At 41.3% G+C, this 72,089-nt stretch overlaps 3 protein-coding genes across 3 annotated transcripts in view; 1 reads left to right on the top strand and 2 right to left on the bottom strand.

Moving 5' to 3' along the window:
• LOC145418263 (uncharacterized) overlaps positions 1 to 13,584 on the bottom strand; it is a 22,520-nt gene extending 8,936 nt beyond the window's left edge. Inside the window, exon 1 of the mRNA XM_080286707.1 lies at positions 13,516 to 13,584. Within this exon, the coding sequence (XP_080142833.1) occupies positions 13,516 to 13,584 (69 nt within the window). The remainder of the gene's footprint in view (positions 1 to 13,515) is intronic.
• Positions 13,585 to 22,769: 9,185 nt separating this feature from the next.
• Positions 22,770 to 27,999, top strand: LOC145418257 (uncharacterized). Its single transcript, XM_080286703.1, has 2 exons — positions 22,770 to 23,705; positions 27,946 to 27,999. Exons 1-2 carry the CDS (start codon positions 22,770 to 22,772, stop codon positions 27,997 to 27,999), a joined length of 990 nt encoding a protein of 329 aa, XP_080142829.1.
• A 7,005-nt stretch (positions 28,000 to 35,004) lies between these two features.
• LOC145419058 (acetylcholinesterase-like) lies at positions 35,005 to 55,994 on the bottom strand. Its single transcript, XM_080287306.1, has 3 exons — positions 54,499 to 55,994; positions 53,498 to 53,673; positions 35,005 to 37,047 (listed from the first exon to the last, which is right to left on the bottom strand). The coding sequence occupies exons 1-3, from the start codon at positions 55,992 to 55,994 to the stop codon at positions 36,920 to 36,922; spliced, it is 1,800 nt and encodes a 599-aa protein (XP_080143432.1). The 3' UTR covers positions 35,005 to 36,919.
• Positions 55,995 to 72,089: the final 16,095 nt, after the last annotated feature.

Genomic DNA, 72,089 nt, shown 5'->3' with positions numbered 1-72,089 from the left:
GGCAGAGTAAGAAATTAAGAAATACAGGACTGACTTTGATAATGCTGCTTGAGCCGTCCTCTCCACACACAATTAATCATTCGGTAGTGTGGAAAAGGAGCGTAATGTATGAACCACCCTGTATGAGGTGGAAGATATTTCTTTATCGATGCTATGGTGTCGTGCCTTTACCCCTATCCTCAGAATACTGAAGATTCACGTTGGGTTAAGCTCTGACACTTGTTCTTTTTTTAGTTAAATCCCAGCGCTGACCCAACCAATGTATAATCACTTTACCCCATTCCCTTCATACCTGGCCATGTTAATAGGGACCTGTACTTAAGCCAGCTTTTGTCAACTGTATTCGTGATAAATGTATACCGGTTGTCTTTGTTAACCATATACTTATTTGTGATTGTTATCTAGTCGATTCGCAAAAATCCTGCTCAAGCATATTAGCTTAAGTCTCAACACTTGCTTTTTTCCTCATAAACCACTTGTTCACTGTCTACTCCCTCTTCAGTTCTCGCCTTTCTCATTTCAATCCTTTTCCCACACACATTAAGTAGATATTAGCAGAATTAGTTTTTTTTTTTTTTTTTTTCTTTCCAACGGATAAACTCGTTATAGGCTAATAGGCCTCCTGTCATCTATAAGTCCTGTGTACTCCTTTGACGTGGTGGGAAATCCCAGAACATTCGGTGCTTTCCCTGTCAGTTACTACGTCCCCACATGCTTTCACTCATGTATGCGGGATTTTATAAAGTTAGTGTAAAGATGTCCATGTAGGTACAGATGCAGATACCCACACAACACCAGATACAGATACGGATACAGATAGCGGCAGAGAGTGTAGGGAGCGAATGGGAGGTCGACGGCTGCGGGTGATGGGAAGTGTAAGAGTGATTGGAGGTTTAGTTCATAGCGGGGGGTGGGTTAGTACTTGCAGCAGGTGGTTGTGTGTGTGTGTGTGTGTGTGTGTGTGTGTGTGTGTTTTCCTATAGTTTATTTAATTCTGGAAAATTTTTACATTCATTTCAGCAGCTTGTAATGAATCTTATATAACAGTTAGATGAACAGAGAAAGAAAAATGTGAAAACACTAAACAACTGCCAAGTTCGGTGTCTGTAATATTCAGATCAAGATCAATAAGTATCTGAAATAATTCTCTTGGCTATGGTTATTTACACGTGCCAAATGGACCAGAGTAAAATAAGGATGAAATTTTTGTAACAGCAAGAGTAAGACATTTATTTATTTATTCATTGATAGGTACTTATTCCTGATATATTACTTGTATCTGGTAAATTGTGATGCCACACAAGAAATTTTCACGTGTCCCAGTTTGGTAAATACAACTGTACTCATATTATATATATAAAACTTTTGGAAAAAAAATCTGATGTCTGATTTTCGTAATAATAAGTAGCATAGGAATGGTGATCAATACTGTTAACTTTGTTTCGGAAAGAAAAGAGAGAAGCAGAATATGGAGATTATCCTCTGCCTCACTTACTATCCCTCCTGCCCGAAGACGTTCTTTTATTTCATTCATACTTTTGACACAGCGATTCTGTTTACCTTGGGTAAGTTTTCTCGTAGTCTAGGGGTTAAAACCACTCTTTACCAACCATTTCGCAAGGATGACGCCTTGTATATTTTTTTGTTACGAACAAATGTTTCTGTTTAGCTTAGGTAAGACGTCTCATGGTACAGCGTAAAAACGTCTGTAGAACGATTAGAAAAGAAAAATGGCGTCTCCAATTCAAGGGAATAAAATTTCTTTATATATGGCAAGGTTTCGTCCATTTATAATTCCTTTCGTATGATTAAGTGTTTTTGTATCTTATGCCTGCTACATCCAGATATACTGAACATAGGGAAGACCTTTGGTATTGAAGAGTATATCTGACACCACAAGTTCGAAAAATCCCTCCCAAGTTGGATATAATCGTGTGAAGGTAACATGAATAATGTAATGCTCTTGAGGCATGGAGACAGCTAACACGGTTTTTATGTTTTATTTCCCTGCTCTAAATGCTATCGTAAAAAATAACAGCAACATGAATATCTTCTCACACACACACACACACAAGGAAAACGCTCACAGATATACAGTACATCCGTGCTTAGAAAAAAAAAAAAAAAATCCTTGAATTACGAACTATTCTCTCGCGCTTGATTATTTTGTCTGTTCCAGTTGATCAGAGTAGGTGAACTGTGTGTCATTACTTATGAACAAAAAGCCGTGTTCTCGCAGGTAAAGGACACTACGTAGCGTCTCTCATTCCGTTGATTATATTGAACATCACTTAATATTTTATGTTTTATTATTTGCCTAGGACAGACAGAGCTTGCACAGGTTACATGCATGAAAATATTAAGGTGCTATTTTCAAAACAAACCGCAAAAGAGTAGTATCACCTGGGTCACTGAGAATACGGCTGACAAACTTACCACCGAAGAATGGCTAGTTTAAATTAACCGCATATTGTCCCATATTATTGACTGTCTGCTGATCGAGTCCTTTTAGATTTCGCTACTCAGTCCAGCACGTCCAGAATGCTTAGTTCCTGTAGCAAAATCACTCACTACCACAGACACGCACACCAACTAACATCGGTTAAAATTATCTTGCATAGGTGACTGGGTTTGCTCCTGTTAGACAGGCTGAAGAATTCCAAAATAGCAAAAAATGAAATGTTAAGAAGAAGAAGAGGAAAAAAAAAAAAAAAGGTTCGAAACCCCCCAATAGGGCTGTATAAAGAAGTGCTTCGTACAGGATCCGAGCACAGAGTTGCGGGCCAGGCCCCTCGGGCAATCGGGCATCCGGGCAGTGTTGTTTCTCTTGGTGGTGCGGTATGATCTGCATGTTCGTGCGCTTATGTTATTTATCTTGAAAACTGGGGGAGAGGACCTTGTTCAGACACCGGAACTACGGACCAAAACCGTGTAAATCATCCGTGCATGCATCCAGTGGACCCAAACAAACAATGTTTTCGTTTAACCATTAACTCTGGAGGATAAAAAAGCTGTGATGCTCGCTGTGTCCCTGTTCATTGGAATGCACCCATCTTACGAAGAAAGTGTTATTTGCATATTGCAATTATTACTAGATACATGTGCCAAGTATTGATCCTTTCTATATAGATTAATTTACGTACCTTTGAGTGTAGAAGAAAAATAGTAGAGACTGACATGGATCTGTAAAAAGTAACGATGTGGCATCTCAAGTGGCTAGGGGACATTCATCCTTGCACAGGTGAGAGTGGAGGAATACTTGTAATTTAATTATTTATTTTACATTTATATTAGTAAGTGAACATTTATTTTCTTAAGTATATTTAAGTTGTGAAATTCATGCTATTTATGCAATTAGGTGTGGTCATTATAAATAGTAGAAGTGGATAGGGCGGGGTGGGAAGCGAATGGAATGGAAGAAAATGGATGTAGAGAGGAGGGAAGAGCAGGGAAAGCAGAGAAAACGGCAAGATGAGCATTGAGGCCGTCAAGGAATGGGGAAAGGGGGGGGAGTGAGAAAATAGAAAAGGGGAAATCAAGAGAAAGGGAGGAGCGATAGGAGACGGTCTGGGTTGGAGGAAGAGAGAGGGAGGAAGGGTAGGGTGTGTGTCGCTGAGGAGAGAGGATCATAATGACGTTGTTGCGATTTTTTATTTCGACGTGCATTACAGTTCTTTCATCTTAAGCACAATTTTTTCATTATAGAGGTTTCCTTACCTCAGATCATCTCATATTATAAACAATCCACGTTCTAAAACTAGATGCACGGAAATATCCTCTCTTAAAGGGGATGCTGTATACAACGAGGCCGATCTACGATGCGTTGTAGAAATGTGAGGAGTATAGATGGAAGCTTGTAGGTATTGAGGACAGTCAGGGAATGCATTATCTTCCATAGTTTTGGTAAATACATCGCAGAAAGTAAACACATTTAAGACACATGTTAGTTCATATTACGGCTTTGGTTGTGTTTGACTAGTTTTTAATCATCTTTGGAAAACCCCAGGCAGACACTGGATTCAGTGACACTACGATTGCGTTCATTTCTAAGCACTACGATGATTAATGTGTTGGAGGTCGATGTGGCACCATTGTAGTTGTTCTGGTCGAACATATATAACGTCAGTGCCAGAAATCCGAGGAAGACGGTCTGCACAGACTGTGAACAAGTAAAATATATTGTTCTACCTATAATATGTCGCTACATGATATATTGTACAACCTTCATACTGCTATAAAAAATTATGGTATTAGAATGCGGCGTTTATCTTATGCGGAGATACACCAGATAAGGAAGCAGGGGTCCACATTGCTCCAACGTAGTAGACGCAGGACGTAAATACTCTGGTGCCAGTCAACTTATAAGTGAAGGCGACCATCACTGATACGTCACATACCCGATTACTTACATTGCTCTTACGAAAACTAATATCAAACCGCTTATATACGATAAATAACGAGAGCAGAAATGACTTTCAAATTCCAGGATTCGATCTTCCTAAGCTAACAAAGTTTTCAAAATCTTGTCCAAGTTTCGTTATTGTTCGACCAAAATGGGGAGCAGTTCTCCTGACCACAGTAATTCAGACGATCAGATTGGCAGACATTTCAAGCAGCTATACATAAGAATTTATATACTTGCAAGTACTGTACATGTTTGTGTAATGTATGCTTTCCTACAAGCATGCATAATCTTGTAATTAAACGAACACAATAATTTCATCAGTTACGTATATGAATATATATCTGTGGGTATACACAAATATCGATATGTAAACAATTCTCTCTCTCTCTCTCTCTCTCTCTCTCTTTGTATATATAATAAAATTTGGGAGTGTTCGCCCGGCCATACTGCATTGGCGGACACAAGGGGTGCTGTGGTTGAATCAGCGTCGCATACTATAAAGTATGCTTGCACCCAGTCGGCTTGCGCGGGCCGATTACACATGGTTCACAGACTACACACACATCCAAAGCCACTCCAACACTACAATTACACTTACAAGCACTTCTCACCCAACATATAATCTCTACCAGACAGCCTAAGCCACTTGGTAGAGATACAATGGCTGTACCGTCCCGACTTCGGTCGGGATAGGCCGGTCCTGCAGTGGATGCTCACACGGCTGATGATGATGCTGATGATGATGATATATTATATTGGACAGTATGAAAATTCATGTGGGGAGTATTATGAATTCTATCAACTTTCCTGTGATTATTTTCATTGCAATATGTCACACAAAACTGTATTTTTGTATTATTTGTATTGATTACACCCATTTTATTTATCTACTAGCCTCTTCAATCCATTTTTTTTTTATTCTTGCTGTCTCCAGACGATCTTATTCAACCTAGGAGGGATCTATTGCAGCGAAGAGGTTAACCCAGGCTATATTTTACCAATCCAGTTCGGAAAGCCTATTTTAAGGTAAATAAAATAGCTTATAGATATGGATAAAATTGAAAATACGTCATCAGATTAAGAGAGGTTAGTTGCGAGGGCTTTCGAATTTTTATCATCCCAGTTACATAACGTGATTGAAAGTATTACTTCAAAAGTTTTTCAGCTCCTATGCTTTTGGAGGTTCCCCCGAGATGAATAAATATCGTTTGACGGTGATTTAAATACAGTATAACACGTCGTCGTAGTGAAAGAGATAGTGGAGTACTGCATAATTCTATGCCCTTCAGCTCCAGAGATCTCCCCACAGCTAAATTAAAATGTCTAACATTAGCAAGAGTAAACAACAAAAGTTCGTTCGAGTAATGTGCGTTGCGTCATAAAGCCGTCCATGAGAAGAAAAGATATGGGCTTAGTGCGCAAAGGAATAGGTAGGATGAGCCCGAATTGTGTTGGAAGGTAGGGAGGGACCATGAGAGTAAAGGTTTTAAAAATTGCTACAGTAGGATAAACGGTTGGAATGCAGTGGAGGTTTATTTCATTTTTTTTTTTTTTTTTCAGCGACAAGATAAACTTGCGTTGCACTCACTCACCTGGTCTTCCAAGGTAGATACGTATGATGTCCTTGTACTGAAAGTGTTTTTGGAGATATTTTTAACCCCTTCACTGTGAGGTCTAGCCCTAGCTAAAAAAAACATTCTTCATGCTCATTGGAAAAAACGGTTAAGGACAATTGTTTCTAAGGACTTCAGTTTGTCCGGCGCTGGTAAAAAGTTGCCATCGGACTGAAGGGATTAATGAATATGGTATTAATAACGTTATCTGACTGTAGCAAGAGTAGTAAGATGAAAGGGTTAATGACGACTGTTTCGACTCTTTCACATTATCAGGTATGGTTTGACGTTATAAAAAAGAAAAAAAAGAAAAGAGAAAGGAAGAAAAAACTCTGTGGTAGTCAACAGAGATTGTACCCCTTCACTTCCAGGTAGCCCTGTAAGCTGAACAACATCGTCTAGTATTAGCAAGAATGAAATAATAATGAGAGTAATAATAGATGTCATGGCACGGGTGTTTGCTCTCACCATTATAGACAGGAGGATACAGAGACACAGGCCAGGTCGGACCCTTCTGCAGCCGCGCATCTCTCTCCCCTCACTGATGCACGCACTTGGCCCCGCACGCACATCACACAACAGGAAAACACCAAAGGAAAATGTGGTGATTTGCAGTATTGAAATTGCCCTGCCGAGCACTCACGCACGCACGCACACACACACACACACACACACACACACACACACACACACACACACACACACACACACACACACACACACACACACACACACACACACACACACACACACACACACACACACACACACACACACACACACACACACACACACACACACACACACACATCTACATATATACATACACATAATACCTACACATGCACACACATAGTACATACATTCCCTCTCTTGCCCCACGAGAACATGCACACAGACACATGTAACTCAGCTCCCCTCTGTACAGGACCTTGGTTGAGAAAGAAAAAGGCATTCGTTGTCAGATTCAAGCACACTGTTGCACATTGACATCCTCTTTGCAATGATGCCTTCAATAATTTTAATAACTGAATCATGCAACTTTTTTTTTTATTATATTCGCGTTATCTACAGACGAGTTTATTCAGTTTGTGGGGGTAATTTTAAAAAGGAGAGGTTAGACGTGTATTGTCATTATTTTACCCTCTCTCTCTCTCTCTCTATCTATCTTTGTATATTCCTGCCACCAGCTGACGATTTTGTTAACTTCCGACGGATTGTTTGTAGTGACGAGGTTAGAAACAGTCTCCATTAACCCTTAAGCAACCTGATGTCTCTCCCACACCCAGATATAATCGTCTGGAGATTGCAAGAATTAACAGAGAGAGAGAGAGAGAGAGAAATTATTTGCCTTGAGAGTGTTAAAATGTTCAACCTTTGCTGACAGGTTGCCACGTTCAGATCCAGTCTTGATTTATTGCTGGGCTGGGGTGGCTGGTGGTGTCGGCCTTTTCCTTCCCTGATGCATTTTGGGTGTGGAGTCTGCCGAATGAACTTTGAGTGGAGTTTTGTCTGGATATAAGTGTCACGTGGAGGCTGCAGTTTCCCACGCTAGTTAACAGACCCCAGTAGTGATTAGGCCTACGACTGCCGCGTAACGTCTTTGGATTTCTTTCTCTTAAACCAAGTCATTCTGTACCAAGTTCTCATTATCTTGCATTTATTGGGTGTTGATATTGTGTCTCTTGAAATTTATCGTCTGGCTATGTTTACGAAGATAATTCTTTTAGATACTGCTCAGATATATATATATATATATATATATATATATATATATATATATATATATATATATATATATATATATATATATATATATATATATATATATATATATTAAAGGAAATGTGTAAAATCAGCCTGTGTTCGAATTACTATAAAAGGACGGTTACGAGGAACACTTTGCCAGGAATATATAATGCTTATGTATATATTTTAAATTCAGGTAAAAGAGAAATTATGCTTTGAAGAATTCGTGGAGAGCCTTGCATGGAAATTAGATCATAACTAGTAATGAGGGACCAATATGAAAAGAGTTAATATATACAACGGACCATAACAGGTGACTGCTATCCGAGCAGACTTCGAGCACCGTCAGTCTCACCGGACCTATTACCCAGGTACAGTCTTGTGCAACAGGTTATAATTTTGATGGCAGCAGATTCTACCCTTTTCACGTCATGCTCTCCTTTCATTGTTGCATGGTGAAGTTCTTTTAAGTTACTCTGGCGCAGTATTTCCAGCATTTGCCCATTGCTGATGGATGAAACATGTACTTTTTTTATTGTATTTTTTTGTAAATCACATCTAGTGCTCTAACCTATGTCTTCAGGAAATAATGGGTGTAACGTATAGTGTCCATCATATAAGAGACAAGTCCTTTCCTAAATTATTCTATGCTTACCTTTTCTCAAGTTTCGTTTCTCATGAATTGGTAAATCACTCACTACCTGCATTCATCCTTCTTGGGGTGCGTGTGGGTGAAGTTACAGTTGTTTCCGGTATATTTAATAAAGTACAGCGTAATATTATGGAACTGTGACGAACGGGACAGCTTCCAATCATTAGCTGGCACGAACACAGTCATTCATTAGCACAGTTTCCCTTTATTGATAGCTTCATATACAACAACCGCCTGACCTAGTTCCCGCAAAGTAAAGTAAATCAGAATATAACACAATGTCTCGAATACAAGCTCTCAAAAGGAAAATTCCTCGTTATTTGTTTTTCATTTTAAACCGGAGTCCATTCCTTTGCCCACACCTTTAATTTGACGTCGTTGCCGATCGCAGCTGGCTATACCGTTACCTCCTTCAGCTCGAGGACCTCATTTGTATTTCATTTTAACTTTTATGTGACGATTTATTCACCTTTGGAAAGCCCTAGTAGAGTGAAAGTGTAAGTGAAGTTTGTATCTGATGCCTTCATTTCGAGAAGTTTCTTTCGAGCAGAGAAAAAATAGTCTGATGCTAACTAGAGCAATATGAATAAGACGTCCATTGGTTGAAGGTTGAACGGGTCCTTATCGTATCACAAAATAAACTCTGGGTACAAGTATTCAAATGATGCTCAAATGTGTGTGGGTGTGGCACCATCTGTTCGTGTGTGGATGGCTGTAGGAATTCTGAAATGTGCTTCCTAGTGAATCTTTGCTGGACACCAGTAATGAAGTACTGTATTTACAGACTTCAGGTCGCGAAGAGGAAAGGATGCCCCTGATCTATCTCGGTAGTTTCTGAACTATGTGACTGAGATCGTTCGTGTCTGGCCTCTGTATATTCCTGACTGGTCTGTGTATTGTGGGGATGCTTATTTAATATTGTCCCACAAATGTCTTTGAGATATTTTGGTCTTGTTCTTTTCCTTTGCCTTTTCATGTTTTAAGCATACGGCCGTACGTTACCGCATCCCCATGGTCTTTGTTTTCCAGACTTCTTAATATTGTTTCTTTTTTTCCCATTTGCACTGGAGGTTAGTCAGTGATATAAATTAGCTCTTAGACAAAAACAACGTCAGGATGATTTAGTTTAAGCATATAGTTAAAGCAACAGCCATTCCTTATCTGTTTGAACGGTACTCCAAATAAACAACATATATAATGGTGGACTCCTATTGTTGACTATTATCCATTGTTATGCAGTAGTCCTAATAAGGCAGCTTCTTATAGGCATTTGGAAACTGTCTCCTCGATCCCCCACCCTCTGCACTGCTCACCGCTTCCACCCCTCATCTCCACCTTGTTACCACTGTCTTCCTCAACACAGCCGCCTTCATAGCCACATCCTCTCCTCAGCACCCCCACCCCCACATCCCACCCTCATTCCCATCACCAAATTTCCTCAACATCCCTCATCTTCAACTTTCGCCTCCCTGACCACAACAGTTTTATTCGCCTGAAGGCATTAAGGAAACTTGTGCAGGACGGTGGACACCAAGACTTCTGCTAAAATCATCATCATCATCGTCATCATCCATATCATTCAGGAATGAAGAAAAACACAATGTAAGAGGCTCTTTAACTAGCGTGCCCCATGAAGCGAAGCACACAATCCTATCCCCACCATGCAGGTCAGTTATGCTATTAACAACACGTCTGCTGGCGGGGCGTGCAGGCTGGGGTGATTTTTAGTCACATCGAGGGGCCTTTTCACCCCAGGGACCTTAGTACCTCTTCCGTAGCGAATCATTTTGCATAACACTGCGATGACAATAATTTCTGTTATAATCTTGCAATCTCCAGACGATTGTATTCACTTAGTAAAGATCTGTTGTGTTAAAAGTGATAATGAAGGCTAATATTTAATTTTTCCCTGAGCTATATCATCCGGAGACAAAGATAATAAAGACGTTCTCATAATGTTAATGTTAATATTCGTATTATTATTACTGTATGTCTTTTTTTTATATACACAGTGTTGCATAAAATTAATGACATGCATGGAAATATTACTTCGCCGTATGCGGAAATATACTGGTAAGGAATCTAGTGGATCTTCCAAGTTATGCGGCTCCAGTATTTCAGTCTTTTGTTAACTTTCGACCAAGGGAGGCCAATTCTAAACAAAGTACTAAATGGAAGATGGCTGCATGAAGATTTGTTTGTGCATTAATACTGCAAAGCCCAGCATTGCTGCACTTGGGGTTCTGCAGAGAAGAAACCTATTGTACCGCCCTTCGTTTACCAACGCAGAACCAAGAAAGTTCATTGGTCCAAACGATAGGGTTGCCTGTTTAGTTACATCGCCCGGACGGAGTCCGGCAATGTATTGTTTTTGGTCGAGTTTCTTTGTTTCTGTGTTTGTTAGCAGCATTACGGAAAACGGTTGAATGAAATTACATGAAGCAAGCGATTAAATTTTGGAGACAATCGAATTACCCTGAAAGGTCAAAATCAAGGTCATGGATTTTCAGAGGGCTATAACTTGAAACCGGTTGAAGCTAGAGATATTTACCTAATCAGCATAACGGAGCTCCCACATGGGCTTTCATTTGACACCAAGACCTTGACCTTGAGTGACCTTGAGGTCAAGCTCAAGGTCACGGATATTCAGGGGGCCATAACTCGAAACTAGTTGCAAATATTTACTATTATCAACATATAGGAAGTTCCAGGTGGGCTTTTAATTCGTACCATGACCTTTGACCTTAAGTGACCCTGAAAAGTCAAAGTCACGGTTATTCTGGGGGCTACATCTTGAAACTGGGTGAAGATTGAGATATTTACTATTATCAAGATATGAGAATTCTCATATGGGCTTTCATTTGGCACCATGATTCTCATGGGGCTATAATTTGAAAACGGTTGAAAGTAAAATAACTGCTTTTGGGCGAGGTTTGTTGTGCCTGGCACCACTTGTTAGGGTTTGAAAATGTACCCTACCATCACCCTAGGGACGCTGGGCTCTTAAGGGTTGTATATGTGAGTGAGACTTGGTTATGACAAGTCTGGAAAATTAAAAGTGAGAGTAGTGGAAGTATGTTAACTTCTTCACAAAGGTAATGTTTTTCCCATTTTGTTTATTATTGTCTATTCTAGATGTCTTTATTCATCTTAGGAGAATTCTGTAGTGATGAAAGAATTAATGAACACTAAATTTACCCCTTCCCCTTGACTGAAACATATATGCTGAATAAAATCGTTTAGAAGTGGTAAAAATACTCGTATACTGCAATATAAATTAGTTCATCCTACTGAGAGGTATATGGAATTTACAGAATTTCTTTGCTATAGGTTGGACAGAAGAAGTATGGAGATTCGTGACAGATGTGGCGTACGGTAAGGCAGTTTCTAGAGCGGAACTTAGAAGATATGCTTAGATGGTGTGGTCGTATAGAGATCCCATCCACATATATTATACACTGACCAAACGTGGGGACTTCATACAGCCTTTTGGGGACTTAATACAGCCTTATCTCACTCCAGTACTGATGACCACTTATTTTAACATTCATAATACTTGTACTGTTCCACTTTGTCACCATCATAAAAACTTTGTAGCATTCAGCCGTTTTTATTCCACACTATACATACATTAATATCATCATCATCATCATCATCATCATCATAATAATAATAATAATAATAATAATAATAATAATGCCTTCCACAATTCCGGCGTGATTACTTTGTCATGTGTTATTTCGAGATCCATAAAAACAATATATATCTTGCTTTTGTTCTCAAAGTTTTTATTATTATTATTATTGCTGTTGTTGTTTTTGCTGTTGTTCTCATGATGCTGTATGCTACTGAGAAGTGAAGTTTTTTTATTTGTGCGGGCATACTATATATGTAAGTGTTAAACAAGAGTATGTTTTGCCTCTTTACACTATGTAGTTTTTTAGTTTTAATCGTAGTATGTTTACAAATACTGATCAGTTATAGCCATAGTGAGCTGTTACAATGCTTTCGGGCGGAACGTTCTAGATTGATGATTCCCACTGTACAGGTCGTTTTTTTTCTTTCGTTCCTTTTCTTTTCAACTTTTTTTTTTTCTCAGGTACATTTTGTGGTTCGGTCCAACTTAAGTTACAAAGCCCCGAGTTTGTTGCCGCGAGGGTCTGTAGCTAAAAGTATCTCTTGCTCGCTCGTCTTTTCCTCAACGCATAATTTTAGGAAACCCAGCTCCCCCCTCCCTCCCAACCCGCTTCTCACCCACGCTACCCTTTCCCTCCCCCACTACCCGTTCCCTCCTTCATATGGTATGTCTTGTCATCTACACTATTCTTTCAGACATTCTTGTTCTCTTTCCATAGTTTCATTTTCAATTTTTATCCGGATTATGCGCTTATAGGGAAAAATTTCACTTCAGTAGCTACCGGTACATATCGCCATCTTTGTCACGGTACCGGCATTTCCAATCATATTTTCCTGCTCTAAGAGGGGCCAGTTTTAAATTAGTTCCTTCGAAACTACCACTCAGTCTCAAGGAGTGCTCGCCTGCCACATCACTTCCTCCCTCCCTGCACCAGTTCCACCACACTGCTCCCCTGTTTTGGCCGTTCTTGCTTTGCTCTGCCTTTGTGTCTCCCTCGCGGTCTTATCTTGCACATACTGCTTGCTTATCTGGCTTATCTTCTTTAAATCCACACTTGTTACCTTATTCGCAGACTGTTTCCCCGCCTGTCATTCTTCTAACCAACACGTCTTCTCATCCACACAGCGCCTCCATACCTGGCGTGTCTTTTGATGCACGCGTGTCTTCATACCATCCCCATATTGCATTTTACTGCTCCCACACTTCCTTGCACTACCCATCCCCACTTCCTTTCATCACTCCACACTTCACCTCCACCACTCCCACATTACCTTTGCACCACCCCACTTCCTTACCCCACCCCCACATTTCCTTGCACCATCCCCACATTTCCTTGCACCATCTCCACATTTGCTTTGCACCACCCCAACATTTACTTGCGCCACCCCCACATATTCTTGGACCATCCCTCATTTACTTGAACCACCCTTTTATTTACTTGCACCACCCCCACACTTACTTGCACCACCTCACACTTCCTTGGACCACCCCACACTTCCTTGCACCACCCCACACTTCCTTGCACCATCCCTACCTTAACTGCATCACCCCCACACTTAATTGCACCACCCTTTTTCCAAGCACTGCCTCCCTACAGCACCTGTACTCTTTTTCCCTTGCTGTCACCCCACCCAGACTACTTCCACTCCGCCCATGAACATTGCTCTTCTGGTCAGCCACATTAGTAGTCTCACTGCATAACTCTAACATGACGCTCCTTTAGTTCACTTTGCCACCTCATTGCCACATATTGCCTTGCCCGCCTTCTGTTCTACCCCACCATTCCTCGATAACTTCATGGTACGCTTTCTGCCATTTAGTGATTTCTTACGGCCGTTTCAATTGTCCTGTCCTTCCTGTGTCGCCTTCTGGTGTCGCCAGCAATAGTGAGAAAACCATCACAAGAGAATCATGAGGGCAATGAAGTTGCTCGTCGGTGTTGTGGCAATGGCGGGATCAGCTCTGGTGGGTGTTACAGCGCGATTACTCAGTATAGCTTTAGAGATGTGAAATATGCATAACCCTGCAAGAAACTGATCTACCACGTCATAAAAAGTGTATAAAGGGTGGAAAGGAAAAACAGGAAAAAGGCAAAGATCTGTATTTCGCAAGTGTTTCGGACTACATTGGCCTTGTTTCATGGAATGTACAAAAAGAGTAGAACAGACACATTTAGACAGTAATTTTACACACTGAAGAACCTCACCTTAGGGACACCTAATCTTGTTACAGCCTTACTGGCTGTTACCTACCGGCCATCTTCCATAACACTTCTTATCTTGCCTCATTACTTGAATTCACAACTATTTTCTCGGCATTGACTTACCACTCGGAAAGCCTTCCATGTTATGGTTTTTACATATTTAGTGCAAATATATGCAGTCTTTAAGGCCTTCCCCATCGGTTTTCCTAGATCTTTGTCATTAACCAAACTCTCTTGCCGTTTTGATAAATACTGGCATTTGTCTAAGTGATTAAGAAGAGAATCGGAAGTGTTGCGTTGCATGTCAGCCTTGTGTTCTGCTGTATGCTGTACGAAATCGCAGCCAGTTTCTCCCATGTACACCTTCGAACATCCGTTATAGTGCATGCTTTAAGTGACTTTCTTCCCATTTACAGTATTTCCTTGTTTAGCCTGTGCTAATTCGCCTACCTAATTTCCAGAGGAGGTTGCAATCCTCTGTCCTGCCTTCTGCAAATTCCTGTATTATACTGAAACCTTATATTAGAATTATATTGTATCACTGATGTCTTTTTTCTCTCATATGTCGTGATTTCTTTTCTTTAGTTTTAACAGCGGATCTTCTGGGTAGCAGCCTTTGACATAAATCTGTTATGTACTTATTCTCTTTTTCTAGGAACTTTCCTCCGCGTATTCCACAGTAAATGTTCTAGAAAATTCTAATTACTACTCCCGACTTCGTTCAGTAACTATGACCAGAAAGAGAGTGGATGAAGCCGATCATGTTCATGGTCATGCATTAGAGTCAAACACTTGCACTCTGTCTCCTTCCTCCAGTTACCGCATCAGTGAACAGTAACCTGCTTTCTCTTTCTCCGCTGGTAACCTATCCTCATTGTCATTATTAACACTTTCATTGTATTCTTGATGTTGGTTCCTTTAAGCTCTGCAACCAGCACTCAACAGCATACCTGCACCAAGCAGTACCGCTTCCCACAATTATTTTATCAGCCTCCAACGTCTCCGTATAGAGGTAAACCATGACAGCAGTGGGCATCTTATATGTAGACCCTTTTGCTGCACGTATTTCCCTTCTTTGAAAATGAATGCTTCAGATCTGACGCCCAGTGATACCGGTTTTAACGCTTTCATTGTTATGACGGCTTATATTCATTCTTGTTACACGTACATCCAGACGGTTTGATTCAGCTCAGGATCTTTTGAATGGAGGGCTTAGATATAACCTTCACCGACCCCTTCACGACATGAGATCTCTCCTAAAACTAGGGCTGTCTGGAAGTAGGAGAAATATAATAAAAATAACGTTCTCAGACTTAAGGAGTAAACAAAGACGGTCTTGGTACTGGCAGGTCATCATCTCTTACAAGACATACTGTTCATTTGCCTCCTTCCACCCGCACGTACTCCATCAGTGATTTAACGTTGAAACTTACTACAGTATATTCTTGTTCTTGTATTCCACAGTGTTTAGTCATGTTATTTAGCTGGTGATTGTAGCAATTATCGCCTGCCTAGAGAGGCGATATGCAATCGCCTGCAACTGTGTGTGTGTCCGGCTGTTCCAAAAATACATCAAAATCGAGTGAGCAAATTGTATTTAAACTTTGTGTGCAGCTTCCCGAGCTATATGGTTTGTTTTTCTACAGTTTTGGTGAAGCTGCGATATATCCCTCCGATTGTCAGAGAATTTTGCAAGAAAAAATACCATTTTACTTTTTTTTTTTTTTAGCTTGCTATTATTCACCATTCTCTATCGTACCTTTAGTGAAGAGAACGGCTGTTTAAAGGGTAACTAGCACAACTTCAAGGCCTGTTATAGTCAATGACCCTCACTATAATGCCCTAGACTTCTGGTTTCTGAATGCCATTGTCATATTTAACTTAGCAGGAGTAGACAGCGAAATCCTAAGACTTTTTCGATTTTGGCAAAGCTGCGATGATATGCCTCCAATTGCCAGAGGATTACTGATGTAATTTTTTAATGATGGCGGGCGATACGCATTTGTGGGCGAATGCTTTGGCTTTTATTATTATTATTATTATGTTGAGAACTGCTGATGATGCACAGCGCAGAGAATTTCGCCGGCACATGAGACGCATGTTTTTTTACCAGACCCTGTTGGCTGATTGATGTGTTATTAATATTTATTATCGTAATACCGATTTTCTCGACGGTCGATGGTTCTCCTCCAAGATATTCAGTGCCGGTAACTTTTCTTTTCTTCTCTTTATCTCTTGGTATCTCTTAAACTGCACCGTTCTGCTCTTGGTATGCCTAATCTATTTCGTTTCAATGAGTCATCAGACTAAACCTATTATTTTGTCAGCGTTATCTCATATATTTAGCATAATCTCTCCACCACATAATGTCAGCCTCAGTAAATACTATGTCTAGATTATTGCCTAGATTTTTCAGTGTTTGTATGCTGCCTTGGTAGTGCGTATGGTTGTTTTATAGTATTGCCGTAGTCCTATATGAATGGTTCAGTTTTCACGTCGCTGTCACTTCACTTTTGCTTCATTGTTATTTACTCGCCAGAGCTTCTGTTATCATCCCAATATCGAATCTTCATCCAAGTGAGAGAAATTTCAGTTCGTTCTTCATCAGCATCTTGTTAGATTCAACACGAAGGACCGTATTTTGGATGGTACAGGAGACATCGTAGCACCTCTCCCTTGGAGATTTATTCTGAACATTTCACGTCGATATTATTTCTGTGTTACAGATACAAACTACGTTGTTATTAAAACAATATAAACAACATAGAAGAGAAGTGCATTATGTAAAATAAACCGTTTAGGAAGAGCTGCCCCGAAGCCTCGTATGGCTACGACCTTAATTCAGTGACATTGCATTTTCACATAATTACGGATGTATCTTATGCAACTTCCCTTTTTGCAAATAACCTTCTCTCAATTTTCCCGAGTTAAAAGTAAAGGGACTAACTGTTTTCATATATTTTTAACTCTGGCTCTCACATTCTATATTTCGATATTTTCTAGCCTTGTTGATGAAGAGTATTTGAGTAACGGTATATCTTGCTTGTTTGGGCGCTTGTCTGAGTACTTTAGTACTTGTAATAAAAATAAAAAAAAAAGGTGAATTTCTGGCTAATTCCAGCAACTTTTGATCTCAAGGAGAAAAATCTGACCATGCAGTAATGCGTGGTAGGCAAGGAGTACCGCAGGGCTGATGTATGTAACAGTCAGTCCAGCTGTAACATGACAAGGCGTTCATAAGGTGGGGTCTTCCTCGAAGAAAACATAAATATATAAAAGTGATTGTCAATAACAGGTTTTGCAGGATCAGCCACCCCCCCCCCCACTTTTTTTTTTTTTTTTTTTTTTTTTTTTTTTTTTTTTTTTTTTTTTTTTTTTCATACTAAGAAAGGGTGTTGCCCCTCCCGAACCACCTCAGGCGTGTAGAGAAGGTCGGGGAGATGCATTTCACGGCAGGGAAGTCTGAGGGTTGTGTGTGAGAACTATTCCGCTCAATGCCTTAAGGTGCCCGAAATTATGCTCCCCTGGGGTCTACAGTGAATTATGCTTCCCTCAGGGTCTGGAACGAATTATCTAGTAAATTGATTAGTTCCCGTGCTCTGTTTAGCCTTTTTTCTTTTTTCTTTTCTTTTTTTCTTTTTACACGCCCTTTCTTCCACTTTTCTTACCTGGCTTTTACTGACGTATCCGAGATTTTCCTCACAGCGTTGATTAGTTTATATTTAGTGATGCCTTCATTTTCATACATTTTGGGGAGATGTTGTACTTCAGGGAGGCATTATAATTCCAGTGTGCGAATTCTGAAGCAAGATAGTGCGCTTGTTCACATAATACTTGTCCATGTAGTGAGAGAGAGAGAGAGAGAGAGAGAGAGAGAGAGAGAGAGAGAGAAAGAGGTACACACTGCTTTGATAAGATGGAAAATTTCTCGATGAATCTTGTACCATAGAATTGTTGGATATTTTGTGTGGTTTTTCATATATTAGAATGTACAATACATTGGGCAGTAGAAGTCCTATCGCCTCGCCTGCATCTCTTTCCATGGGCTAAGCAACTGTCACAGATTACTTTAGTTGGCCATAGGTAAGTGTTAGTGTCATTTGCATCAGATTCAAGAGACTGGTTTTCAAAGACAGTAGACAGAAAAGCAGGAGTTATGACAGAACTTTAGTTATAGTAACAGTTGTTGCTTCATTGCAGTGTTGCTGAATGGTTATATAAGTACTTAGCACAACAAAGATCAATGACCTCAGGCGTTATCGTAATATTGTTCTGTACCTATACATGGTAATTTAAAAATATGATGGCAGTCGGTGGAACCATTACCTAACCTGCGATACTCCATGAATTATTGAGTGAAAGATAATTTGAAGTCACCTCTTAAGAAGTCACACGCATTTTCGAGGATACCATGGATTGATTAGTTAACGCCGGAACAGTTGATTTCACCCCACTTCTGCACTAATGGCATTGGTTTGGGATCTAACTAAAATCTAGCCATAGGTCTCCAGAAAAAAAAAAAAAAAAAAAAAACGCTTCGGGTAAATTTGTATCAGAAAGCAGATGAAATATACAGAACTATTGTGTACGAGTGTCTTATTTTATATATATATATATATATATATATATATATATATATATAAAATCTCTTTCTTGGCCATGTGGAGAGGATGGAGGGTGAAAGACTGACGAAGAGAGTGTATGTGAGTGAGGTGGAGGGGGAAAGAGGGAGGGGGAGGCCGAGGATGAGATGGAGAGATGGGGTGGAGAGGTATATGAGAGAGGGGGGTGTGAGTTGGGAGCAGGGGAGTGAAATGGCGGGGATCAGGGCGACTTGGAGGCGATTTGTTTGTGGCCACCCCAAACGGGATTGAGGCGTCTGGCAATAGATAGATAGATCTTTCTAGACGTCTCTGTACATTAGATACACGATTGGATGTGCAGGTACTGTGTATTATAGTTAGTGTTGTACTTTCCCCTTCACATGAAAGTCGCGAACTGTGGAGTAGCAACCACAGCATATCATAATGCCATAAGACTGCGGTTAAAGAGGAAATTCTCAACCTTATAAACTAACAGGATAATTAAATGGAAAGTGTGAAAGGTTTTGTTCAGTGGGCTTAACTGTCAAAATGGTTTGCTACATTTACTGTAATACAATAATTAATTTTGCAGTGAAATATTAACAGTTAAACGGCATTTAATTATCGCATCCTTTGGTGACAACATCACTGGAAATAACATGATCATCAAAATGCATTTGGGAATCCCTTAAAAAATGCTGTGACGAACTGCTTCCTTAAACTCTAATTAACTAATTGGATTTTTTCTTTTTCTGGAGATTACTCGAAGACTAAATTTCAGGTCACAATTACAGTGTCTCAGAAAAAGCAGGACACATGAAAAATCAGCACAAATTACATATAAACAAAAGCAGTAGGGATTGTTTTCATCCCAAATTATTATGAGTATTTGAATGAAACCAGTATGGTTATTTAGAAGTAAAATAATAATCTGAATTCTGCTAGTGTTTCTCCGGAATCTTTGTCGTCAGTATTCGAATATTCAGCTATACTTTGGGTTCAGTGGTAATGTAATTCTCTCTTCTGAAAGTCCCAGTCTTGTGTGCTTATAAGTACTTTGCTTAACATGTGCTTTGGATATTTAAATTGATATTTTGTAATATTTTGCACTCATTGGAGCCATAAGGCTTCGCTCGGTACAGATGTGAGGAGAACTGTCCGGCCTCTGCCAAAGTCTGTAAATGAAATGAGACTCATGGAGATATCTGGTGATACCAGTGCCAGTTGGAAGTCCAGTGACAGTCACAGTGACTGACAAGCCGCGTGGGTTTTATGCCCCACTTGCAGTTAGTGCACAGGCATAACAACATTTGCCCCATCCCCATGTCCCTATCGCACGGAAATGGAAGCGGACTGAGTGAAATACTCTATTTTGTACTCAGCAAGGTGAAATAAGAAATAGCAGAAGAAGAGAAAGTAAGAAATACGAAGAGTAGTCATGTTAAAAAGTGGTATTCTATCCACAGTCCCACGCCATCCACCGAGAAGGCTATTATGTGTGTGGAACCTTCATCTCTCCCGTCTTCCCTACTCCGTAGTGACCAAGCCAGTAAGTTCATCCTTCTCAAGGCCTTTGCTCCTGAGCACACTTTGTCGGGCTTTTCCCTGTTATGCTTCTTTATCAGCTTGGTTGATCACTGTGAGCTTGGTTTTCCCTTTCAGTTTCCCTACTTTATACACCCCTCGCCTACCCTTACTCTAGTCCTGCCTCTCCACTCCCTTTTGTTACCCTGACTTAAGCACACTTATACTTCCTCCCACTCACAGGCTGACTCCTTGTCTGATACGCACCCACCCATTGTCCCTTATTCTTCACTAGATGGATGAAGTACCTCTTAACCAAAAGATTTGAGGGCAGACTACAATCTGACTGCTCACCCATCCTAGCCCAGAAAACAAGATCAGCTCCCCACAGACATAGGATGAATAATTACCCACTCCTGATGTATGGGCAACACATACCTGGTCTTGCCGTCAGGAGGCCTGGCACCCAAAGTCCCCGTGGGTGTGCTGCACGAAGCTGAGGAGTAGGGTGGGAGTGGAGCTGCGTGGCCACTCATTATTACAGCAGTGAGTGAGTCAGTCTTGTGTTTGCTCCTGTTCTTTCTTTAAAAAAAAAAAAAAAAATCGTGTTTACTTTGTCTTTAACTTTCAGCGAGGATTACTTTCTTCCACCTCATGCCTCGTATTCTTTCTGTGGCTTCACTTTTATTCCTCTAATACTCGTGGTACTTGCAGCTTGTTCTGTATGTTGCTTCCTTGTTCTGAAACCCTCAACTTTTGTGCTTTAGATGACCCTCTGCAGTTTTTCGAAGGATATTTCTCCTCCATTTTCTTCTCAGGGTGCTAAGAATTCTTTACCCACGGCCTACAAATGCTCAGTTAATCCTTGTAGCTGCCACCACTGTCCTTGATTAATGTTCTCTCCCTATTTTTGACTTAACTTTGAACTTTTGAACTCTGACGCCTTCCATGCATCTGTTTGTGTGAATATATCTAAACCGTTATCATTGCCTTGTTGGCCTGGGGATGAGAGTGATCAGTTTTCTGTGGGGTCACAGCACGAAGGCTGTTGACTCGAATTTGCCAGATTGTTGAACACACACACTGATTTTAATCGATCCTCTGACTGCCCTAAATACCTTGACACATTGCTACTGTTCTGAACACAGTTAATAAGCATTCCTTAACTATGTTCCTTCGTTCAGACTTCCTAGAGCATTTCCCTCATCTTTGTTCCTCTTACGGCAGTTTCCTCACATTTTTCTCCTTGCCAGTTACTATTTTCACTACCCGGTTCTTCACACCCTTCTGACCCCTTTTGAATCTGCAACCTATCTGTGTATGAATCATTGCCCTTTATTGCCTCGTCAGGAGCGTAGGGACCAGGAGTTAAGATACTTACTTCAAACATATAAAGCTAGTGACTAGTCAGTAACCCCAGAGTTATGTGAACAATATAAACCTCGACCACCATTCAAACGTAAACCCATTAGGCCTCATCTGGTTAGAGAGCCTCAGTCCACGAAACCACCAGGGGTGCATTTAGTTATATGGTTACCACCTGCATGTAATAAATGGTGTCATGGGGCAAAAGAAACCATTTGATCTGTTACTTAAAAAAGAGTTTTCTGAAAGTTGCACTAGATCGTGAGTGGATGGTGGGCTCCTCCCCCACCCCCTCCATGCACAGATACATGCATAAATATATCACTTCTTTGTTCTTTGGCCCTGTTAAATGTTTACTTTCCTCTTTCCAGCAATTGCAGTGAATATACAGGAGGACCCGCCTGGGTGCACTGCGAGGTGACGACTCTTGAGAATCTACTCTAAGTATCTGCCTTCCTAATGGAAATTCCAGTCCCCACCCCACTGTTTGAGCTGGCCTGCTTTTTGCCCATTTACTCTTGGGGAGCACTCCTATTGGATTTTCTGTTCTGACCTCCTTCGGTCGGGCAAGTCTCTGACGTTAAAGCTGTCCTGTGGGCATGACGCCTCTGCTGGTACCCCTACTGCAACGTTTGAAACACTACAGTTCTGCATCATGTGCCATGGTTTCCCTTGCACCTGCTGCTTTAGTAGGAATTTCTCATTCGCCGTAGTATAAGATGCACAATATATGAACTTTGTAATCCAATAAGATTGACCCAAGGAAGCTGCAGTTTAACCTTACGATATTTTGGACAGATGGTTCACTAACGTGACGTAGGGAAGCTTCAGCTTAAATCATACGATATTTAGAAGTTTCTAGCAACTCGAAAATATCAGATTGAACTATAGCTAATGATAAAGGTCAGTTTCTTCACATGATATGAAGTACAGTTTTCAAGTTATGTTTGTTGGTAGGCGCGATTGGCATTCACCATAGCATGTCTTGTCATCTGTTATTCTTAAATACAAGTTCTCCTGGCTATGGTTTCTAAAGTCATGCCATCCTCGCAGGTGTTAGTGTTGGTGAGCCACAGGCGTGTGGATATGGCGGAAGTGGATGTGGCTGCCCGCCTGGCCGGCCCCCTCGCCTACGATGACCCTGACCTTCTACATTTGATCAGCACACGCTTCCTCCGCCCACCCTCCACCCGACCCTACCACCTGGTCCGTCACAACCTTCCATCCAGCAGTCAAGCTCAGCGTTATTACTTGTTCCAGGGAGAATATGGTCATGGTTTTTATGGTGATGTGATACGGAACCTGTTTCATGGAGTGAAGAATGGATATTTTGTTGAAGCGGGGGCCATGGATGGTGAGTTTCTCTCCAATACCCTGCTTCTGGAACAGGAGGCTGGGTGGAGAGGGCTGTTGGTGGAACCTAACAGAGAGATGTTTAACGAGTTGGTAAAGAAACACCGACGGGCGTGGTCCAGCCACTCCTGCCTCGCCATTCACCCCTTCCCGCATAGTGGGGTTCTCATCAGATACAGGTGGATTCGCAAAAATAAAGATGCATTCCTTGAAGGATTTGCCAAAGCTCACTCACTGCTGGCTGGTGTGAGCAAGGGATTACCTGTGGATGGCAGCACTGGCGGATACCAAAGCTACGAAACGGTGCAATGCCTGCCGCTGGCCTCGCTGCTGCTGGCCCTCAACGCCACCCGGGTGGACCTGGTGTCGCTAGACGTGGAAGGCACCGAGGTAGGTTTGTTGCGTCACTTCCCCTGGGGCCGTGTCACTGTCGACGTCTGGCTGGTGGAGCACGCCAATCCAAGTACCCGTGAACCTCTGGCTACCCAGCCAGGCGGGGACCAGACTCGGTTGGTGGAAGCTGAAGCGAGAGTGTTTGTAGGTGCGGCTGCCACTTGGGAACAGGATAAAAAATTTTTGGATCCAACATTTATTGATATTTTCACGGAACGAGGGTATGAGGTATATAAAGTGCACACAAAATATGGCATTGGAAATTACATATTTATTTTAATCGATTCTCCGGTTCATAAAAGACTTAAAAAGTTTTCATGATATTCAGGTGCTAATATAATGCATATCAACATATCAGCAGGTGTAATTATTAAGAGAAATTAACTACATACATCCTTTAATTGCCAGTCAATATCGGTGCTGAAGCGGAGATTTAACATATCAGTTACTAATGAAGACACGGCTACAGCTGGGAAATGGGTATGCTGCTGAAGGCAGCAACCTACTATATATATATATATATATATATATATATATATATATATATTCCTAGGCTGCTTCACCCAAAGAAAGGGAGGTAACCATGACAGGACGACACACTCCCAATTTACTCGTCCATACACACATTTATTCGTATATATATATACACACACACACACACACACACACACACATATATATATATATATATATACCTAGGCAGCTTCATCCAAAGGGAGGTAGCCGAAACAGGACGACACACTCCCAATTTACTCGTCCACACACACATTTGTTCGTGTAGATAGATAGATAGATAGATAGATAGATATGTATATAGGTATGTATATATATGAGAGACCAGGTACTGTTGAGGTATATACAGAAATTAAATGCGCTGAAGAGACTGCAATGAAAAGTTTTGGGATACATTCCAAATTCCAAGAATGAACGAATGGTTGACCACCAGTGAAGTGGTGTTATGTTCATACAGTGTAGTGGGAAAAACAGCAGAATACAGTATCGTGGAGAGTTTTTACGATGATATCGATTCATGAGTACAGATAGATAGTTTGAGTGAATGGTTTAGTATCATTAATGACGTGAGAGGCGGGTGTACGATGACTCCATGAACATTCGTATGAGAGAGGTCTAAACAAGAGTCGGTCTGTGATAAGATGATGGTGAGTGAACTGAAATGTTTCGAACTCTCTGTACCTAGTAATGTGTATACACCTGTTGTAGAATTTATTCAACACATTTATTCCTACCGTTACTGTGGAAGATGTAGGGCAAAACCTTTAGTTTCCTTTTTACTCGTATTTAAGCTTAATTTCAGGTTCTTTATTTCGGCGTGACAGTCATCAGTTCTGCTGCATCTCTTAAGAGTCACTAAACCGAATGTAATAAGAAACTCTAGAATTGTTTTATTGCTCACATTGAATGTCGCTTCTTTGTGATCCAGATTTAATCTTCTGAAAGTGCTCTTAAGGCATGATAAAAAGCTTTGGTGAACTTTTGTTTCACTGAGATAATCTTTGACCATCTGCAGCCCTTTTACATTCCTCCTACGGGTTCATATTTTTTTTGTCGTTTTCTGTATTTTTTCACTTTTTTTTTTGTCTAAGTATACTTATTTTTTTCCTACCTTTCCATCCCTTTCTTCAGTTCTCTCTTATGCAGTCTCTCTCCTTCCTTCTTGCGTCATTTCCCTCAAATCTGTCCGTACATTTCGTTATCTAATCTCGCAACAGCTTCTCTCTTCCCTTCCTTCCATATAGTCTTTTTTCCATCCCCTTACATATGTTTTATTCTTTACTCCTTCAAATCCTCATCATAGTCTGTAGTTCCTTTCTTCATCATCGTCCCCTTTTCTCTCATGGCAAAGTTTTTCCTCCGGTTATGTCCATTTCTCTCATTCCTCCCTCTTCCTTTTTACTTCAATCAAAATTCATCCATCATCCTTCTCGTCCCTCCTCATGTTCTTTATCCACCTCTCATCATCGTTTTCCCCTTCTTTCCCATCCTTTTCGCCACACAATATTCTTCGTTTTTCTTCACCTCATTGCTCTTCCTTTCTCCATTCACTCCACATTTTCCATTTCATCTTATATATATATATATATATATATATATATATATATATGCATGCCACTCACCTTCTCGTTTCTGTCTTCGTAACCCTTTATATTTCTATCACGTTTCCCTCTCTTCCTAATTTTGGCATTCTTTCTTCTTATACACATGTCCTGCTATTCTTCTTCCTCATTCTTTTTTTCAATATACCACCCACCTTCCTGTTCCTCTTCACTATATTTTTTCTTCCTTCTTTTCCTGCTTTCCTCCACATTGTCATCTTCTCCAGTCATCCTGTTTCTCACTTCTTAATACGTGTTTCCTCTTTCCATCTTCACGCTTCTCTCTCTCTGTCTGTCTGTCTGTCTGTCTCTCTCTCTCTCTCTCTCTCTCTCTCTCTCTCTCTCGCGCGCGCACACACACACACACACACACACACACACACACACACACACACACACACACACACACACACACACACACTCACACACTCACACGAGTAAACTCTCCGCCACCGTGACGTCAGTAGGGCTTTTTATAAGGAATGTATTATGCATAGGCGCTGAGAATGGGGTGGTTTCTACATGGAGAGAGAGAGAGAGAGAGAGAGTCTTAGGGAAGGTAGAAAAGGAAAAAGTGAGAGTGAAGTGGAAGCGAAAAAAAAATGTATGAACGGATATACAGTATATATATATATATATATATATATATATATATATATATATATATATATATATATATATATATATATATATATATATATGAAACGAATGGAGAGTGAAGAGTACGTAGTGGAGGCGTGGGATGAGGGAGATAGGACTTGGAAGGGAAAGAGAAGGAAAAAAATAAAGAGGAACGAAAATGGAGAGTGGAGAAAGAAGAGCTATTTAGCTCATGAACAGAGTACTTATAAGGAATGCCTGGATGGAAGGTAACATAAGTGAATCGTAAGGAGAAGCAAAAATGGTGATTGTTATAACCCTTTCACATGAGAAGTCTCCCATATCATTTCATGATGATCATCATCATGATCATCATCATACAAACCCCTCATTTCACACTAATAAGTGGGGTACGTTGCTCTAGAAAGAACAGGCAAACATGAATTTAGAACTGTTAAGGTAAGGTCCAGTGAAATAAGGAATGGATTGCTTTCATCCACTCAACATTAAAGCCTTGGAAATTCTCATCTCCACCCCATAGGCATACTCCTTTCACACCGTGTGCTTCATTTGATTACCTCGCTTGTTGGGTAGAGACCATTTCATGGACTGTTAGGCTAACGTTCAACCTGTGTCACGTGTATTTGCATGAATACTTAAATCATTCTTATATTATCTTCAGATCTTTCGCCTTGTTTTCATGTGGTGCTCTTTCACATATTTTTCTTATCAACCTATCTTCTTTGCCTTCCACATCTCGTTCTTTTAGACATATCACATATTCTTTTCACCACCTTAGTTTTTCCCACTTTCTCCTTATGACCTTGCTATCTAAGCACACTATTTCTCTGTAATTAACAGACTACCATACGAGCATAGTTCATAGATTTCCCTACACAACTTCTCTAAGTAATCTCTGTTTTCAGTTTGTATTATGTCTAACTTTTGAATCAAGCACAAAAAAACAAGAGTATCTCATTTTGCTGCCGTTCAACGGACCGTTAACTCTGCGGATAGGCTGTCTGGTAGTGTGATAATGTGCCAGTGTTCGTTTCTAATGTAATTCGTATTACAAGCTGCACAAGTCCCAGAACAATACACATTTCACAGTTTATCGAGTCTCTACTTATATGCTGATTTGTTAGTGGCTTACTGGTAGGTCAGTGTTAATGTTTACTGATGTGGTTAGTGCGACTAGCTGAACCAGTAACAAAACAACAAACATATCACACTTGTTTTTGCAGACACAGTTACCCTTTCATTGTGCGGTGGTCTGGTGGTGTCATAATAGTGGACCAGTGGTACTTTTTGCCAATGTGATTCGTGTTAGTAGCTGCGGAAATCACGAAACAAATTCCTCATATATCGCTATACTTCAGCAGACTCTTGGTATTCTGTGAAGGTGTATTCGTCTGGAAGTGTCATAAAGTATGCTGATAATGTTCGTTTCTGATTTAGTTGGTGTCAATAGCTGCACCAGTAATAAAATGTGGAGAGTATTTCATTCTGTTTGGACTCTGCAGACTGTCTTATCCTCACCAGATTTGCGGGTCTGGTTTTGTCATAAAGCCGTGGTATCGTTATGCAGGAGACTTGGTGGTAACTCTTCTTTGGCCATTTATATTGCATAGTACGCCTAAATATTTCCTTGTATGTTATTTGTATAATTTGAATATCGACATAGTTTACATTAGTAAGACGGAAGAGGATATTAGCCCTCTTATGGAATCCACTACTGTGGTATACTATTCCAGCTAACGCCGGACGATTTTAATAAGCTGAAGCTGTCACAGGAGTCTGAGTCTTAATACTTCCACCTTAGCCTTCTCATAAATAGAGAAATTCTATTATTGTATTACTTTAAGATCTGAGTGTTTGGACGTCAACGACAACATCAATCGCAATGAAAGAAGTGCAACGAAATCTCGCAATCAGAAATGGGTACGATTCATGATGGAGAGTCTATATTTCAAGTCAGCGCTGATTTGTTGCGTCTCTTGGCAACAAAAACATGCAGTCATGGGGAATTATTGTGTCACTCTCGGTCACTATGTCCCTCCCTGCCCATACTCGTGACGTATACAGATATTAAACTTTCCCATGCATCACTCTTACTAATGGCATCCCGTTTCCCACTCCTACTTCGCCTGCATGGAGTAGAGTTAATTCTGGCAATCATTCCCACTGTAGAGATGATCCGGTTTGACGGTGGATCCCATCCCAACTGTTTCCATTTTGGTTGCAGTTTACTCCTGCCTAAGCACAAACGTTGAGGTGCTTCTAGCTGGGGAAGGATTAGCTTATGATAATGATTTGATATTCGCCAAAAATTCTGTGTCCTTAATACCAGGGTAAGGAATATTGTGCAAGATTACGTTGTCCCCCCCCCTCTCCCTATTAATAGACTCTTCTTAAGACTAAACCAAGAAAGTAAAGGAAACACATGAATCGTAAAAACTTTATTGATGTTACTACGATGTACATATAATTTTACATATACCATTTTCAAGAGATTAAGTCTTGTAATAGTTGCTCATGATGGAATAGTTGAGATATTATAGAGCAATGATTTCCAGGATATATGTACTTAGTCAATTATAGAAGTTAATTTCTGAAATATTGAGGAGGGAAAATCAACAATACTGAAGCACTGAAACTGGTCTTACCACCACTATATTGAATCATAACCCTAACCCCTCCAGACCGAGGACGTCGTTAGTCTTTCACTCTCGCTACTGCTTGACGACTTTTTTGTTCAACTTGGGATTGATGCTTGGTAGTGAAGGGGTTAATTTAAGGCTATATCTAACCTCTCAAGCTTGATATCGCTCTATCCAGAACTGAGAATAAACCGTCTGGGGATAGCAAGAACTAGTTAAGAAAGACGTTCTCGTAGTGAAGGGCTTAAGCTCTTCACCACCATGACGTTTTTACTCTTCCAGTCTGGCTAACAAACAGACGATTTGACGCAGCTTAGGAAGAATTGTCGATGCCAAAAGGCTAAGTAATATCTCTATTTTAACCCTTCAGTCCAGGAGCGCCAACCGAAGTTGAATGAAGAAAAAAAAAAAAAGTTTCGGGGGTAGCAAGACTAAGATGAAAAAAGACGTCCTCGCAGTGAAGGGGTCAAGAAAATCTTTGATATAGGTAAACACGCAGAGCTTTCGCCTCACGTCACTGTGCACCAGGTACATGTCACTGCTCAGGACAGCAAGAAAGAATACACCGCATGTCAGGATAGCTTCAGAAGTTCCTCGGCAAGTGTGAGGTTATGGGGTTACCTGCTCGAAGGACGCTGACATCCATAGACAGAATTATTATTATTATTATTATTATTATTATTATTATTTTTATTATGCTTGAAGATCGCGAAGTCCATTGATCGCGATGTTCTGACTATGAGCAAATTCCAAACAGTTTGACCCCTCTTGTTCACTAGCGAGGATTTATGAGGTGTTTGTGTATAATGCTGAAGAAACTTAGAAAGTGTGTAAGTGCTTGTGAAAAGAGTGGGATGTGCATGTGTGAGAGAGGAGGAGGAAGGAATTGTGAATGTATATCTAGTCTGCGTGCATGGCTGGGTGCGAAGCTGGATTTGGCCATGTCATCCACACTTAGCTAATGATATCGTTGGTGAAGTATACTGAGGGGTAGGTTAGTAGCAGACATCCTTCCACGATAGCCATCTCATTGCTCACTACTCACAACTGCCAGATATTTTCTCAGGTAGGTGAAATGTCCCTTGATGTTCGGGTTAATATTTGAGGACGAGAAGGAGACGCCACTTCCAGTCGAGAGGGGTATGAGTTCATTTTACTACTGTACATTCACTGGTACAGCTCGCTAGGGAGGGTGGCTTTGGGGAAAGTAGTGGGTTGTGAGAAGATGGTAGGTTATGGAAAGGTTGGGGGGAAGGGAGATTATGGAAAAGTACAGGGGTAGAGGGGAAGGTGAGGTATAATTAGATTCAGACCTTTCTCGCACCTGCAGCACACAAAGTGGACATAACAGAAAGGACAACCAGCTCAGAGAAGGCTGGTGGTACAGTAAGAGTTATGACAGGCTGTGGTGTTGTGTTGTGAGGTGTGGAGAATCAACAGGTGTCGTGGTGTATTCTTCTGGATGCTCCTGGTACACTTTACATAAAGCTTCTCTGAATTTACTACTGCGCTAAGAGAAGTCCTAGCATACATATCCTCTTCCCTGCCACACTGAAGTTAGTGATAAACACGACGTTATATTTATATAATACTATATTCTGGCTAGAATTTATAAAATTTAGCACGTAGTTTCGCATCGCATTTAGATACGCACTAATAAACACGTAACGGGAAATGGAGAACAACAACGAACGGAAATGTCTGAGTTCGTTAACATGATTAATGATGATTACGAGAGTATGAAACAAAGAACGTGTAACACTTAACTCTAGGAAACAATATAGGAATGCGTCAGTGCTTTACAAAGTCAATATTTGATTATCATGAATGTTATCGAAGGCGAAATAATAATGGCATTGAAAGATGAGACAGTCTCTTACAAATTAACCTTCATGTATATATATATAAGCTAGGGAGGTGAGTAAACAGGCTGACCCGTCCCTCCGATGTCGCCAACGTAAAAGCTTGGACGCAGTAGCAGAAGGCGGGAGTGGCAAGGCGTAACACACTATCACGCTGGATGCTGGCGGCGTCATTGGCACGTCGTCTCGTTGGCTTAGGGGGTCTTCCATCACCTCTTGCTTCACGGACTTATTACACCTTGGTATCCTCCTGTATGTTAATCTTTGCCATATCTCTTTAGCATCAACGTACTTTTCATGATCATCACAAAGATTTATTATGCTTATTCCATTATTTATCCTCCAGTAAGTGTATATTGGTCATATCCATTTAATCTGACTAAATTTAATGATCAACCCACCTGGGAATCATCATGCTTATTACACCTTGTTACTTTCTTGTACTTTACCTTTATCATCGACTTTGTTTTCATAATCTACATACAGGAGAATATTGATGGCCAATACGCAAAAACATTGCTATTAAGGAAGAGGTATTATAAATCCTCCCAAGCTGACGAGACCACGGGATGCTGCTTCCCTCTCACACACGCCACACCAGACTCGGCCACTTTTCACACCCGCTATTGTCTACCGATCTGTGTTTCAGTCCTTTCCCAGACACGGCCAGAGAAAGTCACGCTTGGCTGTTGGTTCTATCACAGGGCTAGCTATGTCGCTTTTCATCGTGCTATTCACATCCACAATTTTGACATGTAAATGACCTGAGAGTGAATTAGTGACAATTAGTTGTCCACTGAACAAGTTATTATAAAATTTTATCGCTTGCCACGCACCACCACTGAAAAATATATTTGCAAGTTTTTTATTAAGTTACAGGGTTCATGAATAGCAATGACTGGTATTCTGCGCATCGAGAATTACTGCAAATTTTGACTACTTTGGTTGTGGCAATGCACCTTTCAGAACTATGTTTCTTGTAGGTGCTGACATTTGACAGTACTCATCATTCGCAATACCCTTGTCATTTATGACTTATAGTTTATGTGAAAAGTCTCTATAGATTTTGCCTATTTTTCATCATAGCAAGAACAGGCTACGTTTTAATCAAATATTTTTTTCCCTAGCATATTTCATCACCAGCTTACTCATAATTCAGTGTAGTCATGCCATTTATGATTGAAATTCAAGCATCAAGGCTTCCAGTAGATCATGGCTGTTCTACAGCAAAGTTTTTCATAGGCTAGTTTAAATCGTCTTCAGTCTTATTAATCATCACCTTTCTCGGTTCATTGTATTGACTCCGTTTATTACGGCGAAACATTAAATTTATCATGTTATATCTGTTAATATTCATGCCATTTTTCATATTCAGTCCGTTTATCATCTTCAGGCAGGTCATTATATTCATACTATTTTTTCCCTTAAGCGACATTCCTCTGGCGTCGAGTAATCCTGCCTGACATCGAAGAGCGGAGTGCAGCTTCTCAGAGACCCCCCTCCCTTCCCCATTGAGGGCGGCTGAGAGAGGTCAGACTGAGGGCCTGGGCTGGGACTCACAAAACACATTTCCGATGACCTCCCTGTCGTAACTGGAGTTAGCTTCAGCGGGAAGGACATAAGGAGTGTGTGGAACTTCCTGTGCCTCTAGTGTCTCCCTGTCGTAAGTTTGAGGACACGAGGAAATTTAGAATATGGAACTTGTTCTCCTCGTAATACCTCCCTATTGTAAGTGAGAGGTAGGGAATGGGGAACTTTCTAACCCGCTTATACCTCCATATTGCGAGAGGAGGACGATTGGGAACTTCTTATTCCACAGGTACCTCCATATTATATGTGACAGGGCACAAGAAGAAAAGAATGCGGAACTTTCCATGCCTCTAGGTTTCCCTACGAAGGAGAGAAAAAAAAGAAAGAAAGTACGACCTGGATGTTGCCGTCAGTGTGTTTTGTGACTCCCGTCCCAACGTAGGTTGTGGCAGCGCACGTCATCTGTTCGGCAGTGAATCGGGTCATAATGGAGAATTTTTAAAAAAGGATTGTAAAATTTGAAAATGGGTGGGTTTCGGCTGGGTTGTATTTATCATCTTGCTCTGGGCGGCTGCCTAGAACAAGTTCCCTGGTTTAACCCCTTCAGTACAATGACGGTTTTTCTCTTTAGCTTATTCTTGCCACCCCCAGACGATTTCCTTCAGCTTAAGGAAGATCTCTTGTACTGAATATCGTTAGAGACACTGGCCATTATTCATCATTACAAGATGTCTCTCTGTAAGCCGAATAAAAAAATCGCATGATGGTAGGAAAAATAAAAAGGCATCATGGCAATGAAGGGGCTAATGAACAGGAGTCATTAAGGTCCCTTTCTCTCACTCTATCTCTCTTTCTTTCTCTCGCTCACTCTCTCTCTTTCAAGGTTCATCATCATCATCATCATCATCATCATAATAAACGTGGCGTGTGGGACTTGACTGAAGCGGCGCCGACCACTGCGGAACGTCCCTAGGGAAGTTAAGCACCAATAGCATAACAGCGAAGGTCTACTTGGAGGTCTTACACTACACCACAAACAAAATATATTATGATCGAAGCCTTCACCTAAAGGACCTCACTCTATTGTTTCCTCCGTGCTGCCTCCGGGCGATTTTATTCAGCTTGGGAGAGAGGATTTTTCGAGCTGGAGGGGTTGGGTGTACGATTTGTCAACCCCCGCCTGCACTATCCCCTCCAGGCTGAGCAAAATCGTCCGGTAGCAGCAAGAATAAAATATTAAGTGACGCACCCGGGCTGAAGGGTTTTTAACTGTGATGAAAACCTACTTGTATAATATTGCAATGTATCTTTTTATTCCCCTCATTTTTTAAAAACTCCGATGACGCCCTTTTGTTTATTCTATTCTTGCTTCTGGCGGACGAATTTATTCAGCTTGGGGAAGACTGGTTCATTTTACACCTCCTCACACGTCACTTTCATGGGGTTAATGATGAAGGCTACGTCTGACCCCCCTGCCAGCTTCATTTCGAAGAAAAGTCTCTCCTGAGCTGAATAAAATTTCTTCAGGAGACAGCACGAATAAAATAAAGAAAACCGTCCTCGTAGCGAAGGGATTAATAGTACTATATATACTCCGAGAGGCTACAAATACTGTTGTTTATGTACACATGCAAGACACGTAACATTACCGGCACTTCCTCAAACTGAAGTACCAAAAAAAAGGAAAAAGGTTAGTTTTTTTTTTTTATAATTAATCCCATATGTACAGTACAATACACACGAGGCGGTTATATAGACTTGTTTGTTTTTTTGTTTGTTTGTGTGAGTGTGTGTGTTGCAGGGAGTACTATTTCCATACCCTCTGCTGACATCCCACCTATTGTCATCGTCAGAGTGGCCAAAGAGGTTTCACACTCACCAACCCGGCGAGCTGTGATTGGCTAATATATATATATATATATATATATATATATATATATATATATATATATATATATATATATATATATATATATATATATATATATAATTTAACACCAGTCTGTCTCGAGCGGAAAAGCAGGTCCAAAAATCCACCTTTAAATTATGTATATGTATACGGGTGTGTGTATATATATATATATATATATATATATATATATATATATATATATATATATATATATATATATATATATATATATATATATATATATATATATATATATATATAAGAGAGAGGGGGAGGTGTATTCTGTCTTCGTTTCCGCAGAACGTTGGTTTGTGTCGCATCCGTCTGTACACCATTTGATTCTCTGTTTGATATGCAATGTTTTTGAACCTGCCCGAGTTTATAGAGTTACACAAAAAATGGGAGATTATTCAAGGCGACTAATAATGCTTCTAAACGTTTGTACATAGTCTTATAACACCCACAAGCATACGAACAATCAGATGCAGCCAACAGGGGTACCGCGGAGCTCTATAGACATTTGATGTTTAGAGATTATTCCTTAAGTATTATTAGCTTGTTTTTGGGGTATAGGCTATCTAGCAGGGACGAAACAAAGAAGATACTCTAGAGAATGTACATTTGAACTAACAATTAACGTGATTTCCAGTACAGGAGAGAGCCCATGGGAACGAGGCACTGGCACTCACTTTCTTACTGGCACTGTCTCTCTTTATCACTTGTTGCTGGCACTTTCTCTCTTTTTTTCTCCTTAACGCCTTTCAACACTATTTTGTCTCTGTCTTTAAAATCCTGGCGTTCTCCATATTTAAACCTTCTGTTGCTCTGTATCTCTCCTTTCTATTTATCCTTCTATCCATAGTCAGATTTGTTCCATTTTTCCGCCGACTCAAAGGCCGCTCGGCAGGACCAACATTACAGAGTGCCAAGGCTGCGACGGTGAACCACTGCACAAGTCACCGTAGCTGTCGCAATAATTATTCGTTTGGGGAGTCGTCATTCCTACGGGCTCCGGTCATGCCACTTATCTTAATCAAACATTAAAATCACTCTCCATTTCTATCAAGACCTAGAGGTATTATCTCTTAACATGATGATGATTATCTGAGGTTAAGAATTGTATTATTAGTAGTATTTTTATATATATGTTAATGATCATCTGAGGTTACGAAGGAAAGTCATATAGCACATAAAACGACAGTATGTTCCCATCATACAATCGCTTTATCTGTTCGAAGGAAAGGAGAGTATAAGATTGAAGTCATGGTTCACTTAGCACAAAAGTCAACAACAGATGTGTTTCGCGTGGAATTACTTTTAGTTTTTTCGCCAATGAGTTCGGTTGATTTTAGAAAGCATGAATTTGAAAACTTTGACCGATTCTTAGCTTGTCTGCGATTACTATTAAAAGCAGAAGAAATAATCTGAAGATCGCTGGTAATGCGAACCTGATATATCTAATTTGGATTTGACTCGTATGATGGTTCCATAGGAAGTGTCAGATAACTAAGTCCCGCCAAAATGGCTACTTTTCGATCCCCCTTGCCACAGCTGCTATGCCACAGACATTGAAAAACATAGACATTTTGGCAGGATGTAGCCGAAGATGGTGAAAGCCTGTCTAAAAAGTAAACAGATCTATGTTCACTTCGCAGCCTATCTTAGCGACCATACCCGATTGCACCGTCGTAACTGCGATGTGACAACGCTCGCAGACAGCAGACGAAGTGACACGTTGCGGAACCTGTCACTCTGTAAGGTAGCAAATATTGTATAGAGATATGTATATGGGGTAGCAAAGTTTCGGGTGTCTTTAGGTTCCCCCCCGAGAGTGGCGGATAGGTTCTGCTCATGCTTCGACTGTTCATGGCGCTGTCAATCAATGAAATAAAGTTGAATGTGCTGTTGCATGGAAAGACAGTAGCGTCTAGGTGAGTGTTCTTCCCCATGCAAATTCTATGTCAAGCGGAAAGTAAACAGGGAGAGAAAATATATAACAATTATAATACTTAGGTACGATTTAGGAAGTCAGTAAGGCTTGTCGTTACCGAACAAATGTCTTACTGACGTCCAGAAACTTGGCGGGCTGTCAGCGACCGAGAGAGAAGGTTCTCGGCGTGACGTCATCGCGACCCGCGATCAGACGACAGTACAACTCAACAGCAAGAGGCAGTCCAGCCTATACTAAACATACACCTTCCACAGACGATGATAATATAGCGTGTGAAATTTGATCCTGAGGCGCTCCTTTTATCAAACCCTGAGGGTTATTTCATACCCCTGCCCAAAGGCCCGTTTACCCTGGAGCCTTAGTGAGTGGGCTCCTGCATGCCCTGTCTAGGCGACCCTTGAGTATCTTCCAGTACTTTGTTACAGACACATAACACCCAAGATGGGTGTCAAGTATTTTGCCCGACAGCCATTATGATTATTAGAACATTACATTTTCTAGTAGCTTTCCATAACTACTGTAAATCCAATCTATTATGAGTACTTTAGCACTGCTAATGGAATTCTGTAAAAACTGCATTAACGCGACATATTCTTGCTAAATAGCTCTCTACTACTGGTAGCAGGGCGACAGTATGGGTCGACCCAGATACAGACTAAGCGGCAGCGAGCAGCAACTTGTCAGTAGCTTCACGATGCTTAAAGCGACGTTAACAGCAACTTTTCTCAGCTTCATTACGAGCAGCCGCTCTCCAGTGCAACGGCTGTAATAAGTGGAGGCGCTTTGTGTGTGTGGTGTGCAGGCGGTGGCTCATCACGGGCGGGTCATGGAGGCGTACACCAGCAGGAGGGGGGCTGTCAGGGCCGCCGCCACGCCTCCCACTCTCACACCGCCGTTGGTATTCACCTTGGGGCACTGCTCCGGGCTGTTGTTCTGATTGGCTGCAACAGATATGTGAAATGTTAACACATGGCACTGCCTGCTGCTGGAAAATACATCCATGATAAAACATGCTTTGAATACAAAGAAATGTGATCAATACTTAGTGAAAATATGAGAAAAATGCATGCTTGGCTAAGATGCTCTCAAGATGGTCTAAATCACCATCAAAGAAGCCAGATCGAGGCACAGTGAAACTGAAGAACACGTTGCTTAGTGAAAGGAGGTGGTGGGTGGAGGTGGGGGTGTGGGGGGTGCTCGAGTGAAGATGTGTAAGTGCGTGGCAGCGGGGTGCAGGACTGATGAGGCCGGTATTCTCGATGGCACAGGAGGTTTCGTTGCACTTCTTCCTTAGCAGTTTATTTTCCGTACTTCACCTGAATGTTCTCATGTACAGAGCATGTTTTTTATGTCACTTTAATGTCAGTATACTTTGCATCACTGATATACTAGAGGATGAAAAGGTGAAAATAACAAGTTAAATAAACCGCTAAGGATGGGGTGCTACGAAGCGTCCTAAATCACTCAGAATACCACCCTGGTGTGTGGGGCAACAGTACTACACGCTGCCTCACACCAGCGAGGTAAGAGTGGAGTCTGGTCCAGCTTGTAACAAAAGCTCTCCATATTTAAATCACTGTGACTCAAAGATACGATCATTGCAGCCTCAGTAAACTTCGCCTCACACAAATAACAACCAAGCAGGGTGAGGTGCAGTGCCCGGGATAACAGCTAGATCAAAACAAACATTCTTTAAGTCAGGCTTCAGTTTTAATAAAAATATTGGGTGCATATTCATAAAAATTGACAGAAATGTCTTCTAAGGTTATTTACGCGAAGAATACGATTGCAGCTAAGTACAGAAGGTCCCAGTGTTGCGCAAAAGAAGCAAAGGACCTTCATTTTCAAAATGTCTGATTGAGACGGCGACAGAGGCACAGATGCACCGGGGCCGCCAGACTCTCCATGTTGGCGCTGATGCACTTGAGGTTTTTGTTAAGGCTCAGACCAACAGATTTAGTTCAACTGACAAACATCCTAACATTCAGGTAGTCCTTACTATGGTTACCCAGGAGTTATATTTAGAATAATAGCAAGCAATTTTATTGAGCTGAGCGAAATCCTAGCAGTATACGCGAGAACCAGGCACTGGCATCAGGCCATACCTGTGCAGTGTACTTTATTTGAAGTGCGTGACGTTCCCTGTGATAAGGAAAGAATATCTTTTCTCAGCAACTCGAGGATCCAGGAGGACTGAGGCGAAGTCACCCAGTCACCAGGGCTTAGGATAACATGATTGAGGCAGAGCTATTTTGGATAGTCTACATTCTTTCTGTTCACATATAGTATTTTTAATTCTGTTTACAGACAGAACTTTATAACACATCTGATTTATATTACACACATCCATTTATTGATCACACTACCATGATGCAAAAACCTTTAGTATTACTAAATATTTAATTAGGATTGAAGGATTTTAGGGGGGGGGGGTTAAGAGTTGAATAAACGCGTACATTCTGTGAGGAAGAGGTATGTGCGTGGGGAAAGAAAAAGGGGTGGGTGAGAGGGACACCCGAGGGGAAAGGGGTGTGGAGGGAGTGAAGGAATACAACCATGGTCTCAGTCATGGCTTCTGCAGGGGAGATGAACATTATACTATCATTAAATGTTGGGTAAAAAATGGGGTGCCAAATGAAGAGAAGTGGGTAATATACTTCTGAACAACAGCTTAAGGAATACATGTTTCTTTAAAGTTGACTAAGATGTTTTGATAATGAAGAGTACAAGGGTAACGAACGTGCAATTAGCTAATAAGGATATATTTTACGTCTGTTTTTTTTTTTTTTTAAGTTGGACGTTTAGATTGGCGTCAAGAGACTCATCAATAAATCACAAAAATTACTGGGGCTCCAACTGTATGAGGCTAAAATTTCACTTTTTTATTATTATGAGCAAATGTTAAATAGTGTACAGTATATATATATATAAGCAATAAGGAGAGTACCAACTGACTGTCGATGAACCAACCACTCGTTTACCATGGCCACCACCATCTTCTTAACTAAACGGACCAAGTGGGTGGGCGGTGCAGGTGCCTTCCAGGGTGGCTCCGGGACTAGGACATGCGCATTCACCCCTCTCCCCTGCCAAAGTGAAGGTCTGAGTGGGGCCCGGCTTCCCTACCTCGGTTGCCGACGCTCACTCAAGACCACTCGGCCTCACCCCACACACCCCCGCCCTCATCACCACCACCTCCCCGTCACCTCGCTTTGGTTCCAGGTACTCGGTCCGGTCCAACACGACTTAGCAATGTTATTACTGTTCTTTTAAATGGCAGTGATGCTAGTAGCAGCAGCAGTTGTAATAGTACTGTATAGCAGCAGCAGTGGTAACAGTAATAGTAGCAGTAGACTGTTTCATCGTTTTTCATAGGATCCAAGAGCTTTTATTTACTGTTCCTCGTAACGGGATCTAAGCCTATGATTGTTTTATGAGATCCTTTTTTTTTTTCTTAATGGAATCTAAAACCCGCTTCACTAAGTTAAAAAAATGGAATGGGCACAAAATCATTTCTCATGCTTATGACTGGGCGTGGGAGAAAAATGATAACAAAATCGCACAACTGACAAGCCACATATGGTTGCATTCTTGTGGACCTAGGGGATACTCTGACATCTCTCCCTTAGCGATTTATTTTGCATGCCACATATTAATAGTCTCTGCTATTCATATCTTTTGTAGTATCGTCTTAGATTGCATAGTCAATATATAAGAGACTAGCAAGAAGCCTTATGCAATAATGTATTGGTAGGAAGAGGAGCTTGGGATCGATTCACAGCCACCAGAATACAACCTTGGGTTCCGCATGTAGTGAACCATGAAAACCCTGAACCGAAAGTGTACTAGAGGACAACTACTCGCCTTCAACTGATGCCATCAAGGGCTCTGCCCACCTTACCATGTGTCGACATTTTGTAAAGTTAGATTAAAAACTATTCTGGCAGTAATGGAGCGTGTGCATGGTTTGAAGTGACTTGTAAAGGCTTGGGATTTGGGGAGCTTCGCCCCCTCCCCACCCAATTAGGACCAAGCTTCTCGCTGGTCTGAGCGTCCGTGAGTGGAGCATCCATGACGTCATTAGCCGCGCATGCTGAGCTGTCGTTAGTACACTTGTGGTCCAGGTAACTCGTGGTTCACGACACCACATTCTCGTTGGTCGTGGAAGCTCTGGAGCACCTTTTCCTTACCGTTGTTTTTATGTATTTGTTACCTCAGAGTTTCCAATTTAGTGATGTCTTTTATGCTGTCTAGTGTCAAATGTTTTCATTAAGCTTAGGAAAAACACGTCGAACTGGAGATGTTAGTTATAGCCTACACTGATTACTTTATCACTAGAAATCTCCCGTAGTCGAAGAAAAAAAGTCTGAAGAAAACAAGAATAAAAGGCGTTACCATAGCGAAGGAGTTAATATATCTTTGTATGTTACCGTATGTATGAAAGATTTGTCGTTATAAAAAAGATATTACATGCAAACGAATGAGGCGCAGTGGTACGCACAATAAAAGATTAATCCTTTCAGTACTGTGACTTATACTTAAATTTACTCCTGCTGCTGCCAGACAGTTACGTTCAGCTTAAGGGGAAGCCTGTCATGGATGGTGAAGGAGGTTAGAAACTGCCTCCATTCTCCCCTTCACTGCAATGAAAGATCTCCATCATACCTGAATAAAAACCATCTAAATGTAGCAGTAATACAAGACGTTCTCGTAGGGAAGAGGGGTTAATCACTTCACCCAGAGATTCTCTCTTTTTAGCTGAATGGAATTGTTCGGCGTTGGTCAGAGTGAATTATTAGTTGGGTTCTCAGGTTGAAGGCGTCAATAGAAATTGTATCTAACCCCTTCACTCCGATGATTCCCTCATACCATTAATAAAATCGTCTGGCGTCAACCAGAATAAATTTCAAAGTAGGGAGGAAGAGGTGCCAAGGAGCCTTCAGAGTCAATGAAAGAAAAACTATGCTTTGGAGCTCGGCCACCATCTTGTCTGGTCTCGCCGGGCAACTGGGCGTGTTCGGTTAACCATTTCACCTCCTGGGCAACTTTTTTAAATTTTATCACTGGTTTCTCTACACGATTTTACTTTGACACTTCTCGCTCTGGAAGGAATTAGCTAGTTAAGTAGCTATTGCCTTCATTAACCCAGCGTTACAGGAGGTCTTTTTTTTCTTCTTCTTCTTTTTACGCTAAATAAACTCGTTTTGAGGTCCAGTTATAGAATACAGTATATAACGTCCTTGACTGAACTGCTTCACCTTTTCAGTACGCTTGTGTCTTTCTCGTTTCATATTTGGTTGCACAGTTCTTATTCACCTTAAGACTCGTTTACACGATTTGTGTCGGAACTTGTTTTCGAAGTATGGTAACGGTGTCGTGCTCCGGCAATGATCGTGATGACGATCAGTGTGGCCGTCAACACGACCGCTTCCCGAGCACGGCATCGTTGCTTTAAGCTGAAGGAAAATAGTCTTGACAGCACGACTATTATTGGTTAATCGTTTCAAGCTCCAGATGATTCTATTTGTCTTAGGCGAGACCTCTTGTAGTTACGTAGTAATGAAGGCTATACTTGTACCTACCCCTCCTCCTAGAAAAATCTCTCCTAAGCCAAATATACCAGTCGGGAGGTATCGAAAATAAATTATGGAAAATGTCCACCGGCAGGAACGGGTTGATCCTTTGAATGCAAATACATCTTTTCTTGTTTTATTCTTGCTACCGTCAGACGATTCTATTTACCTAATATTAATTCCTTCGTACTGAAAACCGTGCAAACTGTCCTTCAAACCCTTGACTTCGAGAAGTCGGCTCCATGCCGAACGAGAATCGTCTAGTGGTAGGAGGAATAAAATGCGAAAGACGTGGTCGGTTTGAACGGGTTAATGGTGTTTGAAGGTCTTATGTAGTGAATCTTAAGTGAGCCCGGCCACCTGTAGTGTGACGGGCGACCCCCCTCACCTCGCCTGCTACAAGGTCTGTCTCTATCGCACCACCTCCCACGCCATGACATCGTCCACGGCGTTCAGTGACAGATCTACCTGTTCTTACTAATATCTCCTGTCGCTTTGGTACGCCTTAATGGATATTCTTGCTGTTACTTTAATGCGTCGTTGTTACTTGACTCTGACCTTGCTTGTTCAGACCCTAGATTTCCCTACCCAGATGCCTCTCTATATGTCGTAGAACTTGTTCTTGCCCTTGAATGTACCCTCTGCGTGCCAGCAGAGTGTCGGTTTATCAGCAGCGAACTTCGCCGCTGAGCCTGGTAAGGTACTGGAGGTGCTTCCACTGTTGCTGAATTAACTGTTAATTTGTTTTCGGGATTTGAATTTCTGATATCATATGGCTTAGCTAATCACAAAAACGGAATGTAAACGCAAGTATCATACCCTTTGTTAGCGCCATGAGTCTGCAAGTGAAAATCATCACGGAAGTCTGGCGTGGTAAGAGCCATCAACCTTGTGATGATTGTAGCACGTACACATCTACATACGGGAACATTGACGCACAGCTCGTTATTTTGTGAAGTGCTTTATAATGCAGTGATGTTCTAATGTACTTCTTAGCACGAACACGTAAACTTACAGAAAGCAACATGAATCTTTTCAGAATCGCCAACTCAGCTACTTTAAGACAAATGCTAAGCGACGTGACAATCTTTCTTACGGTGACTTATGTGCTCTACGATGTGTCTGTGTACTGGTGATAATAACTAGGTGCGGTTATACGTGATGTGAAGTCTAACAACCATTAGGATATGGGTTACCAGACAGAGGTGGGAGACAGCACTCTTATTCGAAGCACCTATAAACTCGGAGTGATCCTTGTAGCTCGCTTAGTGTGGTGGGTGACCCGTACACTTTTATAGATATATTTTTAGCAAGCATGCATGAATATGGAAAATAAAGGCATGAAAAATGCTTCAAGTAGAAAATATTTAATATCATGAAAAACCATTTGGATTATGTACAGAAAGCTGAATAAAGCTTCTCTACCATAGGCAGCTACTCTAGTCCCAAACTGCTCTGCGAAAGCTTATCTAGAGACTGAGACCCCTACCTGGAAGGGAAGGCTAGGATGCATATTCTAAAAATTCCTGGGTAGCAAAATGTAAAGGCTGCCGCGGCCGTCTGTGGCGAGGCAAATATTTAGCTTATACATTCATATTAATGTCCCTATTTTGGGGTCGGATTCTCAGACATACAGTATATACGATCGACTCCCTCCACTATCAACTCGCTCTTGGAACCCGAATTTGTTTTTATAGGATGGATGAGGAGCGTGTAGAACTTACCATGTCTTGTGTTTATCCACAAATCGGATAATTTTTTACCATATATATATATATATATATATATATATATATATATATATATATATATATATATATATATATATATATATATATATATATATATATATATATTTTTAAATAGGAAGGGCATGGAAAGGAGTGATGAATATTCCGTTGTCTTTACATCTTCCTACAACGAGAAGTCTAAGGTAAGACAGGAATCGATCGCACTGTAAATATGTCTGTGAATTCGGGCCCTGCTTGGGATGGGAGACGTTGCAATGCCTCTTCCTTAGCAATAAAGTTTCCATCTTATACCTTACTGTCCGAGACTGTGTCAGTAAGCCGTGGCGTGTTCAGGTGCAAGAGTTATGCCCATGCCTTGAAAAGATGTTTATTAGGGAGATGATCCAGGTCAAGCATAAACTCTTGTATCTTCGCAGCAAACAGCTTTTCCAATTGTTGGCTCAATTTTCCCACCTTACTTTCACTTATATGTTATGTGTACCTGTTTAGTATCGACACAGTTTGTACCAGCTGCATACATGGGGATTATTTTAAGTATAATCTGCAAAATAAATGGCTGAGAAAGAGGCGTTACGAAATCTCCAAGACCGACTAGACGTTTGGCCTTAAGCACTGCACACAAGCGTATAAGTACTTAATGCCAAACACACACAGTCACACTCACACAGTCACATGCACATCAGTACACAGTACCACATTCACTCACACACACACACACACACACACACACACACACACACACACACACACACACACACACACACACACACACACACACACACACACACACACACACACACACACACACACACACATTGCCACAAGCGCACACTGTCACACGTTCGGTAGGGACATAATAGAATCTTGCTGTAAGCTTTAGGAAACATACTGAGAGGTTATCCATATGAAAACGGAAACTAAAATGAAGTTATTCATTATCATCATCTAATCCTGTGTTGCCCCACGAGGAGCGTAGAAGCCCGAGCCTAGGCAAGTTGGTCCTGATATCTAAGATGAGAGTGACCAGCCTCACTCATCCCTGAATGGCATTACGTGAGTAATAAACCCCAACCACCTCTTGAATATAAACCTACAGAGGCTCAGTCCGATTCGAGTGCCTTAATTACCCATTAAACCACTAGGCGCCATAATTTGGTTATATGGTTACCCCTAGCGTAATAAATGGTTTCCTGGTGTACAGGAAACCAATTGGCTTGTCATCAGTGCAGAGTTACCCACAAGCAGATGGAAAGGGAAAGAATAAAGGAAACAAATACAGAAGAGGGAGTGTAGAATCACCCGTAGGCATAAGGAAGAGGAAAGAATGAAGGAACAAAGACAGAAGAGGACGAAAGGAAGGGACGGGAGAAGAGAGGAAAGGGCAGTCACCCGAGAACAGCACTACATCGAATGAGTGGATGGTGAGCTCCCCCACCTACCACCTTGTTATTATTATTATTATTATTATTATTATTATTAATGTTGTTAGTGAAAGCTTACAGTAATATATATTGGTTCAATAATACTGACAGTAAATTAAGAAAACCCTCCTCCCTCATTAAAAAAAAAAAAAAAAAGAGCATTATAAGTTCCTATCACTGGCCATTGTTAAGAAGGCAGCATTATCCATTCGTTGTCCAGATTTTGTCAACTGCAGTACTGAAGTTATGAATCATTTAATATAGTGTCCTTTGTCTTTATCATCTTATAAATAACTTCACCAGTATATAGTGTTGTTCTGGCACTCCATGGTATTTTTACTGACAAAAAGTTCAGATATAACTATTCTCATCTGACAATAATATCGGTAAGTTAATGTGACTGCAATCGACAGCAGTTAGGACGACCTGTGTTTGGCAAGAGTACATTACCGTCATCATCATCATCATCATCATCAGTCACCGTAATTCCGACTGAAAAACTGAGTAGGTATATGTTTTCTGCTCTAGAAATACCCATCTGGACATGATGTATCTCAAAAATCATCTTCAAAATCAAATGGAATAACCTTCGATGCAAGAGCTCTAGAAGGAATACATATCTTGAATCTGTATAGGCAACACCATCTCAGTTTAGTCAATACCATGTTAAAGGCGACACCTCAGGCACCGTCACTTTAATATCAACACTGCAGAGGCAAGTCAGGAAATCGATTGTGAAATGCTCGCAAAAGTAATTCCAAGTATCGGGGTTAAGTGTTTGACGTTAATCTCCTCGTTACTCTTGACGCATTACTTCAGTCCTGCTATCGTTAAACGGGTTGCTTAGCCTGAAGAAGATGCCTTATTGACTCATTTAATCCCTTCAGTGCGATTACGACTTTATTTTACATTGATTTTAGTGCATTATTGCGGCCGCCAGATAATTTTGTTATGATTGGAAGGAACTTTTCGGAATACAGAAACTTTGCAGAGAACAAGAGTATTTGGCAATGAGTACTAGGACTAGGGTGAAATGAAGCGGTAATAAATGTTACAAATACTCTCTATACTACTGAGAAAGGTTATGTAAGTGAAATACGTTCCTCTCAGCCCATAGACTTTTGGGTTTCGACATAACCTTGTCTTTGTTTCCTTTTTTCCTGTTTCATCCGCTTTCTTTTTCTTTAATCGATCCAGCAAGTAACAAGTCACCACAATATCCGCCTCAATATGCTTCTTATCCACCATTGTAACGCCGTTGTTCTAACCTGACTAAGTTGCCAAAGCTTTTTCAATTCAGGCGCTTATCATGTTGTCAGATTGGAGGGTCAGTTTGCCTAATCATCAAGGAATCTCATCCCTACCTCATTTCTAAGGGTCATAGAATTTCATGCAGACACGATCTGATATTCATTTTGTGGAAGCTACCCAGTTTTGTCGCGTGAAAACCCGCTGACTAGTAATCAAGAATAATCATTCCTTCATCATAATAGTTCATCAAACTACTTGCTGACACGAAGTAGTCTTCAAGCTGTGGGAGAGGCTCAGTTCCATCATGGGAAACAGACCACCTACAAACAAGGTACAGCACAACACTACCACTTTTCCTGTTACACGCTCTCTTCCGAACTGCCTTTACAGACCCTTCACGAACATACAGCCACCAACTTATGAACAACTTGTAGAGTACACTGCGGTGTCTTTTCCTGAACAACAACATTCGAAAATGGAAAGTGATCAGTGTGGAAGAGAGAGAAGAAAATCGATACATTGACTTTACATCACGAATCCATGACCTCTGTAAATAAAAAATGGTATCAGCACACAAAGTACACATCGGAAGTATCTTCGTGATCAATCCCAAACCAAAGCTAAGAATGTCGAGTTAGAAAGACTGGAACAGGAATGACCTACCCAACGTCCCACCGCGAAGCTCTCTTCATTCATTACACCAGCCTCAGACTGACCGCGTGATTAATTCCTGCATTAAGGAGAAATCTCCTAATCTGAATTAAGTCTTCCGACGACAACAAGAATGAAGCATAGAAGACATCATGGCATTTAACAGATTGCTGGATTTTGTTTCTAACCTGCTTATATACGAAATTTCTCTCTTTAGTTCAACATAATCGTCTGACTGGATCCAGTTTTTAAGGAAACGTCATCATGTTAATAGCCAGACAGACATATAGGTATATAGAAAGATACACTAACAAACAGATAGACAGATAGGCCGCCAGATAGTTAGTATATAATGTGTTTAACTGTCGTAGTCTGAGGTCTTAAAGTTAACAGACCGAGCAATGACCTTAACAACAAGCCTCAGAGAACACTGGACACTTAGCGATTTGTGGACCTGGTGGGAGGGGGGAGTGGGGACAGAGGGGGCGGTGAACCAAGGGAAGGGGCTGTGAAGATAAGAGAAGGGAGGAGGACACACGGGAAGGGGAGAAGGGCGTTGTGGAGCTAGAAGGAAGGCTCAAAGAGATGGGACTTTAGGCTTGGGAATTAAAAAGAGGGACTAAAGGGAGAGGGTTCAAAAGAATGGGGCTCTGGGCTTGGGATGACTGCAAAGAGAAAGGGAACTGTGGACTGAGGAGTGGGGAAGAGGGTTTAAAGTTCAGGGGAGCATGTGAGAAAGGGAACTCGAAGGAAGGGAGCTGTAGGTTGAGAAAGAGGACTCTAGGATTGGGTATGAACAAGAGGGTTCAGATGGAGGAAGATCTGAACTGGGAAAAAGGAAGGAAGGCTCAAAAGAGGGACTCACAGGGATAGGAGTGTGAGCTGGGAGGTGAGGAAGATTCAGATGGGTAAGGCTGTGGAATGGAGAATGGGGGGAAGGGTTCAGAGGAGACAGCATAAACAGAGTGAGGAGAGACTCTGGGGTGGGGAGGAGTGCACAGGGAGGAGGGAACCTTAACCTCAAGTGTGGGTTGGAAAAGAGGTAGGGGTGGACAATCAAAACTATAAAAAATAAAGTCACTTCTCTCTCTACTAGCAAGTCTGCCACGATGGAAACAACTGGTTGGCAATTCAGTGGGCATTTATTTCCGTATTCCTAAAGTGTAGAATACTGAGAGCATTAAGTGTCGTTTGCCTGCATGTCACGTTACAGAACGCATTTAATTGTGTAGGAGAGAAAACAAGCACAGTTAACTGTCATCTTGGATTTGACAGATGATTTTCAGAAACCGAGGGCTTGTTTACACATTCGAGATCTCAACATTAATAAAGAATACAATGTTAATCTATATTCTGATGATCTGATTTATGTATGACTTGTTGTTTTTTACCGTAACACAGCAAAAACGGCTCAACCTAGCGCAGTTTTTGTTAGAGCATGGTACCGTTAAAATGCCCTAACTTGAATAAAGCAATTTCCAGGCCAATCGGGTCACCGGTTCCCGAGCTATGACTCGTATCTGGCCCTTTTGTTTCTAGTTTAGTATTTGCTTTTTAGTGGAAAGGATGGATTCGTACTTCGTCCGGCTTTGAAACTACCAGCATGACTGGAGAGAGAAGAGGAACGTGTTTGTTGTATTATCACTCTCTCGCCTCTCCTTCCTCCCTCCTTATACTCCTAAAATTGTGTACTATAATGCTCTAGAATAATTTAGTATAATAGCAAACACTACTATCCTGCCTCTCTCTCTCTCTCTCTCTCTCTCTCTCTCTCTCTCTCTCTCTGTTCTCAACGGGTGTCCCAGCAGGATAAAAATAAGGGAAAATTTCTCGTTCCGTCTTGCTCACTTCAAATTTTTTTTACATTTCGACTGAAAACAGAAACTGACCTGACATCGAGAGGAGACCGCCAAAAGTGGCCTTGAAGCGAGTGTCTTGTAAGTCGCTTTATTAGTAAATCAGAACTAACACTGTTAAAAATCTGCCCACAGACATACGAGAGTAGTAGTGTTCTCTTGACTCGAATATTCACCAAGGAATGTTTTCAGAACCCAATAGGAATTTACATTTTTATAATTTTTCGATTGATAATGCACAGCTTGCGATTTTTTTTTTTTTTTTTTTCAAAATATAAATCTGTGAACAGTCAGCAAACGACAGAAAAAATGCATAGATTTCTTTAAAACTTTGTGTATAACAAGTATTTTTCTACAGCCTGTTTTTATATTAGCAATTTCCTCAAACCCAGAATGTTATAGTAATTTCATGTTTGCAAGGCTCATGATTTCCCCAGAACTTTGACTATAAATCTGTCCATTTCGTTAAACTCTGTTGTACAGTACATGTAGCAGTTTGATCAAACCCCTGAATACACACACAAAGCAGTATTCTCATATTTCTAAATACACAATTAGTAATTTCATAGGAAACGTTGTTTTTTCAAAACTCAAAGAGTACATGTACCTATTTTTCCTTCATTTTCAGCTCTTCACTGTCCGGTAAATACAGTAACTTTTTCGTAGGTTTGCATTTAGCAATTTTTTCAGCTCCCGAAGGTACTTCTAGCAATTTCTCTAAAACCTGAATTTACTTCACGCAGTTTCCTCACGATACAGTGGTATACGTAAAGCAGTGTCTTCAGACTTCAAAGGTGCCGCTAGCAGTTTCCTGACAACAGTGAATGTACATTTCAGCAATTTTCTTAAAAGCTCGAATGTACATCTAGCAAATTATTAAGACAAGGAGGACTTCTCTCCATTGCGGCCGAACTGCCGTCCTGGCCAGATCGATCGCTGGTGTCGCTCCGGGAGACAGAACAGGTAATAGCGTCCGCCGGGGAGACAAGAATTTCAACAATGCAAACGCCAGCCGCACCGCTATAAATAGACCTTCCCGCGACCGCTCAGCTGGGGAACAGGGGAACTGGGCGGCGGTAAACTGGACTGTGAGGGACTGGCGCTGTGTGTGGGTGTGTTTGTGTGTGTGTGTGGGTGTGTGTAGGCTTTGTGTTTTGATGTTGAGGTGTGTGCAAGTTTTTTTATTGCTGTGTGTGTGTGCAAAGTGTCTTTGACTGATGTTACAAAGAGAAACTGATGTGTTCTTCGCGCTTTTAGTGTTACTGGACTCTGAGGAACTGGTGATGTGTGAAGGTGTACATGTGAGGTTTGTGGGTCGTGTGTGAGTTTTGTGGAGATCTGGCTGGCTGGAGGTTGCCTAAGAAAAGCTAATTACCTCCGCCAAGGAGGTTATGTTTCTTTGTGAATGTTTTTCGCAGATTTGGATGACGATTAGCTTGAGTGTAGAGAACTGGTACTGTGTGTGTGGGTGAGTGAGAGACATGTGTGACTGGGAATGCCTAAAAAAAAAAATATCTATCTATCTATCTATCTATCTACATCAATCAGTCTATCTATCTATCTGTCTATCTATCCATCTATCTATATATGTATATACATTTTTTTGTGTTTGATCGCGTAACTGGGCTGTGTGGAACTGGAAGTGTGTGTGTAGTTGTCTGTGTGTGTTGGATGTGTTTGAGAGATGTGGTTAAGTACTGGTGCATGTGGGACGGTTGAGTATTAGTGACTGTGAAAAATGTATGTTGATGTCCTTCGTGTATTAGGACTGCGGGGTTCTGGTAGAGAGAGAGAGAGAGAGAGAGAGAGAGAGAGAGAGACTGTAGCTCTCTCATCGTCATGGCAACTCTCACTTGGGGCAGGATTTGAGTATAAGCCACTTGTAATTTTAATTTCATATTGCAATAGGTATTCGGAAGGGGTACAGCAAAGGAGTTAGGTTGCCAGTACACGTCCACAAGGGAATTCCTCTCTCTCTCTCTCTCTCTCTCTCTCTCTCTCTCTCTATATATATATATATATATATATATATATATATATATATATATATATATAGTGTATACACACACACACACACACACACACACACACACACACACACACACACAATAGCGTTAATGAGTGTAAACTGGTTAATCAGTTTTACCGGTAACAACTGAACATTAATGAACAAATTAAAAAAAATTTCTTGAACTGAACAGCAGAAAAGAGCTAAAAAAAAGCGACTTAGTGACCAGAACCAAATGTCATTTCGTGGCCCATTGGCGCGAAATACGGTACATGCAGCTTACATATTATTTCGGCTAACGTAAACTTGGTATATGCCCAAGAGAATCCTAACACACACACACACACACACACACACACACACACACACACACACACAAGTAAAGTTGTCACGATTAACTTCTGATTTTTAATTAAGAAGTTCGTTTATATTTTACTTTATGACCGACGATTTCTTTCAGTCAGGAGAAACCTACTGTAGCTGTGTATGAATGATTTGTAGTTGATATTATGGCTACCGTCAAGGGATTTCGTTCATGATGTCAGCAAACGAATTTTTCCCTACCTCTTAATAAAACTGGCCATTCCGTTTAATTTACCGACAGTCTGTAAGTTATTTTTTTTAACCATTTTTATGAAACTTAATTGGCGTTCACATCATCTTTGGAATTCAGTTAGTCTTGTCTGGTGCTTTAATACCCTACATTTTTCGATGGAATGGTAGAAGTTCATCGCAGATAATCTAACAAATTTGAAAGCATCTTCGGTGTTTTCAAGTACCTTCACATAATGGGCATGATTCTCTCAGCTTCTTGATAATATTATATAATAACAATATTATGTTCAGGAAGTGAGGAATGCCATGAAGAGGATGAAGGATGGCAAGGCAGTGGGCCCAGATGGTATACCAGTGGAAGCATGGAGGAGCTTAGGAGAGATGGCTGTGCGTGGTTTACCAGATTATTTAACAAAATCCTGGAGGGTGAGAGGATGTCGGAGGAGTGGAGAAAAAGTATTCTAGTTCCGATTTTCAAGAACAAGGGTGATGTGCAGCTGCTGCAGCAACTACAGAGGTATAAAGCTGATCAGCCATGCAATGAAGATATGGGAAAGAGTGGCAGAAGCTAGGCTGAGAAGAGAAGTCAGTATCTTCGAGGAGCAATTTGGTTTCATGCCAGGAAGAAGTACCATAGATGCCATAGTTGTTTTGAGAATGGTGATGGAGAAGTACAGAGAAGGCCAGAAGGAGTTGCATTGTGTGTTTATAGACTTGGAGAAGGCTTATGATAGGGTACCGGGAGAGGAGCCGTGGTACTGTATGAGAAAGTCAGGAGTGGCAGAGAAGTACGTGAGGGTGGTGAAGGACATGTACGAGGATAGTGTAACAGCAGTGAGATGTGCAGTAGGAGTGACTGAGGGTTTCAAGGTGGAGGTGGAATTGCATCAAGGATCGACTTTGAGCCCCTTCTTGTTTGCAGTGATGATGGACAGATTGACAGATGAGATTAGACAGGAGCCTCCGTGGACAATAATGTTTGCGGACGACATTGTGATATGTAGTGAGAGCCGGAATAAAACTGAGGCAGAGCTTGAGAGATGGAGATATGCACTGGAGAGAACGGGAATGAAAGTAAGCAGAAGCAAGACTCAGTACTTGTGTATAAATGAGAGAGATGACAGGGGAACCGTGAGGCTGCAAGGTGTAGAGGTGGCAAAGGTAGATGAATTCAAATACTTGGGGTCAGCTGTACAAAGTAACGAAGAGTGTGGTAGAGAGGGAAAAAAGAGAGTGCAGGCGGGATGGAGTGGGTGGAGAAAGGTGACAGGAGTGATCTGTGACAGTAGGGTCTCTGCAGAAATGAAAGGGAAAAGTTTATAAGACTGTAGTGAGGCCAGCCATGTTGTACGGAATGGAGACAGTACCACTGACAAAAAGACAGGAGGCACAGTTGGATGTAGCAGAATTGAAGATGTTGCGTCTTTCACTAGGAGTGACGAGGTTGGACAAAATTAGAAATGAACATATTAGAGGGACAATGCACGTAAGTCAGTTTGGGGACAAAGCTAGAGAGGAGAGACTGAGATGGTTTGGACATGTGCGGAGAAGGGATGAGGAGTATGTCGGGAGGAGGATGCTGGATATGGAGTTACCAGGCAGGAGAAAGAGAGGAGGGCCAAAGAGAAGGTTTACGGATGTAGTGAAGGAGGACATGCGGGTGGTAGATGTAAGAGAAGAAGATGCAGAAGACAGAGTCAGATGATCCGCTGTGGCGACCCCTAAGGGGAGAGCCGAAAGGAGAAGAAGAAGATTTATTTTCTGCATGATTTATACCAGAAATGACATGTTTCCTACTGGTAATGACTTTTGTATCTCACTGTTATTATAATGGATACGGTAACAGCAATACATACCGTAAAACAACTATGCAAGTAATTTCTTTTTTGCAGGTGGTAGTGAGTGCTGTGTTCCTCTAATTTTCATATTTCATTGTTATTGTAATGGATAACAGTAAATGTATCATCTATGAAACCTGTGACATCAGTCTGTTTTCTGAATTATTCTCGACACTTTGTTTCTCACTCGTAGTAGCTTTTGTATCTTTATGTGCTAATTGCAGTAATGGTTAATGACACTGAATAATAGAACCAAGTATAGTTCCTCTCCCCCTCCACACCCACCGCACACAAGCACACCACCCCTCTCATCCCCCAGTTACACCACCCACTAAAACAAACCTTCTCTCTTCCACTCTCCTGCCTCGCCACAGGGACTCGCCAGCGCCTTGTCTCACCTACAGTAGCCTCTATCACCTAAAGCATCATCATCACCGTTTACCTTTAGCCTTACCTCTCCTCGCCTGCCTTCTTGCCCACTCCTCACCTGTTAGTCTCAGCAGCTTCGGCGTAAAGGTTTTCCAGAAGGCACATTTTTTAAGTCTGGGTCCCCTTCCCGTGACACTGTTGTTGACGGCCAGCGTGAGGTACTCCCGGTTGGTGGTGGTGTGGACGGGCCAGTGGGTTTGGGTCCACACGCTCTCACTCCCCTCGCTTGGGTTCCTGGGTACATGGGGGGGATGGTGACATAAAGTGGACGGGACAGCTTTGGGAAACTCCATTGACTGTTAGCTCTATTATTGTAGGAAGCGTTCATTCTTCTGACAGCTGGAGGAATTATCTCGTGAATCTTATACTGTATACTGCATTACATATATGACAGCATAGTTATACATTTTTTTTAACCCATAATGAGAAAAGAACTCCACTAAGTTTTATTTTTGTAAGGCAAATTCAGTTATCTGTCAGCTGTAGAAATTATACTGTGAGTCTTATATACAGTGTCTCCTTTATTTTAGCACAGGCATGAATTTTTATTATGTCGTTAAGAGACCTTTACTACATTTCAAAACAATAATTTGCTTTCAGTATCTAACACTCAAATGACAAGTATGTATTGAATAATAACAATAATTTGTTTCGAATATCTAACACTCAAATGACAAGTATGTATTGAATAATAATGTTCTTTCGTTACTGAAGTACTGTATATTCACTTACCTGCAAAATGGTGTATATTGTATGGGAGTAACAGTGCTAAATATGTGAGATAAAAGTAATGCACGATATAAAGGAAATACCCAAGTTAACACTGAATTTATCATTGTGACAGTAAGCATAGGTAATTTTTACTGTGCGTACTCATCGTGAAAAACAATTCCAAGTCTACTTTTATATCATGAGATTTGACATTCGTCGTTATTTACGTTCTGTGATTTATATATTGTACAAGTAAGCTGGTAATTGTATATTTTGAAAACATCGTAGTGACGATTTATACTGCAAATATTAAGCTATTATATTACCTGAGTCCGGCCCTAAACTCACCCAGTCTTGGCAAAGTTGGCCCAATAGGTCATAATGCGTCGTGAAAGCTCCTGCTCCTCCAGTGTGTAGTCATTATCGGGGTTCAGAGGGAGACCGAAGATGTAACTGATTTCGTCACCATGTAAGACACCCGTCCACTTAGGCCACAAGTTCTGGGACGAGCGATGTGTGTAGTAGTACATATACACATTGTTTCCGGCAAGGGCATAGTAGTAAGCAAACTCATTGACGTTGCAGGTGAAGTGGTAGTCTCCCACCATCTTGTCAATGGCGTTGCGGTACATGGCGCCTTCGTTATTGGATTGCCAGTCGGTATATTCAAACATGATTGCCTGACGGACCACCTCGTTGAAATATGGGTGTAGATCTTTGACTGAAGCCTCAAACTGACGACGGCTCACCATGACGTTCTCTTCTCGGCGGAAGATGTCAGTAAGGAAGTACATGATAAAATAGAAGCCTTCTTCCGTGTTGCTGCCCATCATGATGTTTGTCTTCTTGAAGTTGTATTCCCTGAGAGATTTGCTAGGTCGTTGGTCGAGGAAAGCACCGTCAATGATGGGGACGAAGGGGAAATCGCATATTCCTGATGAGGGTTCATTCATGACCAAGCGTGATGCATTGGTTTCACGCAGACATTGGATGACCATAGTAAGGTTCTCGCGGTGATGAGGGCAACCCACGGCTTCGGCAAGCCGCAGTCCACGCAGGATGCTCTCCTCCTTTGGGATGATGGCCCAAGGAGCGGTTGCTGACCCCGACTGCATGATGGCCTGGCTGAAGAGGTTGCGGGAGAGAGGCGACAGGAGGTGCATACTGACGCTCACGGCGCCAGCAGACTCGCCGAAGAGTGTTATGTTATCGGGGTTGCCACCGAAGAAACGAATATTGTCATGGATCCACTGCAGTGCCATCAGCTGATCGAAGAGACCGGCGTTGCCAGGGACGTCAGAGTTCATCATGTAGAGGAATCCCAGGGAGGCGACTCTGTACTGCGGAGCAACAACAATCACGTTCTGTTCCGCCGCCAGCATCTTGTAGTCGTAAACATCGAGAGTGGAGGTGCCAGAATAGAAGCCTCCTCCGAATATCCACACCATGACTGCAGCGTTACGTGGCCGCGGTTTTGGCACCACCACATTGAGGTAGAGGCAATCCTCGCTTATCTCCGTGTTTGGGTTCCACATCGTCGCGCCCTGGAAATCACCAAAGAATGTATCGTGCACCTGAATGCATGACTTAGGCAGCGTGGTGGTGTTCTTCACGCCGTGCCAGCGGTCGATTGGTCGAGGATGACGAAAGCGGAGGTCTCCAACGGGTGGCTGGGCGAAGGGGATGTTGTACCAGGCATCAACTTGACGCCCAGTGGAGGTCTGCAGCGTAATGCCCCTGACGGCGCCCTTCAGCGTCTGCACCACCAGCGGATCATATGCCCAGGCACTGCAGATCGCGGCCACCACCAGCCACGCCGCCACCGCCACTCTCCGCCACGCCATCACTCTGAAATAAAAGTACCATATATTACCCTCGTATAAGACAGGGGCGAAGGATATTCATAACATCTAGTGGTTTAATACTGTATGTAAGTACCACTTGATACTATTGTATTTGCAACGCTTTTCTCAGCTTGCGACATCTTGTGGTTACATAATGTATATAAGTAGGCAAAGTGTTATGCACTTTTACCACTCAGCAGCAACAACGTGCATAACACAGTAGGCTATATGTTTAATAATATGGAGAATTTGCCTAACGCAAGTGTACCTGAGTTCGATGGAGCAGCTTTTGAATATAAAATATAAATGTACGTATTTTTCATGAATCGTCATCGTCATCATCATCATCATCATCATCATAAATATGCAAACCCTACATAAAAGAGAAGTTTCATGAGAATGGTAAACTCCAGTATTATTTTTTTCCCCGATCTGTTGGACCGAAGTTTTGACAGGCTAGTGAGCAAAGTGAAAAAGCTTCCTCCTAAATGTTTATGAAATACTAACATTCACAAGATACCACGTGCGGAGGAAATCTTGCATCACACATCAAAGTCCCCGGGAGAAGCTTTTCATTCGCTGGCCCTGGTGTGTAGTGAGGCAACATCTCAGCAGTTTCATTTTTCCGAGTCCAGATTTTATTTTCCAGGCTCTTAGTGCTTTCACTGGGGTTGATCTGTCTACCTGTCTGTCTGTCTGTCCATCTGTCTATCTTTTATCAATCTGTCTGTCCATCAGTCTTTTATCTGACTACCGGTATCTATCTATCTGTCTGTCTGTCTATAACCAGGCGTCTTAATCTCGGAAGGGGTAGCAACGAACAAAGTATCGCCTCTTTGTCGTCCCTTCCTCCGTCACCAGGTAACCATTTGTCCATTAAACACCACTCACATATACTACACCACCTAGTCCCTCCACCACATTCTCGGTCACTCTCTCCTCCTCTCTCCCTTCACCCCAACCTCGGTATCCCTCTCCCTCCCTAACCCTCCACATCAGTTGCATAGCTACACTCCTAGTCAGTTTCTCACTCTCCAATAGCTCCACTTGGTGATTGGTGTACCGCGTATTATTCAGGCCAAGACCAAATATAGTTCAACTGAGAGAGGATCATAGCAGTCAGAGGCGTGTATAACTGTCTCCATTAACTATTTTTTTTTCTACTGTTGGTACATTCAGAAATTTTACTCTATATTGAAAAAGACTATTCTGTTAAATGGAAAAAAAAATCCCAGAGTCCAAGGCGCTGTAATGGAAGCAAAACGCCGCTGGGTGAAATCAGAAATCCGCGGCCCTTCCCTAATAAGAGGATATCCGCGACATTACTTTAAATACGGGTTTGAATAACTGGGTCTACGGCCGTATTCTGGCCACGGGAGACTTCGTAATGCCTCATCCTTAGCGATTTATTATGCATACTACACCTTGATATACTAGAGCTATTTATGAACTTATATCGTATTGGTTTGCTAGAGGAACTTAGAAGGGGACAAAAGTAATAATATGCAAAATCATTCGGTGAGTAAAAGGTGTAACGAAAATTCCAAAACCCTTTACAATACGACCCGAAACTGTAGCCTATTGCTTCGAGGTTATGTTAGGTCATCTAGGTTTGGTCTGGGCGGCTGGTCTCCTCTCTGCTCTGCGTTTCGTGGATGTAGCGCTAAATATACGGATCCACAAAAAGAAAAAATAGTAAATCACACGACAAGGAAGAACATGCACACGACCACACAAACCAAGACCAAAATAGAGCAGGATCTGATGTTCCAAGGAGAGAGAGAGAGAGAGAGAGAGAGAGAGAGAGAGAGAGAGAGAGAGAGAGAGAGAGAGAGAGAGAGAGAGAGAGAGAGTGTGAGAGAGAGAGAGAGAGACTGTAAAGCTATCACAGTGTTTGCTCATTCAGCTGGAACTTAAACTAAATGGAACGATACTTTATGAAGAATAGACAAAATAATAAGACAAATAAGACGAAAGAATATGCAAAAGTACTAGCGACGATGGAAACGAAAATAAAGAAAAAAATGATAATACTGAGATAAATAAAGAAATGACCGCAAATTGAATAAAGGAAGGGGAAGAGGTAAGACAAAGAGTGCAAATTAGGAGGATAAGAGAGGAGAGACAAAGGGAATCATGGAAGAAGGTGGGAAAACACAAGATGAAACGAGAGAGACAAAGGGGAAGGGGGAGAAAAGAGGAGAGGAAAAGAAAACGGAGGGAGGGAGGGAAATAGGTGGGAGCAGAAGAAAGGATGGAAGAGGGAGGAATAATAAAGAGGAAAGACAAGGAGAAAGGATGGGAAGGCAAGTACATAAAAGAGATAAAGGTGAACAGGGAAGAACGAGAGAAAAGGCAATGATGGAGAAGGAGGACGAGAGATGTAGTAGAAGAACGAGAGATGTAGGAGGAGAACGAGAGATGAAGGAGGAGGACGAGAGATGAAGGAGGAGAACGAGAGATGAAGGAGGAGAACGAGAGATGGAGGAGAACGAGAGATGGAGGAGAACGAAGAGGCAGATGAAGAACAATACAGAAGAACATGAAGAAAAGGAAAACAAAAACAACAAAGACAGGGAATAAACAGAGGAAGAATAAAGAAAATACAGAGGCTATAAAAGAAAGACAAAGATTACGAGAGAAAAAAAAGAAGAAACCAAAGGGCAAAATAGAGGCCGCAGGAAACAAGGGTAAAAACAAAGAACAAAAAATGGACGACAAGAAAATGAAATGAGACAGAGGGTGGGGAGGAAGTGTGTGTGTGTGTGTGTGTGTGTGTGTGTGTGTGTGTGTGTGTGTGTGTGTGTGTGTGTGTGTGTGTGCGAGAGAGAGAGAGAGAGAGGAGGGCATTTTCACTTCCACTTCTCATTATTTTCTTCTCTCCTCCTCTCCCTCTTCTTTCAGTTCTAATTTCCTTCTCGTCCTTCCTCTCCTCTTGCTCTTCTTGGACCTCTTTTCCTCCTCTTCCTCTTCTTCTTCGCCTCCTCCTAACTCTTCCTCACCTGGATCTCCTTTCTCTCATCTTTACCTTCTTCTTCAATCCCTTTTCCACCTCTTATTTCATCTATTTTCCTCACCTTTTCTTCCACTCCTCTTTACCTCCTCTCTAACTCTTCTTCACCTGTTATTTCAGCCTCTTCATTAATTGTTTATCTTTCTCATTCTTTTTACCTCCACCTAATCTTTCACTTCACCTCTTCTACTCTTCCTCTTCTTCACTTCATCCTTATATTTGTTATCTTTCTTCTTCATTTCTTTTAGTTTATTTCTCTCCAGCGTCTCTCTCTCTCTCTCTCCCCAATTCCTGTCTTCCTCTTCAGTCATTTTTAATCTTTCCGTCCATTTATCCTCCCATCTTCAGTTTTCCCTTATTCCAAAATCTCTTTTCTCCACCTCTCATTTTCTCTCTCTCCTGTCTTCTTTCTTCCTCTCTCTCCCTCCTTCCTTCTTCCTTCCTTTTCTCTCTCTCCTCCTCCTCCTCCTCCTCGTCCTCCTCCTCCTCCTCCTCCTCCTCCTCCTCCTCCTCTTCTTCTTGCCCTCCTGCCACTCTCGCCTCTCAGGGGATCCGTCAAGAGGCTGGACCTTAGGGGGGAAGAGGAGAGGAGGTGAAGGGAGAGGAGAGGAGGTGAGGAGAGAGGAGAGGAGGTGAGGGGAGAGGAGGGGAGATGAGGTGAGGAAGGGAGATGAGAGGAGAGAAGAAGTGGAGTGGAGGGGCGGAGAGAAAAATATGGATATGAGAGGAGTAAGGAGACGAAACGAAGGGAGGAGGGAGAGGTGAAGAGAAGAGAGGAAAGAAGAGGAGGGAAGAAGAGAAGGAGAGAAGAGGAATTACGAAGAGCAGAGGAAAAAGAGGAGAGGAGGGGAAAAGAGAGAAGACGAGAGGAGGAGAGAGAAAAGGAGGAGAGAAAATGGCGATAGGGGAAGGCAGATGTGAGAGGAGTGGGGACAGCAAGAGAGGAAGGGAGATGGGATTCTGAGAGGAGGAAATGAGGTCGGCTAGGGAGGATGGAAGAAGAGGAAGAGAAGTAGGAGGAGGAGAAGGAAGAGTAGTACTGGAAGAGATGAGAGGATTTATTGAAGAGAGTAGGGGGGAAGGTAAGGGAGAAAGAGGAGACAGGAGAAAAAATGGAATGCATGAGGAAGGGACGAGATGACAGAAGAAGAGATGGGAAGGAGAGGAAGGAAGGGGGAGTTAAAGAGGAGGGGAGAAAAGGAGTAGAAGAGAGGAGGGGAGAAAAGAAGAGGGGAAGAATAGCCATGAGCAGAGCAGAAAGAGAATTATATGACAAAAGGGAAAAGAGATTGGGAGAGGGGGTACTGGGGAAGAGAGGGGGGGATACAGAAAGAAAAGATGGGAATGAAAAGAGAAAGAGGAACGACATGGAAGGGAGAGGAAGAGGAAGAAGTGTGGGGAAAATTAACTAAAAGAATGGGAGGAAAGGAGATTTGGGAGAAAAGTGAAGAGGGAGAAGAAAAGAGAAGAGAAAAGGAGAAGAGAAGAAAGCAAATAAAGAGGAGGGTAGAATTGGAGAGGGAGAATGAAATACAGAAGCCTAGTAGAAAGGGAAGCTGGAGGTAAAAAAAAAAAGAATATATATGTGTATATAGATAGATAGATAGATAGATATAGATAGATAGATAGACAGGCAGATAAGAAAAAAGAGGAGGAAGAAGGAAAAAAGTGGACGAATGGGGAGATGAGAAAAAGGAGAGAAATTTTAAATAAGGAGTGGAGAAAATTGGGAGATAGGAAGATGGGAGGAGAGAGGAGTTGGTAAGATAAGACGTGAGAGATAAAGTTAGGAGGGAAGAGAGAGATAAAGTTGGGAGGGAGAGGCGAAACTGGGAGATAAGAAAGAAGAACAAGAGGAGATAAGAGGAGTTGGGAGAGATTAAGAATACATACTAGGATGAGAGATGCGGAGATGAAAAATAAGGGAGGTAAATTATAAGGAAGGAAGAAAATTGGGGGAAGAGAGGAGATGTGAAATAGAAGAAAGAAACATCTAAGAAAGAGAGGCGAAAAGGAAAGTAAACAGGAGGAGAAGAATATGAAGGATTAGATGCGATAAGGAGGGTGAGATAGGAGGAGGGATGAGATGCAAGGTAGGAAGTGAGAAGAGAGAGGAAGGAGAATAGAAAGGGGATGAGATGAGAGGAAGGAAGAAGGGACAAGAGAAGAAGTGGAGAGAAAATAAGTAGAAAATGATGAGGCGAAGAACAGAGGAGAGAGAAGAGAAGGGAGATGAGAGAAAGGAAGGACCGGGGTAAAGGGAAGTTAAAGAAAACAGAGGGGAGATATTTACCTTGGATAGCATGAGAGGAAGGAACAGGGATCGGGATAAAGAGGACGGGAAGGGGAAGGGGAAATAAGAGGAAAGAGAAAACAGGATATGGTGAGAGAGAAGGGGGAGGAGAAGGAGGGAGGAGAAAGGGAAAGTTGGGACACTAATCGCTTTAAAGATTTACTGCTACTGATCCCGTTGGTTGTGAGGGGGAGACGGTGGTGCAGTGGTAGTATAGCCAACTCCAAACAGGAAGAATATCAGCCTGGACAGACCTGGACAAAATCTGTTTCCCTTAAGTTCCCGCTCACACAGCTGTACGATTGAGAACCTGGATATAAATCTGACTCTTGTGTGTCGTATTCAGTGGGAAGATGAGAACTTAAACCTTAAAAAAATGTTAAGCTGCCATAAGGACCCACGTTCAGTTGATACGTGCTAATCCTAAGGTACTTTCTTCTTCCTTTGACTGTACCAGGTCTCATCTGACTATATAATCTCGTGGAGTCAGTGAGAAAAACATTAATACAAGTACAAGAGTGAACATTGAGACAGGGCATTTTTTCCAAGACATGCTGTATTATTTTCACGCCCAGGGATCCGCACTACCGAGGAGGGAAGTCGATGGGAACCCAAACACCTGCACTCTGGGAAACTCGAAAAGATGTGTTTTGATATGTCTCTTAAATTCAAGTGTTTTCTTAATAAAATCCTATAAGATACTAGTAATTTTGTCGCATATCAATAAATTCCCTTGGCCTAAAATCAGAATGGAAAAGGAGAAAATGGTGAAAAAAGATATAACGAGAGAGAGAGAGAGAGAGAGGGAGAGAGAGAGAGAGAGAGGGAGAGAGAGAGAGAGAGAGGGAGAGAGAGAGAGAGAGAGAGACTGAAAGTAGGACAAGGAAGACACTAGAGAAACAAATGGCTTAAATTTGCAAGGGAAAACTGAGGGGCGAGAGGAGAGAGAGGGGAGAAGGATAGGGAAAGAAGGGAATGAGGGAAGGAATGGGGCGTGGGGAGAGAAGGGGGAGACGGAGGAAAGGAGTGAGGGAAGAGGAAAGAAGGGGAGGGGAGGGGAGAAAGTGAGGGGAGGGGAGGTAATTAAGGGAGAGAAAAAAGAGAAGGGAGGATTGTAAAGCAAGGTAGGGAGAAAGGGAAAGAAATGAACAAGGTGAGGGGAGAGTAGAAGGGGAGTGAGTGGAAAGAAAGAACTGAAGGGAAGGGAGGGAAGGGGGGGAGGAAGGGGAAAGGAAAGGGTGAGGGGAGGACGAGAAAGAAGAGAATTATGGAAAGTAAAAAGTGAGGGAGAGACAGGAAAATGAAGGGCAGGTTGAGATTAAGGGAGGAATAGGTAGTAATAAGAAGGAAGGCAATGACGAAAGCTGGAGGAGAAAGGGGAAGGAAGGGAGAGAGTGAGGGGAAGGGAGGGAGGGAAGGGAAAGAAAGGCGATATCGAAAGAAAGAAGACAGTGAGTGACAAAGAGAGGAGGAGTGAGAGAAGAAAGGAATAAGAGGGGAAGTGGAGGAGAGATGGAAAGGGAGAGAGGAAGGAAGAAAGGAAGAGAAGATGGGAGAGAGAGGGCAAAAGGGAAAGGAAGGAAGGGGAGTGACGAAAGGGAAGGGAGAGAAAGCAAGGATACGTGACATGTAAAGAGGGGAAGGAAGGGAATGAGTGAGGTGGAGGAAAGGAATGAGAAGACAGGAAGGAAGGAAGGGAGAAGAGGAAAGAGAGAATGAAAGAAAGAAAGAAAGAAAGGGAATGCTGAGAGGAAGGGAAAGAGTGGAAAAAGTGGAGAGACGGAAAGAAGTGAAGGGAGGAAGGGATTGAATGAGAAGGAAGAAAGGAGTGAGAAGAAGAAAGGAAGGAGGGAAGGGAGAATGAGGGAGGGGGATGAAGAGAAACAGCGGAAGGAAGGAAGGACTGAAAGAAGGGAGTGAATGAGGAAAGAGAAGGAAGAGAGGAGAGAGAAAGGAGAGAATGAAATGAGTGAAGAAAGAAGGAAAGGAAAGAACGAACGAAGGAACAAGGGAAGTTATTGAAGGTGGAAGACATTCATACGAAGACGGGAAGCAGAGAGAAAGACAAGAGAGGGGAAGAACAGAAAATCAGGAAAACGAAGAACAAAGATGATGATGATGAGAGAGAGAGAGAGAGAGAGAGAGAGAGAGAGAGAGAGAGAGAGAGAGAGAGTAACAGAGGAAAGCCAGAAGGGGAGATGAGAAAAAAATGGTTGAAGGGGAGGAGGGAGAACGTCGAGAGTCGGTAGCTGAAAAAATAAAGCCTAAAAAGTGTACTAAAGCCTAATGGGTGTACTCTGATGGTCTGGACGGAATTTCAAACGCATGTTCCGTTTTTAACTTCACAAACTTCGCTTCTAATGGCCCGGAGAGAAATGAAATACCTATTCTGTTCCAAAAGTACAAACTCAGCCTTTAGCAATTTAGCTTTTTACCCTATTTTGTCGGTCAGCACTTTCCTTGCCAATTGTGAGCACTGTATCCTTTGTAGGCTAAAGTGAGACCATTTTATGAAGTTGACGAAAATCCACCTCAGTCAAAAGGCTTATCGTTGAGGCAGAGTTAACAACCATGTATTTTGTTCTAGCGAATGTCATACAGTAGCGTAGCCTATTTTGTGTTTTATATTTCCGCGTGCCATAGATCTTCAGTCAACTTGGAGGTGATTTTTCGTGCCGGAGAGGTTAGGTATAACTATCAATAATCCCTTCACGGCTCGGCATCAGTTCTTAGTCAAATATAATTGTCTAAAAGTAGCGAGAATAAACTGATATAAATAATACCTCATTGGATTCAAAAGATGTAGGTGTTGGTAGCAGACTCAACACAAAAATAATCTCAACCTGTGAACATCGCCCTCACCGCTCTTTAGGGATGGGTAGCAAGGAATTGTAAAGGAATTAGATTATTAAGCATCGCAGGAACGGTATATAAACAAGGATTACGGAGAGAAACAGTAGAAGAGATAAATTAGGATAGAATGGGAGAGGAGGAGAGAGGGATTAGAGAGGAGAATGGCTGTTGACAGAGCAAAGGGCTTGACTGTGTGAAGGAGCGGGGGAAGACTGGTTTGCTGTGGACCCTCTCTCACTAGGATATTCCTCTGCCAGTGAGTACTTTGAAACTGTGTTCTGATTGGAACAGGGTACTTCAGTGCACCTCCTCCTTAGCAGTTTATTTTGTGAGTTATATATATATTAATGAGGATAATGAATCACCAGGCAGAACTTTTAGCAAAATCTAACATGGCAACTAACAGGGCCCGTTGTAGCAAAAGGCCGATTACTCTCTCGTAAATGGAATCTACTAAACTTTTTCTGGCTTAACATTACTAGGAGGATGCATATGGATATTTGGGTCACACAAAAATCAGAGTATTGTCAGGGAATTAGGTATTTTCCTTTTGCTTAGTGAAAACATTATGGAAAAGTCGAAGCATTTACATAAGGCTCTGGTTGTGCTCAATAGTTTTAAGTGATCTTCGTACAAAATTGGGGAAACAGTTGATTGTCCGATGTACAGTTGGTAACATATAAACCTGGGACAGCATCAGTGTATGGCAGAGGTCTAGCATTTGGCACACTTGACAACCTTGACATTATGATATATTCGTTGATGACACTGACATGAAAAAACGGTGGTCTCGGATGTCGACTGAAATGAGCAACTAACTACGATGCATGAACGTCAGAAATTGTAGCTAGATCTCCACTTGACACACACACTGTCCCAGGTTCGTATGTGGCCATTTGCACTGTACATGCTCTTGTGTTTTCCTTGTCTTCTCTTTACGTTTTTGGTCTGTTGTGGAAATTATTAGACGTCAGCTGAATAAAAGCCTTCCCAGACCTGCCATGACCCCCAGGCCTGAGTCAGCTCCTATGGCCGTTTGTGGTTGACCCTTCATCTCTGGTTGGGTCTTCCTCCACTGCGGGTGATAGGCTAATCTCTCTCTCTCTCTCTCACACACACACACACACACACACACACACACACACACACACACACACACACACACACGTAAGCTCCTGAATCAAAACTAGGGTGATCCGAATTTGCGGTCGCCCCCCAGAAGCAATTCCACGGGGCCATGACTCGATGCCGTGGGAGGGAAAGAAGGCCGGATTATCGGAGTTCTCAAACTTGGAACTTACCCGGGAGATTGAATGGCATTTGAATGAGATAGTTAGATAGACAGATAGATAGGAAATAGATTGATCGATAGGTAGATAGAGAGATAGTGTTTGAACACAGATATAGTTAGAGAGAGAGAGAAATCGACAAAACATTCTCTCCAAAGCTAGTCTCTCGTTAATAATAATAATAATAATAATAATTATAAGCATTGTACCGAAGAGGCTACACGTATGCCAATTAACACCTCAAATTACTAAAAGAGAAAACTCACAACAAATCTGACTTAAATCGCTTGTGTATAGCAAGAATGAAATAAAAAAATCGTGGTGCCCCAATCGACCTATTGCCAGCCCTTACATGCTGTCCTTTGTTTTCACCAGTGTCCTCTGCACGCTATCTTCCTTTAGAAATAGCATAAATCAGAGATAGCTTCAATTGCAGGTAGTTTAGTTATAGTGTGTGTGTGTGTGTGTGTGTGTTTTGTATACATTAGAGACACTTTTTTAAGAGATAGATTACGTAAAAGTTGGATTACTATTGTTTAAAGATACTGTAGCTTACATAAGAGATAGATGACTGCTATTTAGAGATGCCATATAATATTAAGAGACACTATTGCAATTTATTGGTAGTTTAGATATGAGATAATGCTTTTGGAGAGACCCTCCCACCCCGACATCTCTTCCCTCTTACGCCACCCTCCAGCTTAGAGAGATACTTTATCATTCATTAGAGATACAGCTTTTAGGGTGACGATGTACGATCGTGAAAACTAAGCAGTCATTAACTCACTTGCCTCCAGCGTCCTCAATATAGGACAGAACTGGGCATTATCAAAAGGTAATAAAGGAGGGAACTCCCGGGGTAGGGACCTATGAGCTTCGCGGCTATGAGTCGATAGGCAGAGGGCAGTACGCTTAGTACCCTTACAGCAAAATCCATCACGCAGGAACCCTAGGAGTTAATGGGTTAACTACAGACAATTTTGCTTAGTATCAGGGAGATCTCTCACAGATGACGACTTTTCTGTTCAGTACTGTCTACCGTTTCACGAACTTGTAGTGCTTAATAAAGGAACATTTGAAGGATTAGGCCTAAGTTTAAAATCAAAATATCCGTTGAACCATTCAGTTAGAAAAGTCTCCCCCAAGCTGAACAAAATGATCTTCAGGTAGCGAAAATAATTTATAAAAGGAGTTAATAGGAAGTCAGTTCAGTGATGGCTCAGTTAAAAGAATTATTGGCAATAAGAGGGAGGGGGAGCCCAAGGATGAGATGGAGGGATGGAATGGAGAGGTATATAAGAGAGGGGGTGGGGGGTTGAGCTGGGAGCAGGGCAGTGAAATCGCGGGGGACAGAGCAACATGGAGGCGATTTGTTTGTGGCCACCCCTTACGGAATTAAGGCGTCTGGCAATAGATAGTAATTCGTTTAATTCATGGGTGAAGGCTAAAAGTTTAATCTCTCTCTCTCTCTCTCTCTCTCTCTCTCTCTAATAGACATTGTGTGTGTGTGTGTGTGTGTGTGTGTGTGTGTGTGTGTAATTGAAAGTGTGTGCATGTGTGTGTGTGTGTGTGTGTGTGTGTGTGTGTGTGTGTGTGTAATAGAAAGTGTGTGTGGTCATGTGTGTGTATACAATAGAAAGTGTATGTGCATGTGTGTGTGTATACATGTGTGTGTGGGTGGGTCGATTTGTCCTCCCGCCACAGCCACAATATCCACACACGCAGTCAACCCTCCACCACCCACTGCTCGGGCTGTCTCTTTTGTATCTGTGTATTTTTAGACACGCTACACACAGGCAGAGAAAAATGACAAGAGACGAGTAAAAATAGAGGAAAAAGTCACAATAACTGAGAGGAAAAAAGGAGACAGCAAGAGATGGTCAAACGAGTGAAAAAAAATAATGAGAAAAATGAAGAGGCCAAAAATGGAAAAATTAATGGGCAAAAAAAAAATACAAGGGAAGGAAAATAAAAGGCAACAAAAAGCCATAAAAGTAAGGAATGAAAAATAAGACAGAGAAAAAAGACATAACAAGAACAAAAGTAAAGGGGTTACGAAGAACATAAAAGGCAACGAAAATGGTAGATATAAAATTTATAAAGGCGTAAGAAGAAAAAGAAAAGGCAAATAGAGGATTAAAAAGAAAGAACGACAAGAAAGTGGTTAAAGAACAAAGATGAAGGAAGCAAAAAATAACAATAGGAAAAAAGACATGAAACATAAATGGAGGTCTGAGAAAAAACAAGAAATAAAATGAAAAATGGAAAAAGAAAACGAGGTAAAGCAAGAAAGTGAAAGAAGCAAGAGAAAAAAGGGACGAGGAGAAAAAGAAAAGCCGAAGAGAAGGAGGGGTAGTTTGGAAATTTAAGAAAATGTTAGGAAGAAAAAGAGAGTGAGGGGGGGGGAAGCCTGAGAGGAGGAGCAGGAAAAGATGGAAGAGGAAGAGGAGGAGAAGGAGGAGGAGGGGGAGAGTAAAAATAATCCTGAACAACAGAAGACGTGATACCAGAGGAAGAAAGAATATCTGAAAATGAGTGAGAAAGCGGGTGGCAGAGAGAGAGAGAGAGAGAGAGAGAGAGAGAGAGAGAGAATGTTAAAGGAAAAAAGTGTAAAAACAAGAAATGCAAGTGAATTAAAAAGATAGATGAACAGAAGGATAGATAGATCACCGCAGAGACTTACAGATAGATATGCATACACAGATAGATAGACTTATAGATAGACATGCTTAGATAGATAGATTGACAGAAAATAAAAATAAATATAATGCCAGAAACAACCCTCAAGTAAAAAAATATAAAAAAAGGAGCATATAAAAAGATGAATAAAGGAAAACAAAGAGGGCACATAAATAACAAGAGCAATTGAAAAAAACAAAATAAAGCAAAAACAAGGAATAAATGCAAGTAAAAAAACAGACAAGAAAAAATAAAACTTTCCGTATCCCTGCAGAGTTTTACATAAACAAACAGGGTGCGAAAATCTTTGACAACACGACAATTTCTAGCTTCACGGTGTGGGAATTCTCGTTGAGCTTCGGTCAGTCAACATCCGGGAGTCAAGGTACGAACACACACACACACACACACACACTCACACACGAGTTGACTGTAGAGTGGATGGTGTCATTTTGTATGTTACTGTACCCGTATCAACAACAAATATTGAGAATATTCATGAGTTCCGTTTCTGTCCGTACTTACACCATCCCCCCTCTCTCTCTCACACATTAATCAGGGTAAACGTTTCCTGATTTTCGTGGCTTCACCGTCAGTTTATAAACAATCTTATATACATGAATAACCAGGTAAATATAAGTGTTAAACAAAGAGATGGCCATCAATAGAGAGAGAGAGAGAGAGAGAGAGAGAGAGAGAGAGGCCCGATGATTCCAATGGCTACTAGTGAGTGCCGTAAATCAAAGGACAGTGACCTTTTATCGGCTATCAGTATGACCTCTACTAATATTCACTGGACTACTCCCCATTTCTCTGGTAATGGCTTCCTGGTGTTGGTGATGGGTAGGCTGCGACTTGTGGTGTACTGTGACTGTGTATTTCAGGAAATTAATAGGGAATGGAGAGTGTCAGGTTGGCTGAGAGAGTTCTTGTATGTTGGTGGACTGGAAATGATAAATAGGTAGACTGGTAACGAGGAGGCGTCTACAAGAGCTAAGTGTTACGGAAAAAGGTTATTGCTTAGTAAGAATACAAATGCCTAGAGTATATTTAAGTCTGGCCATTCCTTACCATATACAGAGTCAAACAGTGGACACGTAGCTTGATTTAGATATATGTTAGCGTAAGTAAATCTAATTTCATTCAGTGCTGCTAGCCACTGCTGCTCTAATTCTGAATAACCTTTTTGAAGCTTGTGTGTAACCCATGATTTACTTTCATAATCTAGGTAAAAAAAAGAGTAACAGCAAATCTCCTGATAGCCCACTCCCTTCAAAGTTTGGGGACCAGAGGCTAGGTTGCTTTAGTCCAACAGTTATAATAATCTAAGTATGCGTGACACATTTGTGTACGAGTTATGTTACACGATATTACTGCGACAGGGTCCGTCACAGTGGAGCCACCCTGCACGGTACTGCCAAGATCATTGCACAGTAAACCATGGAGTTAAAAATTAATGTGATACTTAACCATTTTCCTACCATAATGTCTTTTATAAATTTTTCTTACAATCCCGAGAAAATTTTCGATCTTGGAAGTTTAGATATTAGCCTTCATTAACCCCTTCACTACAAGAATCAGATCGTCTGGTGAGAGTTAAAGTATACTGAAAAGAGGTAGTGGTACAGACGTGGTTAAAATCAGCCATAGATCCACCACTTTGCGTCAGATCCCATAGTTGTCGCATAAGAAGGTATTTTTCAGATCAGAGCCACAGATGATTACTTTGGCCTGATTTTAACTTCCGTCTTTTCGTTCATTATTTTGTTCAGTGTAAATCTCTTTTTCAGTGCTTTATAATAAAATTCCAATGAAGGAGGTTATTTTTCCGTTTAAGTTATACTGTAATGGAATATTTAAAATGTACCGGTAGTATTTTTTATTGACAGTATCTGTGGTCCAACGAAGATCATTTTTTTTTTTTTTTTTCAATCGATAAGGGCCTTGGAGGAGAGCTAGCGCCAGCAGAAATGGGGATGGCAGGGTACAGTGGAGTTGGGGAAGGTCAAGAAAAATCAATTTCTCCAAGAAGTAAAGGTCCACGCAGACTTCCTTCCATCACCCCCCCGCTTTTTTTTTTCTTGGTGCTTAAAAATATTGGTAACGTAATTCACGTTTCACACGAAGGCTCTTTTTCTTGTTTTCCTACGAGGCAGTATTTTTTTAAATTGCCGTATTTTTAACAAAGATATTTCACATAGCTTTCTTTGTGTGTGTGTGTGTGTGTGTGTGTGCGTGTGTGTGTGTGTGTGTATGCTTTAGTATTATGTCTGAGTTTTCTTGGTGATTTATCTCTTCAGTCTTATGTATTATTTTATATATTTTTCTCTATCTCCAGACGATTTTATCCCCCACCCTCAGGTTAGACTTTTCCAACGGGAGGGTTTAGATAAAGCCTTCATTAATCCTTTCACTGGTTGGGTACTCTCCTAATATGAATAAAATTGTCTGGTTGCAGTAAGAATTAAATAAAAACGACGTCTTCGGGATGTGGGGGTTTAGCGTATTGACAGAATCATTCCTGTTTTGCCTCAGGAGTTTTCATATTCCATCCCCACGGCACCTTGAAGATTTATTTGTGATTAATTTGATCCAATTTCCCCCTCAAATTAGCGGCGATTTCCCTCTTGCTATTCTTTTTTTTTTTTTTTTCAGTTTCAGTGCGTTTTTTTTTTTTTTTCTGTAAGAAACTGATAGATGCGTTCAGAAATGTTTTAGGTTACGTTGACCTCACATCGATCTCATGTTTCCTCCAAGTAAGCAATGAGATTTCATTCGAATCATTAAAAACGCTTAGATTTTATTTCTCGCATATTTAACGAAATAGAGGATGTTTCGTACAGTTATCTTTTCTTCTTTAGTAATATACCAGTTCATCATTAGTTTTTTTTTTTTTTTTTTTTACTTGAAAACCATGACGAAGAATGTTCGATTTGTTCCTGTATTATTATCAATACTGTTTTCAATATCTTCCCCACGATGTATTCAGGTTTCTTGTGCTATTTCTGCTTCATTATATATATATATATATATATATATATATATATATATATATATATATATATATATATATATATGACATGTAGAGGTGTATGGTATGTAGGAGGACTGCTTGGCCTTGATAGCAGGCTGTGAAGCATATGTCCAGAGTTGGACACACACACACACACACATATATATATATATATATATATATATATATATATATATATATATATATATATATATATATATATATATATATATATATATAAAATAAAGGCGAGGACTCTCTCTCTCTCTCTCTCTCTCTTTCTCTTTCAGCATATCAAGTCAAGATTTCTTGAACCTTAAGAACGTAGCTAGACTCTTTTTCTATTCATATAACAGCATTCCCGTCGTTCTATCACACTTTCCAGTCGATCTTCACATTCTCTGAATCCCTCTTCTTAGCTTACTGCACCCTCGCCGCTTTGTTTACGAGATTTTCATGACCGATTTCAGGGTTTCTCCTTTTGTGAGCCTTTTCTTATGTTTTTTTTTTTTTTTTATTGTTTTTGCGGTTTGTGTGTGTGTGTGTGTGTGTGTGTGTGTGTGTGTGTGTGTGTGTGTGTGTGTGTGTGTGTGCTCGTAGTAGGTCAAAAATTATTACAAATACAGTAAGTGAAGATGCCACTCGGTTATCGTTTCGTTCTTAATTCAGGAACAGTTATTAGGGACGTTGACGGTGTAGCTATAATGATCGAGTCGGTTTCTCTGGATGCGTCTGTATATGTACAGTATATATGCATGTTTATATAATAATAAAATATCAATGCCATTTTCGATTTGGATAAGAATTGGCACATCTGTTGTGTTTGAGCAAGAGAAATGATTCGATTTTGGTATAGATCTATCAAAGGTCAAGATCATGGCTCAAGGTCAAAGTTTGGGAGCATCTTCAAAGCGTTCTCTGACCATCCTCTCTTCTTACTGTTTCTTTAGACCTA

Source organism: Coenobita brevimanus, chromosome 14 (genome assembly GCF_032717465.1).
Source record: "Coenobita brevimanus isolate Jiangsu-jjx chromosome 14, ASM3271746v2, whole genome shotgun sequence".
Lineage (NCBI taxonomy): Eukaryota > Metazoa > Arthropoda > Malacostraca > Decapoda > Coenobitidae > Coenobita > Coenobita brevimanus.
Note: the sequence above shows the minus strand (reverse complement) of the source record. Positions and strands in the feature narration are given on the sequence as shown.

Bases quoted from the DNA above. Each gene is read 5' to 3' on its own strand.
- LOC145418257 (XM_080286703.1), top strand. From the start codon at position 22,770: ATGCCATCCTCGCAGGTGTTAGTGTTGGTGAGCCACAGGCGTGTGGAT. The intron at 23,706-27,945 runs GTATATAAAGTG...ATACTATTCCAG, and splicing joins TCACGGAACGAGGGTATGAG to CTAACGCCGGACGATTTTAA.
- LOC145419058 (XM_080287306.1), bottom strand. From the start codon at position 55,994: ATGGCGTGGCGGAGAGTGGCGGTGGCGGCGTGGCTGGTGGTGGCCGCG. The intron at 53,674-54,498 runs GTGAGTTTAGGG...CCATGTACCCAG, and splicing joins GCCAACTTTGCCAAGACTGG to GAACCCAAGCGAGGGGAGTG. The intron at 37,048-53,497 runs GTGAGGAGTGGG...TATCTGTTGCAG, and splicing joins GAAGCTGCTGAGACTAACAG to CCAATCAGAACAACAGCCCG.